The sequence below is a fragment of the Lepidochelys olivacea genome, assembly GCF_965140295.1.
Source record: "Lepidochelys olivacea isolate rLepOli2 genome assembly, chromosome: 19".
In the NCBI taxonomy this organism is placed as follows: Eukaryota; Metazoa; Chordata; order Testudines; family Cheloniidae; genus Lepidochelys; species Lepidochelys olivacea.
The window spans coordinates 14,497,617-14,569,705 of NC_140429.1; the positions used below are offsets into that span (position 1 = coordinate 14,497,617).

A 72,089-nucleotide genomic window follows, 5' to 3' on the forward strand; every position below is an offset into this window, starting at 1 on the left:
TTTTTTGGGTCAGAGTTGAAATTTTCCTTGAAAAAAAAAAATCAGATTTGACAAAACCTCTTTTTAGGGGGGGGGGGGGGATTTTCTGCATGCACCAAAAAAAAAAAAAAAGTCAGCTGAGGATCTGGCCATGCTCCCTGTAAAAAGTTCAACCAACTGGCCCTTCCTGACCCTGTGTGAGCCTCGAACTTTTGGTCAGCATGGGAACTCATTACAGAAAGACCACCTCACACATAAACCAAGCATGGCTAGGAAATATGTCCTACTGGTTAGGATACAGGCACTGGGAATCGGTAATTCTATTCTCCTTGGCCCTTTGTAAGTCACTTTATGGTTTTTTTCCCTTTCTGCCCTTTTTCTGTTTCAATTGTAAGCTCTCTGGGGCAGGGATTATTTCCCATGTGTCCATACGGCCCCAACCACAATGGAGCCCTGATCTCGGCTGGGCCCTCTAGATGCCATAATGATGATTATGTCCTCTCCCACCTGGGCTCGATTCAGATTTATGACCTAGAGGCGAAAAGCTTCACACCGGTTCTGCAAGCCCAAATGCTCTCTCCTTAGTATCAATATTTTCATTGGTATTGTGCTGCTCCGGACAAAAGCAATAATACAATAACACAAGATGCTTGGTTTTGAAATCTCCATAGATGGCAGAAGCAGAGACAACCATAGAATAAAGATATCCCCTTCAAAGGAAATAAATAAGATGTTGATTGGCAAGCTAAATCCTCCACAGTCTCCCTGCGTATATGATTGGAATTCCAAATGAACCTAACTGCATCATGCTGTCTGCTGTTCCCAGACTCAAAATGCATTTGTAAATCTATTTCCAGGACCAAATTCTTGGAAATAAATTCCACTTTCCATTTCTCTACCTGGATAGAAACACTCAATCTATTACCAGCCCTTCTCTGTGCTAGCCCCTTTCTTTCCGTATCTAAGCACATAGGCAGGGTTAGCTTGTGTTAACAGAGCCACTGTCATGAGATAGTGCACTGCTATTAGAGCATCTTTTTGCTGATGGCCACAGGACATTTTCCTGTGATAGCAAATAATAATGGCTTGCGGTACCTGGATACATTAGTGGGAATCAACATTCTCCTGTCTCGCAGTTGCACAGCACAGTCAATTCCTCTCCATCCCTCATGGGAGACAAGGTGAAAAAAAGTCACTAAGGGTTGACGTTATCGTGGTAAATTGAGGATGTTTAAGAGGGAACAACTGAACTGAGGCTGAAAAACTCTGGACATAAAGTCAGCATCTTTAAAGCAGTTTTGTCCAGAGGATAGGGCACCCAGCTAGGAATCAGGAGATGTTGGGACTGTTTCCACCTTTGCCACTAATTTGCTTTGTGGACAAGTTACTATCTCTGAGAATGGAGACGATGTTACTTGCTCTCCTTTGTAAAGCATTTTGAGATTTAGAGGCTCAAAAGTGGTATAATTACTTAAACAAATAGACTCTAAGGTCAAAGTCCAAAAAGGTTATTATCTCAGGGTCTGAGTAGAGAAGACCCAGGCCTCTGATAGTGGGCAGCTGACTTCAGCAGTGTTACTGAGCATGCTCAGTACAAGCCAAGCAGTAAATGAGGAGGGCATGTCCCCCTGATGTGTCACCTCTGGATGTGGGCTCAGATGACCGCCTCTAGGGGGAAAAACATCTTAGATGACTAGGAAATACTGAAAGGTTGAGATAACCCCAACTATACATATACAATGATGGGGTTGAAAGTAGCTGTTACCACTCAAGAAAGAAACCTTGGAGTCATTGTGGAGAGTTCTCTGAAAACATCCACTCAATGTGCAGCGGCAGTCGAAAAAGCGAACAGAATGTTGGGAATCATTAGGAAAGGGATAGATAATAAGGCAGAAAATATCATATTGCCTCTATGTAAATCCATGGTACGCCCACAGCTTGAATACTGCGTGCAGATGTGGTTGCCCCATCTCAAAAAAGATAAATTGGAATTGGAAAAGGTTCAGAAAAGGGCAACAAAAAAGACTGGGGTACAAAACGGCTGCCGTATGAGGAGAGATTAATAAGACTGGGACTTTTCAGCTTGGAAAAGAGACGACTAAGGGGGGATATGATCGAGGTCTATAAAATCATGACTGGCGTGGAGAAAGTGAATCAGGAAGTGCTATTTACTCCTTCTCATAACACAAGAACTAGGGGCCACCAAATGAAATGAATAGGCAACAGGTTTAAAACAAACAAAAGGAAATATTTCTTCACACAGCGCACAGTCAACCTGTGGAACTCTTAGCCAGAGGATGTTGTGAAGGCCAAGACTATAACAGGGTTCAAAAAAGAACTAGATAAGTTTCTGGAGGCTAGGTCCATCAATGGCTATGAGCCAGGATGGGCAGGGTTGGTGTCCCTAGCCTCTGTTTGCCAGAAGCTGAAAATGGGCCACAGGGGATGGATCATTGGATGATTCCCTGTTCTGTTCATTCCCTCTGGGGCACCTGGTATTGGTCACGGAGGACAGGAGACTGGGCTAGATGGACCAGTATGGCTGGTCTTATGTTCTTATGACAAAAAGAAAAGGAGTACTTGTGGCACCTTAGAGACTAACCAACTTATTTGAGCATAAGCTTTCGTGAGCTACAGCTCACTTCATCGGATGCATACTGTGGAAAGTGTAGAAGATCTTTTTATACACACAAAGCATGAAAAAATACCTCCCCCCACCCCATTCTCCTGCTGGTAATAGCTTATCTAAAGTGATCACTCTCCTTACAATGTGTATGATAATCAAGTTGGGCCATTTCCAGCACAAATCCAGGTGGAACACCGGTTGCACGTGTTGATTGTGTGCTCATCTAGTGGCTGGCCCACCAAGCAGATAAGAGTCTCCAACTACTGTTTGTTAATAGCATTGCTCCTTTAGTTCGAGTGGTGAAGGCCTGTTCTTTGGTACTGAAAACCCCGTGTCTACTTCCTGCTGATGGCCCGTGACAAGGATGTTTAAGCAAGTAATTGATGTCATCACCATGTCAAGGGGAGTACAGAGAACACTGTAATACCATTAATCCTCTTGCAAGACCCTTTAGGCAAAATTTCACAAGGATGACAGCCAGATAAAAGAGTAGCATAATGATCAGAACTGCAGTGGCCATGCTACTGACTGCTCACCTGTTCCTGGCTCTGACATCGCCTCCTTCTGTGGCCTTAGGGAAATCACTTAACTTCCTTGCCTCAGTTTCCCTATCTGACCATTTCCCTATCAGTTTCCCTACGTCAGGGGATTCCTCCAAAGGTAAATAAGAAATTCCTAATTAATCCAAGGATTAAATAATGCTCTGAGCATGAAAAGTTCAATTCCAGTATTATTGTTATTATTTTGTAGTCACACACAAGTGCAGAGATGTAAAGAGCAAGCTTCGTATGCTCCCAGAGAGCTGCCAACATAAATGCTTAGCTCTCAAAGAGTTAAAAGAGAAGGGGCTGGTTTTCAAAGGCCCAGAGATGTTCTGAGAGACTGAATAGGGCACATCAAATTGGAAACAAGAAGTAAACATTTATACTCATGGCCTTGGCCTGACCCTCCTGTAGCTTCATATTATCCATGGCCGCTGTGGATTTCTTGTTTGGTGGCTACAAGAAAAAGCATTGCACACACTGAGGAGGTTTTGCTGTTGTTTTTTTGATGCAAAGGTTAAACAAATCAAAGATTACTGATCCCATGCAAATGATAGAAGGCTAAACAGTGTTCTTGTTAATTACTGTCAGTGTCAAGGCAAATGCTGGAGCAAGCTGGGGGAATCCGGGGTTGCTGCCATCTCCAGCAGAGGTAGCCTCACCTCTCATTCGCATGCAAATGGGGACATCTAGCGTCCATGGCTGCACACTGCGCCAGACCCAGGTAATCGGATGCAGCTGCAAAGAAGAAGGTACTGTCAAAACAAGAATTAGAAGAGTCGTTTTTTAAAGGGCTGCTGACACTGCCTGGGAACCGTGCTTTGACGTGCGCTCTCTCTCTCTCTCTCTCTCTCTCTCTCTCACATTTGCTGTATCTCTCTCCTCCAGTGTATTATTCTTCAAAGGGCAGCACAGCAGAAGAGTTGCTTCCAGCTGAGATGAGCCAGCTCAGCCTTAGCCCCCTGCCGGTTCGCTCCATGGATCACAAAGGCCATGCCACAGAGACCAGCAGGGCCCAGGTTGCAGAGCTCCAGAGTGCGCTCAACATGGAAAGCCCCATGATGGCTGGCCCTTGTCCAGGACCACCAGGGATGGGAGTGGGGAGGAGTCCTCTGCCAGGCAAGGGCCGGACTGAGATTCAGCCCCTAGGAGCTGCTAGGTACCCAAATGATGAGGAGCTGGCCAGCCAGGGGGGATGTGCTAATAAGGCCGAGCTCTTTGATAGCTTTCCCTCAATAATGGTTCTTTACAAAGGAGGCCAATATCAGGGCTGGTCAAAATAAATGGGGATGGAACAGGTTTTTTGTTGGAATTTGCTGATTCATTGAAGTCAAAATGTTCCACAGAGATGGTCTGATTTTGATGAAGCTCCTCTGGAAACCGGGCAGGGATCTGAAGAACAGAGGGGCTGGAAGCTCCCTGTGAAGGGGGGGTTGGGGGATGGAGGCATAGGAGGGGGTGCAAGGGGAGGTACTGAGACTCAGCTAGGGAGGGGGGGCATCTGGCTCCAGGCTGGGAAGGAAGGTCCTTGGGGTTCCTATGTGCTCCCAACCTGTCCAGGTTCACGTCCCGCTCCCTGCTCCCAGGCCCAGTCCTGGGTCCTGCGGTGGCCCCACTAGCCCCCTTGGGGTCCTGCTCTCACCTCCACACCCCTTCTGCGCCCAGCATGTGTGCATTTATGTAGGGATGGAGCCCCACAATATTTCCATTGCTGGGGTGCTAGTGCCCCTGCCCCACACACAGATCCCCCCCATCCCGCCCCGCGCAAGGGAAACCTACCTTTCTGATTTCCTGCCACTCACCCACCTGGCTCCTCAGCAGCCCAGCTCCTAGGGCCCACAGATCTGGGGCAGGGATCCTGTTCGTTCAGCCCACGGCCTAGTATTTCCGAGGATGCCGTCTGCCAGGTCTCCCACTTTGAAGCAGCTCATTGTCAGATGGGCATCTAACAGGCAGGCTGCATAGATACAACCAAACCATGCCTTTGATCCCATCAACTGCTCAGGTGGGGGTGGCTGAGGAATGCGCATTGTCACTACCAGCTCTGCCTAGATGTCCCCAATGCCCTTCTCACAGGAAAAAGTGTTTGTTGGTTTGTTTGTTGGGAAATAAAAAAAACTTTGTTATTTTATTAGCAACATGCTGAAGGCAGCACCAAAGAGCACAGGAAACTGTACCTTTCACATCTGTCTGTCTGTCTATCTCATGCGTATCACCGTAGTATCATAGAACTTGTACCTATTATACACAGTCATCTCTTATGGAGACTTTATTTTTGTTCTTTCTTGCTGCTGGTTTTCCTGTCAGCTAAGATGAAACTCATTCCAGACTGAAATCATCAGGCTGCTCATTGTGCAACAGACCAGGAAACCATTTACCCGAAATCTCACCAAAAAACCCAAAGAAGCTTCTCCAGAGAGTTCCAGTCCCGTCCTGCAAAGCTGTGAGCTTCAGATTGTTTAGATAAAGTCCAAATACTGTTGATGCTTACGAGGCTTGCCCATCAGCTTTGCTTTTCCCCAGCCCACACTTTAAAAAGCTTGTGTGCTTTTATGTTCACCGTTACTCATATTGAGCAGGATCTCACTCCGAGAGTGATCCCATTGGTTTCACTGGGCCTGACTCATAAAGTCAATTCCTGCTGGAAGTAAGAGCTGCAGAGGCAGTCTCTAAACAATTGGCAAGTATAAATCTGCTGCAGGCTGAGTGCAGTGTTAGCACTTACCGCAGAAGTCCAGCAGAACAGCTTGAACATATTAGCAGGAACAGAATTGCTTCCGTAACTAACAGCTGGTCTACAATGCTGTAAATTGACCTAAGTTACGCTACTTCTGTTATGTACAGACATTGATGGAAGAGTGCTTTCCCATGGACTTGGTGTGTCTCCACCAGACCCGCTAAATGGACACCACTGCATCGATTGCAGTGTAATCATGGCCTAGTACTTTGGTTTTGATTTTGTAGATAAACAACTAAACTAATTATCAGTGTTTTCCCTCCCTTCCCTTTTCCTCTGGTCCAAAACAACAAAAGGGCTCTCGTGTCTCCAGAGTGAATTAGTCGCCAGTATGGGTTTTGTCGTTGTAATTAGACTTCGTTAATGGATCTCCAATGGTGGAAAAATTGGAACCTCGTAGGCAAGCCTTGTTTTGCATTTCCCCTCATTTAATGACATGTTTACCTTGGAAATAAAGGTGCTGTGCCCTATGGAAAACCTCCCCCAGATGCTCCAGCTGTGAAGCCAATTTATGGAGCGAGTGATGCGGATTATCAAATAGCACTGCTTTGGCAGTTTGGTCTCAGAAAACATCAGGCATTGCAAGGCTTCCAAAATGGCCTTGGAATTTCCAGACTGGCCTATGGAACTAATTTTCTCCACCGTCCCCATCCCACATGCTAAAGATCACCAGCTCCTCCACAATGATGCCAGCAAGTTCTCATCCCCCATATCCACTCATCACAGATTATCTCTGTCCAGGGTCATGCAGAGGTGTTAGTGGGCAGGTCTATGACATGATTTTTCAGGATACATCCCAAACATAATGGTTTTGTTATGGGCCAGGTCCTCAGCTGGCACAAATGAAAATCAATGTAGCAATGCTGATTTACAGCAGCTGAGGAGCTGACTCATGATATGTGGGAGGTGCTTGCATGTATGAATAGTAGTATGGGGGAGGGGTTACTCAGGTTCTTCCTACTGGAGAATTACAATCCAGCTGCTTGTGCTGATTGCCCAGTTTTTTTAAAGAGTTTTGCAATGGACAATTATCCAGATAAAATAAGACTCTGAAGGCCACTGGACTCCCCAGCCGTTGGTGGGGTTTGGGTGTACGTTGGTTCAATATATAACCCTGTGCAACATTATCTCATAGATTCCCATAGACTTTAAGGTCAGAAGGGACTGTTATGATCTTCTAGTCTGACCTCCTGCACAACACAAGCTACAGAATCTCACCCACCCACTCCTGTAGTAAACCCCTTGTTAGGGGGCTTATTCCTTCACCCACTTACTTCCCTGGACCCTATTCCTATTGTTTAAGAGAACAACAATACCCAAAGTCCAAAAATGCAAACAATCCCATGTTTATTGGGGTGAACTTCCAGCAAGCATGATTCCAGTTTCCTTCCTTAGTGTCCCCCTTACCAGCTCTGACACCACAGAGCCTTACCTGTGTCCCTGTTCCCATTCCTGCCCTTAGCTAAACATGATTCCAATTTCCCCACCCCCATTCCCTGTTCCCATTTCCCCCCCCCACCCAGCCACACACACCCACTTCCTGATTGACTGCAGACTATATAGTAAAACTTGAGTTCTGCTTAGCTATACCTTAACCAATCATTTTACTGAAAAAAGAAAAGGAGTACTTGTGGCACCTTAGAGACTAACCAATTTATTAGAGCATGAGCTTTCGTGAGCTACAGCTCACTTCCTCAGATGCATATCGTGGAAACTGCAGCAGGCTTTATATATACACAGAGAATATGAAACAATACCTCCTCCCACCCCACTGTCCTGCTGGTAATAGCTTATCTAAAGTGATCATCAGGTGGGCCATTTCCAGCACAAATCCAGGTTTTCTCACCCTCCACCCCCCCACACAAATTCACTCTCCTGCTGGTGATAGCCCATCCAAAGTGACAAGTCTTTACACAATGTGCATGACAATCAAGTTGGGCTATTTCCTGCAAAAATCCAGGTTTTCTCACATCCCCCCCACCCCCATACACACACAAACTCACTCTCCTGCTGGTAATAGCTCATCCAAACTGACCACTCTTCAAGTTTAAATCCAAGTTAAACCAGAACATCTGGGGGAGGGGTAGGAAAAAACAAGAGGAAACAGGCTACCTTGCATAATGACTTAGCCACTCCCAGTCTCTATTTAAGCCTAAATTAATAGTATCCAATTTGCAAATGAATTCCAATTCAGCAGTTTCTCGCTGGAGTCTGGATTTGAAGTTTTTTTGTTTTAAGATAGCGACCTTCATGTCTGTGATTGCGTGACCAGAGAGATTGAAGTGTTCTCCGACTGGTTTATGAATGTTATAATTCTTGACATCTGATTTGTGTCCATTTATTCTTTTACGTAGAGACTGTCCAGTTTGACCAATGTATATGGCAGAGGGGCATTGCTGGCACATGATGGCATATATCACATTGGTGGATGTGCAGGTGAACGAGCCTCTGATAGTGTGGCTGATGTTATTAGGCCCTGTGATGGTGTCCCCTGAATAGATATGTGGGCACAATTGGCAACGGGCTTTGTTGCAAGGATAAGTTCCTGGGTTAGTGGTTCTGTTGTGTGGTATGTGGTTGTTGGTGAGTATTTGCTTCAGGTTGCGGGGCTGTCTGTAGGCAAGGACTGGCCTGTCTCCCAAGATTTGTGAGAGTGTTGGGTCATCCTTTAGGATAGGTTGTAGATCCTTAATAATGCGTTGGAGGGGTTTTAGTTGGGGGCTGAAGGTGACGGCTAGTGGCGTTCTGTTATTTTCTTTGCTAGGCCTGTCCTGTAGTAGGTAACTTCTGGGAACTCTTCTGGCTCTATCAATCTGTTTCTTTACTTCTGCAGGTGGGTATTGTAGTTGTAAGAAAGCTTGACAGAGATTTTGTAGGTGTTTGTCTCTGTCTGAGGGGTTGGAGCAAATGCGGTTGTATCGCAGAGCTTGGCTGTAGACGATGGATCGTGTGGTGTGGTCAGGGTGAAAGCTGGAGGCATGCAGGTAGGAATAGCGGTCAGTAGGTTTCCGGTATAGGGTGGTGTTTTACTGAAATTTACTGCTAACCAATCCTAACATATTGTAACATGATTATTTAACCAATTATATCCCACCACCTTAATTAGTTTACACCCAGCAAAATTAATTATACAGCAGACAGAAACAATCACAGAACCAGACAGAGATTATACAGACAAACAATAGCAAAGTGGGAACTATAATGACAAAACAATACAGAAGTGAGGATTTCACATCCCAGCTATTGATAAGTGAGTTCTTGCCAGACAGGATGCTATCAAACTAAGTTTCCTTTTACATCTTCTAGGCACTTCCCTTTCTCCGGAGGCGATGGGCATTATCAGGACAGGATTGTATCCTAACAGCCCAATAGCACCTTATTTCAATGTGACTAGGTTGGAATGTGAGGATGTGACCGTTCGCTTCCCAGCTTATGGCTGCCTCTGCTGCTTAGCCAAAGGCCTTAGCCTAAGAACAGGGCCTCAGACTGTCACAGTAAGAGAAGGCTCTTACACCGGCAGACAGTGATTTTGATTCTTTCTTTTATACCTCTATAAGTAGCTAAGTGATAAGAATGCACCTAAATTCTTAGAGTATAGGCCTTTACAGACAGGCCTGAATATCTATATCCTAACATCCCTAACCTAATCTACTTAATGATCAGAAAACCCTACCCCAACAAACAACCCCACCTGACCCCACCGCCATTATAAAGAAGAAGGAACTAAGGTAGAATGCTAAGATGCCCAAGTCTATATACAGAATCAGTGTCAGAGATGGTATTAGAAGTTCCATACTATGAGAACCAGGCTTAGTCTACTAGACAGTGTCACTTGACACTCTGTTGAACTGCTCCGCCTTTTAGCCGGTGGTGCAATGCCATCAGCCCATGGCCACAGGTTTTGTAAGTGGTATAGAGCACATTTGCAGAGCCCTGCAAATCTGCGGATGTCTGCTTCATATCCACCGACCATTTTTGTGGATTGTGGACTGGAGGCGGATACAAATTTTGTATCTGGGCAGGGCTCTACACATCTGTAGAGACTCCCACTGCTGCGGCATTGATGCAAACCCTGCCAAGTTGTGCGTTGATCACATTTATTACTAGCTGCTATCAGTTGTGCCAGCTGCAAACAACCCAAAGGGTTTTTAGTGTTGTCAACTCCTTTGATTTTATAGCAAGTCTCACAGGTTTTTGAATCTTCCTTAAAGTCCCAGCTTCTTGAATGATGATCTGGCATAGAAGAATCTCAGTGTTCATTTAAAAAAGAAGTAAGTTTATAGTCCTCATGATTTCTCAGACCGTGCGTCTCAAATGCTGGTCCACAGGGCTCTGAAGTGCAAGAGAGGCCCAACCTGCCACCTAGTAGCCTGCTAACAGCTGGTAGAATAGCAGCTGGACTCTAACAGAGGACTCCAGTCCTGGGATTTGATTGGTGGAGCCCCAGGAGACCTCTTGGTCCCCAGCCTCTATTTAACCCACTTGCAGGAACAGGATGATGTCCATGCAACTGGATTCTCCCTGCTTTTGACTGCTTCTCCTGTGATACCTGCTCTTACTGCCTGCTGCTGATCTGGTAACCTGACTCTGCCTGCCTCCTGCCACCTGACCCTTGGCTTGTCCTCTGGCCTGTCTCAGACTCTGACCTGCTGTTATTGGACCTGGTCTGACTCCCGACTCCTGGTGAGACTCCTCGCATGATATAGTTACAGAGAAAAGCTTGAAACCATAAAGAGGGTGCGTTTTAAAGACTCAAAAGCCAGAGGGCAATGAAAAAGAACCCACACATTTATTGCTTTAGAAAAAACCATGATATCTAAACCAATTTGGGGGATGTGGGGACTGGATTCATGATTGTTTGCCATTTGAGGCTGGAGACACTGGGATGCTGCAGTGGGTGGGGAGCAGTGGAACACAGGGAAGGCCCAGCCATGTCCTCTACCCTGGCAGCAGGAAGAGGAATGGCATGGGATGCTCTCTACACTAGTGAATCCTTAAAGTGCTGGCTTTAGGGCCAGCACATACCAGAAGCACAGCACAGAACGGCCCACTGGTGGGTGGCTGTGTGAGGGGGAAGGTTGCCCACACTGTGGATAAATAGGGGAGTTTGATGGCCAGGGATGTTAATCTTTCACAAGCAGCAGATATTCCCCTGCCCTTTTTTAAGCCATCCATTAGCTTAACCAGCCTCTGATAATTGGGAAAGTTTAATTCGTCTTGCGTGAGTGGCTAGACTGGGAAATTTACCCTGCGTGATGTTCAGAAGAGTGACCCCATAAAGTTGTTCGTACTGTTCTAGCATGATTTTAACCTGCCACCTGTTCAGACGGATGCATCCCTTCATTAAAGGGATGTAAAGCAAAGGCCAAGGGTTTTAAAGGCAGCACTGGATTTGGGGGTGTCTCAGCTGTTGGGTGCCTGACTTCTGACATCCTGTCGGTGCAACATGAGGCCCATGCTGGGCAACCATCCCCGGTAGTGTCTCAAGTTGGGCCCTGAAAAACAGGCATCTAACATAACTTGTCACTTCTGAAAAGCTGCCCAAAGTTCCTACGCCAACCTGCCTGATCTGCTCTACAGTAAATCAAATGGCCAAGGTCCTTCATGCTTGCAGCTGGGCCTTGAAATAAAACATCAGATATCTAGAGACTGGTGATAAACTCATGGGAGTTGGCAACACTGGAACTACATGTCTAGAAAAAAAAATCATTTTGGTCTTAACTGATCCCTTCGCATTTCCACCTGCAACACGGGCTGATAGACAGGCAGAAACGTCCCCTGTCCCCAGAAGGTGAAGTGAAAGATCTCACTCGTGTTACCAACACCAAGAAGGTGCCTCACCTAAAGGTGCTTTTCCCAGGCAAGACTTTTATATTGACAACACAAGGCCGTCAGCAATCAAATCAAACCCACTTAAAATTAAAAGCAAAGGCTTCTGGCTCGGTAACACCTGTCACTAGCACTTTGCGACACGAGCACTTTCTAATTGCTGCTAACGAACGGCGAGCTATTGGCAGCAATATTATTATTTTTCTCAAATGCGTGGCATGATCCAAGCCTTGTTCCAGAACTGCCATTACTTTACTGTCCCTTTATAAGAAGCTGCGTCTTTCACCTGTCCCCATCCTCAGCAGTAATTCACCTTTTAAGGTGCTAATAAATTTATGTTGTGCAAATGACCATTTGTCATTTTATATCCGATTGGTTATCTGGAAAGATAATTCAACAGCCTGAAAATGATAATGAAAGTTATTCTGCATTTCCCTCTGTTGCCATATGCAATTATTTTAATGATGAATTTTCTAAGGGTCAGAGCTCTGGCAATACATTTAGAATGGCTTTATCATTTGGATTTTTTTTTAAATCAGTGCTAATGCTGGGAACTTGTGTATGTTTTTAGCAGTTCCGATGTTACAGTTTTCTGTGGCTCTATTACAGTTTATTCTGTATATTAGACCAGAGGCAGAGATAATACAGCTGGACAGAGAAAGGTAATCACATTTCCACAAAGGCTTTAGGCATTCTGAAATGGAATGAAACCAAAAATTCTGAAATTCTTTGTAAAAGGGAATGGAGGCCCAGCTGCGGGACAGTCTGCCTGCTGGGCTGCCCCTGAGCCAGGGACCCTAGAAACCCTAGGATGCAAAGAAGATGTGAAGCTGGATCTGGAAGCTCTTGAGATGGGATTCCCAGGGCTTCCAGGCTCCAGGCTCTCTATCGGCATGCCAGACAGGCTGCCAAGTAGCTGGGCGGGTAAGCTGGCAGGAAACCAGGCAGGTTTCCGAAGAAGACAGGTAGGCAGAGCTGCTGGAAGAAATTGTATAGTGGGGTGCTGAGAGCCAAACTGAACCCTGTGTATCATGGAAACCCCTTCAAGGCAGGGGTGTGGAAACACCCCTAGTTCCAGCACCTATGCAGGTAGCTCCAGCAGCCTTATGTTAGCTGGTGAGAGGGACCTGGTGCTTAGGTATTTGCACTAGAAAGCAAAAGAGGAGAGGGTCTATTCCTAGTTCTGCTACTGTTTTGCTGTGTGACTTTGGGAAAGTCACTTCCCCTCATACCCTTTATTTATTTTGGGCAGAAATTGTCTTTTACTTTGCATTTGTACAGCACCTAGCACAATGAGGCTGTGGTCCCCACTGGGGTCTTTGCATGCTACCATAATATAAATAGCTGGCTCTTACACTCCATACACACAGGCTGCTAGAGGGACGTGTGACACATTATTCAAGCGTGGTACACACCTGCACAATATGTGCCACAGAAGGATAGGTGGGGAATTTGCACATGTCAAGCACTGCAGTCGGGAAATACAAAAAAGTGAATGTGCGCTAGGGACTTACACATGTTGAAAGAGTGCCGGCGCCCTTTGGAAATTCACAGATTCAGTTGCTAGAGCGTTTAGGCAGGCATAAAATTAATAAACCAGCCGCACAAGGGAAATGACTTTCTGAACTTTCCAGAGGTCAAACTTCAATTTAATCACTTGACACTTCTGTTTTCATCAGCGTATCTATAAATTAGTTACATCAGCTAACAGGAAGAAAGTAATTACTCGAGTTACCACATAGTATGGAATGATAGCCAGGGCTATTTTGGGAAATAAAAGATTAACTTCAAATATATATTTAATAGGTCCTGATACCAGCAGGCATAAGGGAAAAGGTAATTTTATGATTAAACCAGAGATAGGTGTGGGGAGAGAGATACCATGTAAGGTGTGGAAGGAAATTTGGAACTCAGGACCAAACTTTGTTAAAATTTAGGACCATTAGGGGAAACGCTTTATCGGGGGTCATTTTATTCCATTAAAATTTGAGCAAAAATTATAAAACCAGCAATAATCCCTCTTGGGGAGAACGAGATGAACAAGGGAGGTGTTTGCACCCTGGATAGACTTGCCCACATATTCAGGAATTCGGTGGAAGTGGGATCTGGCCCTATGTTCACAAAACTATAAAACAGAGAATTGCACTGACTGTGCATACTAGCTGAGGAGTTGCATCTCACTGATCATGGATCATGGGGCAGATTCTGGCCCGGTCAATGTGGCTGGACATGCAGTTGGTACAGACACTGTATCCTGGTCCCTCTGGATTGCTAGGTGTCTGAAAGGGGGAGGGATGAGCCCCCCCGGTCTGTCACAGCTTCAGTCCTTTGGATACAGAGAAATGTAAATATATTCATCTAGGACCTCAGACCTCAGGCCAGACTTACAGGCTGGGGGACTCTGTCTTGGGAAGCAGCGACTGTGAAAAAGATGTGGGGGTCGTGGTGAACGAATCAGCTGGATGTGTGTTCCTAGTGTGATGCTGTGGCTAAAAGAATGAATGTGATCCTGGGATGCATAAACAGGGGAATCTCCAGTAGGAGTCGAGAGCTTATTTTTCCTCTGTATTTGGCACTGGTGCGACTGCTGCTGGAATCCTGTGTCCAGTTCTGCAGTATTGGCACTTTTTGGTCTGTAGTCGAGTGACCAAGGAGATGGAAGTGTTCTCCGACTGGTTTTTGAATGTTACAATTCTTGACGTCTGATTTGTGTCCATTGCAATGCCCCTCTGCCATGTACACTGGCCAAACTGGACAGTCTCTGCGTAAAAGAATAAATGGACACAAATCAGACGTCAAGAATTATAACGTTCAAAAACCAGTCGGAGAACACTTCCATCTCCCTGGTCACTCGACTACAGACCTAAAAGTGCCAATACTACAACGAAAAAACTTCAGAAACAGACTCCAATGAGAAACTGCAGAACTGGAATTAATTTGCAAACTGGACACCATTAAATTAGGCTTGAATAAAGACTGGGAGTGGATGGGTCATTACACAAACTAAAAATTATTTCCCCATGCTTATTTTTCCCCTTATTGTTACTCACACCTTCTTGTCAACTGTTGGAAATGGGCCATCCTGATTATCACTACAAAAGGTTTTTTTTTTTCTCCCGCTGATAATAGCTCACCTTAACTGATTACTCCCATTATAGTTGGTATGGCAACACCCATGGTTTCATGTTCTCTGTGTATATATATATATATATCTTCCTACTGTATTTTCCACTGCATGCATCCAGTGAAGTGGGTTTTAGCTCATGAAAGCTTATGCTCAACTAAATTTGTTAGTCTCTAAGGTGCCACAAGTCCTCCTCGTTCTTATAGCTGAGAACATATCCCCACTTCTTGTCACACCACCCTGTCAGACTCCCCTTGCATTCTCTGGGCTCAGAACATTCATAGTTGTGTGATTTCTAGATTTTCTTTCCATTTCTTTTTTTTCTTTGTCCCCTCCCAGTGTTTATGCAATCTGCTTGCTCTCAATCTCTAAAAGCCCCGTTCTCGCTTGGCATTTTTATCTAGCCAGGAAACTAACTAGCATCTCTCCAGATAGCTTTGTGACTGCCAGTAAAACTCTGATTCATCACTATGCATGTTGTGCCATGGGGAATAAGTGAACTCTTAGGGTCCAATCCAACACGCAGTGAAGACAATGGCCATCTTGATGAGCACTATCAAATATTTCCTGCATCTTTGACATCTTTTGGGGTAAATTTCAACTCAGGCCTCCAAACTAGAACCACATAAATATGCATTGCAAGTGTTTTTACCTGCAAAATTTCCCTTGCAATCCAGAGGCCAAGTGACCAAGGGGAGCTAGCAAACAGGGGAGTTTGAGAGGGCGAGAAGGAGATCCCACTGCTGAATGAACAAGGTGCGAGTACCAATCTTGGGGTGAATGAGTTTGTTTGGCTTTTTGTGTTTTTCTTTTTCTTTCAGGTTATTTCAGTTACAGGGTCAGTTGGGATTGTGTGTCTGGGGACTGTTTGAGCCTTTGTTCCCTGGATCATCCTTGATCATCTTTGATCAGCCTCAATCAGCCTTCTGATCACCCTCACCCTGTGTGATTAATGAGGGGGTAGGGTTGACCTAGGAGAGAAGGCCTTAAAAGCCAGAGGCTAAGCAACCAAGGGGAGATAGCGAACAGGGACCCCAAACAGGGGAGTTTGAGAGGAAGTTTGTGGGAAGGAGACGTAATATAATTGCTATGGTTAGGAAGGGCCTCATCGCTAGTGCCAATGCAGCTCCTGTCTCCTCCACCTGCTCCTGTATCCAGACAGAGAACCTGACCATGGATGTCTCTACCCAGATCCTGGTACAGATTTGCTGAGACTGTGGCCTGCATTTCCAATTCACAGAAAGCCAGGCTGCGGGACCATCCAATGTGAAAGGTGCCTGCTGGTGGAATCTCTCAGGAAGCAGGTGGGAGAGCTATAGGAGGAGGTGACTGGGCTGAGGAGCATCCGTGCCCACGAGGAATTCCTCGAGAGTATTCATATGGAGACATCCAAGGCTGAGGAATCTATCCAGCTGCAGAGGATTGCTGTCACACACTGGGGGAGGAGGATATGGCTCTGTCACAGGGAGGACACTGGCAGCTGCTTACTTCTGGCAGCAGGCAGTGCTCCACCCCTACTTCTAACCCACCCACCATGGTGATGGAAAACTGATATGCTGCCCTGGCAACGAGCGATGAGGAATCACCCCCAGAGGAGGAGGAGAAGCCATGTACCTCCAAGGCTGGGAGGATCGCAGCCACCACTTTCAGAAGGAAATGTAGGGTAGTGGTGGTTGGTGACTCTCTTCTGAGTGGGACGGAGGCACCCATCTGTTGCCCTGACATGGCATCCTTGGAGGTATGCTGCCTGCCAGGGGCCCGTATCTGAGACGTTATGGAGGGATTGTCGAGGATCATCTGGCCCTCTTACTACCCCGTGCTACTCATCCATGTGGGCACTAATGATACTGTGAGGTATGACCCTTAACAGACCAGAAGTGACTACAGGGCTCTGGGAGTGAGGGTGCAGGAGTTGGGAGCACAGGTGGTGTTCTGTTTGATCCTCTGGTCAAGGGTAGGGGTCCAGGCAGAGACAGGTACATCCTGGAGGTGAATGCCTGGCTGCAAAGATGGTGTCTCCAGGAGGGCTTCGGCTTCCTTGACAATGGAAAGAGATGGGGGTCCACCTATAGAGGAAGGGGAAGAGAATATTTGGATACAGACTGGCTAACCTAGTGAGGAGGGCTTTAAACTAAGTTGGAAGGGGAAAGGTGAACAAAGCCCACAGGTTAGTCAAAAACATGGAGACCTGGGAGAAGGGTCAGAATTTGGGGAGAGCAGGAGCTGTTATAGCAGGGACAAGAGAGACACAAGACAGAACTGGATGGGGGAGGGGGAATCAGTATCTTAGATGTCTGTATACTAATGCGAGAAGTATGGGAAATAAGCAGGAAGAACTCGAAATGCTAGTAAATAAATACAACTATGACATAGTTGGCATCACTTATTACTGGAATATTGGTATAGAAGGCTACAACTTGCTCAGGAAGGACAGGCAGGGGAAAAAAGGGAGGAGGTGTTGCCTTATATATTAAAAATGTATACACTTGGACTGAGGTTGAGATGGAAATAGTAGACAGACTGGTTGAAAGTCTCTGGGTAAGGATAAAAGGGGTAAAAACCAAGGGTGATGTCATGGTCGGGGTCTACTACAGACCAGCTAACCAGGAAGAAGAGGTGGATGAGGCTTTTTTTAAACAACTAACAAAATCATCCAAAGCCCAGGGCTTGGTGGTGATGGGGGACTTCAGCTATTCAGACATCTGTTGGGAAAATAACACAGCAGGGAACATATTATCCAAGAAGTTCTTGGAATATATTGGAGACAAGTTTTTATTTCAGAAGATGGAGAAAGCTACTAGTGGAGAGGCTGTTCTAGATTTGATTTTGACAAATAAGGAGGAACAGGTTGAGAAATTCAAAGTGGAAGGCAGTTTGGGTGAAAGCGATCATGAAATGGTAGAGTTCATGATTCTAAGCAACGGTAGGAGGGAGAACAGCAAAATAAAGACAATAGATTTCAAGAAGGCAGACTTTTGCCAACTCAGGAAGTTGATAGGTAAGATCCCTTGGGAAGAAAGACTAAGGGGGGAACAAATGAAGACAGTTGGCAGTTTTTCAAGAGACATTATTAAGGGCACAAGAGCAAACTATCCCACTGCGTAGGAAAAACAGGAAGTCTGGCAAGAGACCACCCTGGCTTAACCAGGGTATCTTCAATGATCTAAAAATCAAAAAAGAGTCCTACAAAAAGTGGAAACTAGGTCAAATTACAAAGGATAAATATAAACAAATAACACAAGTATGTAGGGACAAAATTAGAAAGGCCAAGGCACAAAAAGAGATCAAACTAGCTAGAGACATAAAGGGTAACAAGAAAACTTTCTATAAATACATTAAAAGCAAGAGGAATACCAAGGACAGGGTAGGCTCGTTACTCAATGAAGGGGGAAAAACAATAACAGAAAATGTGGAAATGGCAGAGGTGCTTAATGACTTCTTTGTTTTGGTTTTCACCAAGAAGGTTGGGGATGATTGGACATCTAACATAATGAATGCCCCTACTTCCCTAAGTAGTCTCTACCTCTGCTGATATATTTAGTTGCAGGATCATTTTTAACTACTAGATGCCACTCTTTGCTGTATGGAGACCCAAGCTGGGTAGGGTCCATGGTAAACAAAAGAGACAAAGCTGGGACTCAAATACTGTGAAAGCCTGTTTGATTGCCTGCAATTGTAGCTGTTTTCTACAATAAATGACTCTTCTTTAAGACAGTCTGTAGTACTATATAGAATACTACCCAAGCAAGTAGCCCCATTGAAAGCAATGGATAGGGATTACTCATGTGATTAGGGGGTTTACAGGATTATTATGGCAGGGTTACATGAGTATAATGCTAAAGTATGAAATCAGTGGAGTTACGTCAGATTTACACCCGTATATCTGAGAGCAGAATTAGCCCTTTAGGTTGCAAGCTCCTCAGGACAGGAACTTGACTTAATCTATAGACTTTCTCACACTGGAGCCTTTCCTGGGAGTCTTTCCACTGATGCCCATTGGTGCTGGATTGACACCAAAGTCCAAGAAGTCGAAGAAATCTGAGAGGTGAATCTGTCTATATGATTTAACTGCACATTTTGGACACTGAACAAATACATAATAGTATAAATAACCAAATAATTACAACCAGTAACACAAAACAACCAGCCTTTCAAATATTTGAGCCAACTTTTAATTTTTTCCTCCATCCAAAAACATTGTCTATGGTGACATTTCTGAACAGGCTTGTGTTATTCTGAAAAGTTTTTTACATACTCTCAAGTATAAATATTCTGATAGGAAAAAAAATAATTCCCAAACCCAACCACTCATGCTCACATTTGGAGGGATGTGTAACGTGGCATGCGTCGCTGAGACCGGATACTCCCTGCTTAACATCATCTGCCACGGCGACTACAACTCGGTGTGGCATGCAACGTCAGACACCTCTGGACCATGATGGTTGTTTGTATAGCCTGGCTCACCACCAGCCGGGAAGGGAAATGGGTCTAAATGTCTGGCACATTGAAATGAGATGATCAAAATATGAAAAGCAGAGCTGCCTCCAGACATGGGACTGGAGAGGGAGCTGGTGCCCTGCAGGCAGAGAGGGCACCATAACTTCATTTTTGAGAACGTTGATAGAAGGAACCACAGAGCCCAGCAGCCGGGTAGCGGCATATCCCATGGGATTGGTGCTGGTAGCACTACCTACGGTGACATAAAACCGTGTATGGGTGGGTTCATTGTGCAGTTCAGAACTTCACCATGGAAGGCCAAACATGGGACAGGTGCTGGCTAGCCAAAACATTGCAGGGGTATTAATTGACTAGGAGAACTGAGCTTACTTTTGTCTACTGTACAGTAGCTGTGGGTCGAACCTGGCTGCAGGAGTGTCCCATCCTAGCACATCTCCAATGCCACACTCAGCAATCACTGCTTAGTTTCACCTACTTACTGATAAATGCTTTGTGCTTATAATAATACATTGGTCGTCTGTGGGGTAGGGTTTCATGCTCAGGATTCAAGTTGCTTTTAATCCAATTTGATTCTTAAATAACATTTCAGTATGCACAGAAACAAAAGATGCCAAAGAACACAGCAAGGATTCACAGAACTCATAATCAAGTACTTAGTAACAATATATATATATATATAGAATCATAGAATATCAGAGTTGGAAGGGACCTCAGGAGATCATCTTGTCCAACCCCCTGCTCAAAGCAGGACCAATCCTCAATTTTTGCCCCAGATCCCTAAATGGCCCCCTCAAGGATTGAACTCACAACCCTGGGTTTAGCAGGCCAATGCTCAAACCACTGAGCTATCCCTCCCCCAGCTATCCCTCCTCCCTTATATATTAAGCTTTAGATTAAAAAATATATTTCTGGGTTTTTATATATGTATACTATAGGATGCAAGGGACATTCACACATTTTGGCACCCAGTGATTCACAGTGCTTTGCCCTTTAATATGATGTCTGCTCTAACATTATAATGTTTCCTTTTTAAAAGAATTCAGCTAGACTAGACTTTTTTTTCCTTCTTTTTTTTTTTTATTTAGAAAGCTGGATGTAGTGCTGTGGCTGAGTTGCTCCTGTGTATGCATGAAGGTCTTCTGGAACAATTCTGTTACATTAGGAAGGAGAAATATAATAGTGCTCTGGGTGTTTAGATGATCTTGTTTTCCAGGGCTGCAATCCTTTTTGTCACAGCTTCCAGTGAGCAAGAGTTAAGGAAAAAATGGCAGTGCATTTCAGTGATTCCCATGCCAGATCCTCAACTAGATTAACTCAAAGTCAATGGCGATACCCCAATGTATGTCTGCTGAGGATCTGGCCAATTATGATAATCTAGTCCATGGTTTCGCCACCTTTTCAGGTTGCTGACCCTGTATTTGAAGTCAAACATTTTTACAACTGCCTTACATTTACTATAAAAAGCAAGAATAAAAAACGTAACAATGATCTCTGTGTGTGTTTTGAGATGATGACCTTGAAGGATAAGTTTGTGCAGGAAGCTCAGACTGAGATTTTCTTTATTTTAGATTCTCATAACATTTTCAATGCCTTGCAACCCTGTGATTGCTTTTTGTGTCCCCTCTTGGGGTTATGAGCCAGTGATTGAGAAACATTGATATAGTCTGACCTCCTGCATAACATCAAGCCTAGAATTTTACCCAATGATACCTACAGAGGAGGGAATTTACTCCGTAAGTGACACTGTGGGGTCTGGTAACTTGGGGCTGACCTATAGCATCTGACTTAGAAAGACATCCAAGCTCAGTGGACAGACACCAAGTGGTGGCGAATCTACCTTATCCCTCAGTGAGTTCTCCCAGTAATTTATCAATTACACTTACTGTTAAAAAGTTGTAACTTATTTCCAGCTGGAATTTCTCCAACTTCTACATCCAGCCACTGGCTCTCGTTCTGCCCTTGTCTGCTAAATTGAAGGTCTCCCTATGATGCAGTACAACGCTCCTGTTCTCACTGAAGTGAACTGGAATTTTGCCATTGACTCTGTAGGAACAGGCATCAATTGCATACTTAAAGCAGTGTCTCCTTGTGATGAAGTGCTGGTAGATTTGTATTTAGCACGTACCTTGCAGCAGGGCCACTCTATTCTGCCCACTCCCTGCCTCTTGCTTTCTTCTGTCTCTTTCCATTATTCTTGTGTGCTTCTTTGCTTACCCGCTCTTAGAGAGCCTCCCTTCTCTGACATGGCAGGAGTCCTCAGTCCTGCTTCAAGTCCCTCCTCAAAACTCCCTTTGACTGTCTAGCCTTCCAGGCTAACTCCCACTCCACTGCCTCCTGCTCCTGTTCTCGGGCTGATGTGAGAAAACGTGTTACTCATGAATGGGAAAACTTCCCCATCAATCTCCCTAAATCTGCCCCCATCACCTCTTTCAAATCCCTCCTTGAAGCCTATCTCTGCTGTGGTGCTTGTACATCATTATTGGCTGGCATTGGTTTGGCAAGTGCCAATCTAGTTGTCTGTCTTGTCCTCCTGTTGTGTCCTGCCTGTCTTGGAGAAGGTGAGCTCTCTATGGCAGGGACTGCTTTCTTTGTTAATGTCTGCACAGAATCTAGATATAGAATGTGGTGTTTCTGAAAACAGTGTTGGAATTGTAGGCTGGCCCTTTAATTTGTAAAGAGTTTCTTGGCGCAGTTTGTGGTCTAGGGGGGTCTGCAGGAAAGCATGAGATCAGAGTCAGTCTGCAGAGACCTAGAGCAAGGTGGGTTGAATTTTGCAACACTGTTTATAGGGAGCAGCCTGCTTTGTCTCTCTCTGTTTTGCCGTTCTTGCGTGCTCTTGTGCTGAATTCTAAGTAATAAAGCAGTTTTATGTTGTAGCCTTTCGGCAAGAGTATTTAATGTTTTTATCTAACTTCTCTGTGTGCATGCCATGAATCTCAACACTGAAGCCAAGTCTCCTGACTCCTACTCCAGTTTCTTGACCATTGCACTAATCTGTCTCCCTGGCTGGAAGGTCTGGCTAATCTGCTCTCTCTAGAAAATGGAACATTGTGAAAATGAGCTGCTTCTAAAGGATATGTTTTCGTGTCAATGACTTTATGAGGTCTTCTACTTTTGTCTGGAACTTTACAATGGCTTTACATTCACATGGGTCCTCCTCTGTGGATAAGAGAACAAAGGTGATGATGAATCAGCCATCAGACAGAGCAAGAAAGGAATATATCAAATCCTAAACCATGGTGGCAAGTAAAATAAAGCGAAAGCTTTTTCTCCAGCCAGAAGTCTGGAGGAAATCAATACATCATTCAGCCAGATTCTCTGAATGGTTATTGCTGTGTTTAACTTTAAACTAACTAGAGGGTTGCACACTTCATTGCTTATGTAGGCCAAGCTCTGTGTGTTATCCAAATTTTTGTATTTCATCAATGATTTACCTAATACTTTTTAAAATTCTGATTACCCAGATATGGCTTTTCTGATTTTCAGCAGGGTTCTGCTTATTCATGACTACACCATTTCCTGAAATTTTGGAATTGATCAGATGCAGTGTTCAAAAGTGACTGTGTTACAGACAAACAGAAAGGTCGTCAAGTTGCATGTGGCACCTTACTTCTCTCAGCCAATTAACAGATCTGAGTCAGATACTTGGCTGTCGTCCAGGCTTTTTGTGCCCCTCTGGTTGCAAAAGGGGTGAGAGGGCCAGTTTAATTGGCCAGTGATGGAGTCCCCTAGAGGAATTGCTGAGTGATGCAGTTCAGGAAGGCTTGATGTTTTAATGAAGTACTGGTTTAGAAGCATGCTGAGACCTTTGGCTGAAAAACACTACGGCAGAAGTGCAAAATGTTATAATTTGGGCAGACACTTTTTCAATCAAAGAATTTCGACCAAAAAAAAAAAAAAAAAAAGAGAGAGAGAGAGAGAACCCAATAAAACCACACACCTACACAGAAACAAAAAAAACGACAACCCAACACCTGTGAGTGGAAATCTCTAGGTGTATTTTTGCCCCTTGCTTCAGGAGTCAGTGTTTTCCACATGTAAACATTCTCCTGCCCTCGCCCCCACTCACCGACACAGATTTTCGTCGGCAGTTCCTTCGCAATCTTGTTGATGGTACTGAAATCAGCAGTATAGAAGTAGTGTGCTGCCACTGGCTCTGAGGCAATTTCCCTTAATTCATCTTCAACAGCATTGCTCACTCCCACAGCAAACATCTCAAAGCCTGCAAGTAATGTGGAGTGTCAGTCCTACTGCTACCATCTCATTGGAGCAGCAAAAGAACCCAGCCAGCTTGCAAGTCTTTTTTTGCATTTATCACGTGATGTGTTGCGTACAAACTAGGATGCCCCCACTGTACAGGGCCATGGACCAAATGCTCAAAGATAGACACTCGAGAACACTCACATCATTTGCACATGGAGTCACTGTGCTTTCAAATCCCTTGGCTGTAGGGTCTTGTGGAATGGGTGTGGTTATGGCCATTTAATGCAGAGTGTGCATCCTGAGAATAGGCCACCTGACCTACAAGAGCACATATTGAGTAATCTCAGAACACCAAGGAAGAATTGATTTTATGTTTATGTATTACAGGAACAAACTCAAACCAAAATCCCTGTACATTTGGGAAAACGCAGCTCTGGATTTGTATCCAAGCTTCTCAATACAGTGGGGCCATGCCAAAACTGTGGATCAGGTCCCTCGCTGAACTCTGGGAAAGGCTGAAGCTAGATCTGAATTTTATTTTGGACCCACCTCTAGGCTGCTCATAGGGCAGAGCTAGTTGGGTAAATACACTTGCCTTTCATCTCCCAAGGCAGATGTATTTAATATCCAGTGGCAAAAGTTCTAAAGTGAGATTATATATAGGGGTTGGGTGAAAAGATAAGGAAAGAAATCAAGAACCCTTTAAAACTGTTATCACCCCAAAATGACTGAAATGTTTGTCCCAGGCAACTGTGAGAATCAGGGTCCAGACATCCAAGGGGGAGGACAGGAGGGTCTGAATCCCAAAGAATAAAAAATTGAATCAACTGACTGTATTCAATATTTATTGCACTATAAAAGAGCATTGAGTAAGGTCTTTTATGAAAGCTGGTGATCCTCTGGTCATTAATATTATTGCACAATGTGTGTACAGTTAGTGTGTAAAGAGGTATGTGTGCATTCTGGAAATAGGTTTCTAAAATATGTTTGGGGAGCAGACTTGATTGTTTGTTCGAGACAAAGGAAGGTTGTTTTGCCCGTGTGCCTGGGTCTCCAGTGTAAATTGAGCAAGGTGATGCCAGAGACAATGGAAGTTACATTTACATATGAATCAACAGGGGATTTGGGAAATCAAGAGGAAGAGACAAACAGCAGGGGAGAAGAACTTTATCTTCAGAAGAATGCATTTCAAAGGTTTACTGGATTATAAAAAGAAGGGAAGTGAACCCCCTAGTTATCTATCACTGAAGGGACAAAGGGGCCAGCCCCCTTTTATGAAAGTTGTCTCCCTTTTGCTGGAATGTTGGAGATGCTAGCAGCTTGATGTAAGTAAGAAACGGTTTTAGGCAAAGACATAACCTGTTAGAATTAAGTTTGAGGCACTAACAAGTGTGTTATTTTTGTTTTGTTTGTAACCCTGTTGTGAGGAGAGAGCAATTGTGCAGGTACTTGGGTGGTCTGCAGGGTCTCATGTAAACTGTCTGAAGCCACATCTTGGGCAAAATCCTGGCCCCATTGACATTAATGGGAGTTTTGCCATTGACTTCAATAGAGCCAAGATTTATCTCTGAACTACAGGATGCTTGTGTGATCTCTGACCCTATTTAGATTCAAGCATCGCTAACTTTTTCCCAATGGCGTTGCCTTAGTTCCTTTGGATCAAAACAAGCACAATACTTGAATTTTCAATGTGGCTTCTAAATTCCAGCTCCTGGAACATTTTCAGAGTGTAATAACAAGCTGCTGTTATTTTTTCCCCTGTAAGAAACATGATCACTGAACAATTGGTAATAGAAAAAACAAAACAAAAACAACAACCAAAGATAATAAAACAGAATTCAAGGCCCCATTACTATTATGTAAGATAAATTGTGTTGGTGAGTTACATCAAGATTTTTATATATCAGCCAAACACACTCTGTATACAGGTTTCAGAGTAACAGCCGTGTTAGTCTGTATTCGCAAAAAGAAAAGGAGGACTTGTGGCACCTTAGAGACTAACCAATTTATTTGAGCATGAGCTTTCGTGAGCTACAGCTCACTTCATCGGATGCATACTGTGGACTCTGTATACAATATATGCATACTCTGTATACAGTATCCCACATGTCCTGTCAACATGCTTCTCAAATGTCAATTATCCTTGCTCTCATGTTTGATCTTCATTATTAGGCACCAGCCCTCAGTCAGGTCCAATGGTCAAGACCAAAGATTAAAAGAGGTGAAGCATTTAGCAACTCATGAGCATATCCCCAAGGGCCATGTCCATTTAACTCAGTAAAAAACAGGATACAAGGAACTTGGGCAAAAGAGTTTGCTGAGTTTTTCAGCAAAAGAGGGCGGCTCACAAGATATTTATGTTTCAAGGTCTTTAAAGTATCTTTTTCTTTTCTAATTTTTTTAACCCACTGGAAGCTGGCAGCAGAAATGTGTCTCCTGCTCAGTCCCCATACCGCTTACGTGTGCCTAATGGGTTATTAGTGTATGGTCCCCAATGAATGCTGCATGGTGCATACTTTGACAGAATTCACCCTTGTGTGAAGAGCCAACATAAGGCCCATGCATCCCTTAAGTGCCATTTAAGGCCTATTTTGAGGGCTTAAGTGGAATTAAAGTGGTGCTTGTTCCTTGTGCAGGTGTGAATTTTACCCATTGGTTCGTAATTAGACAGTTGGACCTTGCTGCTACTTAATCTGTGAGGCTGATTTATTTATCCCCCTGATACTTTTTAAAAAATTGTCTAGTTCTCAGTGCTGCTGTCATCAAATACGTTCTCTGTGGGTTTCCTTTCAATGGCCATTGGCTATACTATACTTCCTTTCAATGGCCATTGGCTATACTATATTTGACAGAGGCCAGTGCCAGATGCTTTAGAGGGAATGGACAGAACAGAGCAACTTTGAGTGACCGATCCACTGTCACCCAGTCCCAGCTTTTGGCAGTTGGAGGGTTAGGGACACCTGGAGCATGGGGTTGTATTCCCTGATCATCTTGGCTAATAGCCACTGATGGTCCTATCCTCCATGAACTTATTTTTCCCCACCATGAAGGCAGCTGATGCTGACAGTGACTTTTATGATAAATATAAGGTCAGATGCTCAGTCGCCCCCAGAATTGTGTTGTGCATGGCGTGAAGGGGCCCTAACTCAGCATGAAATAGGCTGCTGAGAATTCTCCCCAGCCAGAGGGAATCTTCAGCAGATATAAAGGCGGTGGATGCATTTTAACACCACCTGCTTTCACCACTCTGGCATACAGGGAGTGTTGGGGTACAGTGAAGAACAATGCTGAGGGCAAGATAGTGCAGACCTGGATCGTGATGCTCTCCCCATCCTAGGTGGGTGGAATGACCCTATGGGAGCATGCTAGCTGTCATAAGTTAGAGCTGTCCTGTGGCTGCTCCAATTTCTGCCATGAGCCAGTTTGGCCTTTGTGCATCCCCAGGAATGAAAGGTGGTTTAGAGCACTAAGCAGAACTGCACAGTCAGCCTATTGTCCCCCCAGATTCATCACTGGGTGGGAACTGAACATGTGAGGAAGTGCGATTGTCATGTGAGACAACAAGAAACCCAACCAACCTAACAAACACAGAAGTCAAAGCCCAGCACTGCAGAGGATTGCTCTCATGTCTAGTTAAAGAAGTATGGGCTGGATGAATGGACTATAAAGTGGATAGAAAGCTGGCTAGATTGTCGGGCCAAACGAGTAGTGATCAATGGCTCCATGTCTAGTTCGCAGCCGGTATCAAGCGGAGTGCCCCAAGGGTCGGTCCTGGGGAGCTTTTGTTCAATATCTTCATTAATGATCTGGAGGATGGCGCGGATTGCACCCTCAGCAAGTTTGCAGATGACACTAAACTGGGAGGAGAGGTAGATATGCTGGAGGGTAGGGATAGGATACAGAGGGCCCTAGACAAATTGGAGGATTGGGCCAAAAGAAATCTGATGAGGTTCAACAAGGACAAGTGCAGAGTCCTGCACTTAGGATGGAAGAATCCCATGCACCGCTACAGGCTGGGGACCGAGTGGCTAGGCAGCAGTTCTGCAGAGAAGGACCTAGAGGTTACAGTGGACGAGAAGCTAGATATGAGTCAACAGTGTGCCCTTGTTGCCAAGAAGGCCAATCGCATTTTGGGATGTATAAGTAGGGGCATTGCCAGCAGATCGAGGGATGTGATCATTCCCCTCTGTTTGACATTGGTGAGGTCTCATCTGGAGTACTGTGTCCAGTTTTGGGCCCCGCACTACAAGAAGGATGTGAAAAAATTGGAAAGTGTCCAGCGGAGGGCAACAACAATTATTAGGGGACTAGAACACATGAGTTATGAGGAGAGGCTGAGGGAACTGGGATTGTTTAGTCTGCGGAAGAGAAGAATGAGCGGGGATTTGACAGCTGCTTTCAACTACCTGAAAGGGGGTTCCAAAGAGGATGGATCTAGACTGTTCTCAGTGGTAGCAGGTGACAGAACAAGGAGTAATAGTCTCAAGTTGCAGTGGGGGAGGTTTAGGTTGGATATTAGGAAAAACCTTTTCACTAGGAGGGTGGTGAAGCACTGGAATGCGTTACGTAGGAATGTGGTGGAATCTCTTTCCTTTGAAGTTTTTAAGATCAGGCTTGACAAAGCCCTGGCTGGGATGATTTAGTTGGGGATTGGTCCTGCTTTGAGCAGGGGGTTGGACTAGATGACCTCCTGAGGACTCTTCCAACCCTGATATTCTATGATTTTATGATGTGGTGTCCCTGGAGTAAAGGTTGAGCCACAGAACTTCCATTCTCCGAGTGAAATGGGGATCAGTAATTTCTGAAGCAAATTCCTTCCAGAACAAATGCACCGAGCCACACCCTGCTCTCAGTCACACCAACATAAGCCCCCAGTACGTCCCCTGAAGTTATCACAGTTACTCTGGTCTTACACTGAGGAAGGGTGTAGCCTGTAGATCTTAGTTTAAACTTTGCACTAGGACTGAGTACTGATAGCCAGAGAGGGAAGAATTCACCATTTAAAAAGGCTCAAAAGAACATAACTTCTGTCATACAGGTGCTAACTGGTTCCTTTGCTGGTAGACTCAGAAAGAGGCCGATGACTGACACAGAATAGAGACAGAGGATGGGCCTTCTAAAGGGACTATGGGAGTTAGCTACCCAGCTCCCATTGAAAGTCAAAGCCCCTCTGAAAATCCCCCTTTCCCAAATCAGGGGCCTTCTAAGTCAGCACTGAAGCACGTGGACAGGGGTTGAGACAATGTAGGCCGAAGTTTTGCCCTACTGATGCCCATGTTCTATGGTGAATGGAGAACATCGGTTTCTGGGACTGCCAATCAGCATCATACATAGACCAATACTTGACCCAAAGGAAAACCAATGCCACTGAATTCTGGAGGCCTACCTGAATCCTTGGCTTTCTTGGCAGCATCGCTGATATAATCTTGTGACCGTCCATCCGTGAAGACAATGCCCACCTTGGGTACGCCAGGTCTTGCTCCACTGGAGGGATCAAAGGACTTTTCAGTGAGGTGCCTCAGCGCTAGGCCTGTCATGGTTCCTTTCTCCATGTAGGACATCCTTTTCACTGCTGCCTTGATGTCCTTCTTGTTGTTGTACCGTCCCAGCGGGAACTCCTGCCTGACAGAGCTGGAGTACTGGACCAGGCCCACGCGAGCATTTTGATCGGAGACATCCAATGAATCCACAATCTGGTTGATGAACTTCTTCACAAGCTCAAAGTTCTCCGGGCGCACGCTCTTGGAGCCATCAATCAGGAACACAAGGTCAGTGGCAGATCCACCACTGCAGGCTAGGGAGAAACAACAGAACAGGGCAAAGGGAACAGGTGAGAAGTTCAGCTCCCAATTAACCAGAGAGAGAGAAAACAAAAACCAGTATGGCTTTATTAATAATAAAGCCATACTCATAATCATAGTAAATCTCAAAAGCACGTAGCTTCCTTGCAGATATAGCACCGCTCAGATAAATCTCGACCTAGGTCCTTAAGTTGGTCTGGCTAGATATTCAGTTTATGCCAGTGCCAGTGATTTTATGATGCCATCAAAGCTTTTGGTGACCATGTGGTGTCTGGCTGTGTAGAAGCATTCTTTGGTAATCATATAATAATAATTAATAATAGCTGTTTGAAAAAGGACAATTATTTTAGACACAACTGTTTAATATTATTTCAAAATTTCCCATGAAAATTTTTAATTTAAAAACCAAAAACTATTGTTTGTTCAGTTTTTGAAAACTGTTTTCAGTTAAAAGTTTGGGTTTTAGTTGAAAAAAATTTCAGTTTTCAAAACTCAAAATCCAAATTATTTTACTGGAATCCAAAAACTTGTACAGAAAAATTTTGGGTTTTTTGGTTTCCGTTTTTAACAACAGGTTTCAGAGTAGCAGCCGTGTTAGTCTGTATCTTCAAAAAGAACAGGAGAACTTGTGACACCTTAGAGACTAACAAATTCATTAGAGCATAACCTCTAATTATCATGACTACAAAAGTTTTTTTTCTCCTGCTGATAATAACTCATCTTAACTAATTAGCCTCTCACAGTTTGTATGGTAACTTCCAACTTATCGGTATGTGTATATATATATATCTTACTATATGTTCCATTCTATGCATCTGATGAAGTGGGCTTTAGCTCACAAAAGCTTATGCTCTAATAAATTTGTTAGTCTCTAAGGTGCCACAAGTCCTCCTATTTTTAACAACAAAAATTGATCAAAAAGAATTTTTGTTCATTTTGGACAAAATTAATTTTTCCTTAAAAAAAGTTTGACAAAAATATTCAAACCAACTCTAATAATTAATAATAATAACAATAACAATAATAATAAAGCTTTTCACTGGCAGGTACACAGTGCCTTTCGTCTTGGGATCTCCATGCACAGTGAACATAATAATTGTTTGAGCATCTGCGGTAGGCTAGAGAATGTGATTGGCTGAACCTCAAAACCCATTGCAGTCTATTTGTCCTCCCAGGCTTTTCATGAGGGGGGAAGTATTGGCCATGGGGGAATAGATGAGGTAGGAGCATTTAATCTGTGTGCACTGGGGAATTTTAACAACAGGCATTGGTCTATTCTGTGAATTGGTGTCATGGGACCCTCCCAAATCCCAACTCCCAAAATGCATCCGTGGTGAGGCAGTGATTAGAACACAGGAGTCCAGAGGAGTGATAATTCCTGGAGTCACATTATGTCTCCTCATGGGTGTGTCCAGAAAAGGTTAGCCAATGAGAATGGCGTGAATGTTTCCAAGGGTGGGTTTCGGCTCTGCCACTAACAAACTCCTTATTTCACATTACTCAGTGTGTCTCTTCTTCAAACTGGCAGTGACCGTATGAGGATTAAAAGGGAGCATTGAATGGAGCACACACCAGAAGGTTTTGCTCTGCCAGAAATCTCAGAGCCATGAAGTCACTGGACCCTGACACAGCGAGTGATGGTAAATCCCCTTTGTTGCCTTCGATCACGCCTCACACTCAGTGCACAGCGTGGCTGCTGACTAACTTCAGAGGCAAGAGGCAACCGAGCCCTTACCAAAGCATCCACCTCCTGCCCCTCCCAGCGCCCCACTCTTCGAGCAGGGAGAGGGTCCCACATGGGTCTATGGCTTCATTTGGGCCTCGGGGCTCTGCGTGCTGGGGTTCAGTCCCACAGATCTATGGGGCCCATGATTAATCTGCCCCTGCTTGGACGATGCGGGGTGCCTTCCAGGAACTATTTCTGCTAAGAGTGTAAATCAGTCCAAGAGCCTGATCCAAAGCAGGTTTGAGTCAATGGAAAGATCCCTATTGACGTCAGTGAGCTTTCGGTTAGGCCCTGAGTCTGTAAGGATCCTTCCTAGGGGAGAGCTACTTTGTTAAATTCTCAGTGGTGAACAACCTGTGGGATTGAGATGAAGGTACTATTCTTTTACCCTGCTTTTATCTTAACAACCCCCTGACATATCACCGCACTGCTGCATTCATATCGGAGTGCACAATGGTATTTACCACTGCAGGTTTTCCCATCGTTGTTCAATGTGAAGCCCTCTTTGCAAGCACAGGTGTATGACCCGGGTGTGCTGACACATATCTGCTGACAGTCATGGTCTCCAGAGGCACAGAGGTCTGACAGATCTGTAAGGAAAGATACAGAATAAAAACACATTGACCCAGAAGGGGAAAGTGTCAAGGCCGCTTTGACCATAGAATCATAGAATCATAGAATCATAGAATATCAGGGTTGGAAGGGACCCCTGAAGGTCATCTAGTCCAACCCCCTGCTCAAAGCAGGACCAATTCCCAGTTAAATCATCCCAGCCAGGGCTTTGTCAAGCCTGACCTTAAAAACCTCTAAGGAAGGAGATTCTACCACCTCCCTAGGTAACGCATTCCAGTGTTTCACCACCCTCTTAGTGAAAAAGTTTTTCCTAATATCCAATCTAAACCTCCCCCACTGCAACTTGAGACCATTACTCCTCGTTCTGTCATCTGCTACCATTGAGAACAGTCTAGAGCCATCCTCTTTGGAACCCCCTTTCAGGTAGTTGAAAGCAGCTATCAAATCCCCCCTCATTCTTCTCTTCTGCAGGCTAAACAATCCCAGCTCCCTCAGCCTCTCCTCATAACTCATGTGTTCCAGTCCCCTAATCATTTTTGTTGCCCTTCGCTGGACTCTCTCCAATTTATCCACATCCTTCTTGAAGTGTGGGGCCCAAAACTGGACACAGTACTCCAGATGAGGCCTCACCAATGTCGAATAGAGGGGAACGATCACGTCCCTCGATCTGCTCGCTATGCCCCTACTTATACATCCCAAAATGCCATTGGCCTTCTTGGCAACAAGGGCACACTGCTGACTCATATCCAGCTTCTCGTCCACTGTCACCCCTAGGTCCTTTTCCGCAAAACTGCTGCCTAGCCATTCGGTCCCTAGTCTGTAGCTGTGCATTGGGTTCTTCCGTCCTAAGTGCAGGACCCTGCACTTATCCTTATTGAACCTCATCAGATTCCTTTTGGCCCAATCTTCCAATTGGTCTAGGTCCTTCTGTATCCTATCCCTCCCCTCCAGCGTATCTACCACTCCTCCCAGTTTAGTATCATCCGCAAACATGGCACGAGACTTGTGTTCCTCTATCTGCCTGCACAGCATGTGCTTTAATGTTCTCCCCTTCTATAAACTCAAGTTGAGCCAATAATAAGTCCTCATTTAATAACACATTGCTCATAGCAGGATGATTGCCTGTTCTGTTCATTCCTTCTGAAGCATCTGGCACTGGCCACTGTTGGAAGACAGGATACTGAGCTAGATGCATCATTGTTCTTACCCAGTATGGCTGTTTTAATGTTCTTTTATGCTGCAGATCTTAAAGCACCAAGGGAAATAAGAGTTATTATCTTGATTTTTCAGATGGGGAAACTGAGGCACACAGAGACAGTGACTTGCTCAGGGTCTCTCTGGGGCGCCTGGCATTGGCCACTGTCAGAAGACAGGATACTGAGCTAGATGGACCTTTGATCTGATCCAGTATGGCCATTCTTATGTTCTTATGTCATGCAACTCGGTGGCAGAGCCAGGAATAGAGCCAATGTCTCCACAGTTCGAGTGCAATACCCTATCTACTGGACAACTCTTTCTCCAACACCCACAGCAGTAGACCACAATTTACTTCACTATTCAACATTGTTTAATGAAAATTTTGTAATTTTTGTTATTCTTTGAATTGACCATGAATAACTGTGAATAGCCAACATTCACTCTTCCAGCAGTATGGGTTAGTTGTGCTTAGTCCAATAAATCACATGAGATCATTGCTGTTCTCTGCTTAGATTAGTGCACAAGCAAACTTAAAGTTCATTTTACAGTAATACTTGCACATTCAGCTTTAAATTTTCTGTCTGCAAACACAAGTGCCGGTAGAACTTGATCTGGGCCTGAGCAAACAAAACTGGAATTGAAGTCAGTAGGCACATCCAGTACTCAGCTCTGAAAATCAGGCCCGAGTGCATCAGTGTTGGTCGAAAGCAAACACAAAGGTGTAACAAATCTGGGGGAACCAATTCATTTACAAATCAGGCAAGTATTTGTAGGAAATAGTGTATGTCAGTATTTACCTGGCTCTACCACAACCACAGGGCCTGATTCAAAGTCCATTAAAGTCAATGGGAGACTTTCCATCTGGTCCATATATATGGGGTGGGGGGAGAGACAGAAGGGGAGGAGGAGGAGTACAAATACAAGAATGCTCAAGCCTTCTGATTGTTCTAAACAAAGAAATATTAACCCCTAGCATTTATAAGCAACCCTAGCATAATGAGTGTGTTAGCACATCTGCAGTGTAGAAAAGAGCAAATTCAACCCTGGACAGAGGATACAGACAGGAACTATGCACCATTTAAGTCCCACTTGAGTGCTCAAAATAGGCCTTAAGTTGCCTAGGCCTTGAGCTGTCCTGGTGCACCAATGTGAATCCTCCTCCTTGTGGATCTCTAAGACCTTCACAAAGGGAGATAAGTATCATCATCATTTCATCACTGGGGAAAATAAAGCAGTGAGGTGAAGTCCTGGGAACAGAACTCAGGTCTTTTGCCATCCAGCCCCTGTTCTATGTACTAGCTTCTGCTGGCTCAGCGGCACATTAGCTCCATTTTATAGTCAGGGAAACTGAGGCAGCCATGGTCTCCATAACAAGTCAGATGGCATTTGACTTTGGGTAAGTTGGTTCCTATGTCTGTTCCTAGACTTTGTTTGTGTAGTTAGATTGTAAGCTCTTTGGGCCAGGGACTGTCTTCTTGTGTTTGGATGGTGCCTCTTCGAGCTACTGTAATACATATTATGAGAGTATGAATCTCCTGCAAACTCCTATTCACACCTACAAGTAACACTTGTGATAGCTGGGGACTGTGCCTTTAAGGGCTGTTCGGATTCAGTCTGGTAATTGCTATATTCCTTTGTTCCTGTCTGTTCAACAAGGAAGGTATGCCCCCCACCTCAGATCCTTTTGTTGCTCCTTTAGGACTTACCACAGAAGGCCTCTTGAAATTTCGTGGCCAGTTTCTCAATGACGCTGTAGCTCTCTACATAGTCCACGTGCTCATCCAGCGGCTCGCTGGCCATTTGCCGAAGAGTGTTCATGTCCACTCGGCCCACGCCGATGGCAAACAGCTCAATGCCAAGGGCTCTTGCCCTTGCTGATACATCCTTCACACCATCCTGGGGGCGTCCGTCTGTCACAATGATTGCCACCTAAGGAGAAGAGGAAGGGAAGCAAAGAGAAGAGATGATGGACTGTCCCCCTGCAATCCAGCACGGTAGTTTTTCTACAACATGGATGTGAGCATAGTGTTTGCTTAGGGAGGAATCTGGCTCAATAACTAACTTCTTCATATCCGTGGAGTTAAAGCCCCGTACAAAAAGTGGAACCATTATTTCCTTTCCCCACAACACACCAGAAAATCAGCATGGCCATTTTGTCTGCCACCATGGTTTGTTCATTTCTGGGCTGCAGGGGTTAAATTGACATTATCTTAAACATCTTAAATAGGGGTTGGCTGGATGATACCAGATTTAAGGAAAACAGAGTAAAGACAGCCTTCTTAACACACAGCATTAACACTGGATCAAACTCAACAGTTATTGCTCACCCGAAACTCCTGCTGAAGTCAATGGGAGTTCTGACTAAGTAAGGCTGGAGGAGGGAATTGGGCCGATAACAGTGCCTTTAACTCCATCTGAGGATATCAAAGCACTTGGCAAACATTAGATGATTAAGCTTTATCTCCATTTTACAGATGGGAAAACTGAGGCATAGAGAGAAGAAATGGCTTGCTTAAGGTTAGTGACAGAGTCAACATTTTTGACTCCTAGGTCCCCGCTATAAACAGCAGGGGTAAGATACAGGCACATTTAAGTCAATGGCAAAATTATCATTGGCTTCAATGAAGCTGAGTGAACTGCTAAACCAAACCAAATCTGTTTCACAGGCAAATGCCCTCGGTAATAGAGAAGATAAAGAAATGTGAGAAGAAAAATTCAAGAAATAGCTAATTGAACCGCAGCAGTAGAATTTTCAGTGACCCATCAACACACAGGTCATTAAGTTTAAGCTGAGAATCAGCATTTACTACCATACTCCATCGCTTGTGTATTATTCACCTTCACATTTACACAATAGAAATCACAAGAAGAGCAGGGGGAATGTTTTTGGCAAACAGTAAATTCACCAAGAAATGCATTTTTGGGGGTATCAAAACTATTCATGAATTTGGGTAAAATCTAGCAAATCGTTTCAGACAAAATGGTATGATGGGATAACATGATTTTGGTAATTAATTGATCTTTACATATTCATGGTAAATAGGCCTGATGGGATGTTAGATGGGGTGGGATCTGAGTTACTATAGAAAATTCTTTCCTGGGTATCTGGCTGGTGAATCTTGCCCATATGCTCAGGGTTTAGCTGATCGCCATATTTGGGGTCGGGAAGGAATTTTCCTCCAGGACAGATTGGAAGAGGCCCTGAAGGTTTTTCGCCTTCCTCTGTAGCATGGGGCACGGGTCACTTGCTGGAGGATTCTCTGCTCCTGGAAGTCTTTAAACCACAATTTGAGGACTTCAATAGCTCAGACATAGGTGAGAGGTTTGTCGCAGGAGTGGGTGGGTGAGATTCTGTGGCCTGCGTTGTGCAGGAGGTCAGACTAGATGATCATAATGGTCCCTTCTGACCTTAGTATCTATGAATCTATTAATCTAAAATAAACTGAAAACAAAAATGTCAGAAATGGTTCATTTTTAAAAAATGAAAAGAGCCATTTTGAAACTATCATTTTTAAATGACAGTTTTGTTGAATTCAAATGACATTTTCAGAATGAAAAATGTCAAAAATGTTTGAGGTGACATGTCATTTTGAAAAATGTTTCCTTTTGACCCATATTAAATGTTTTCAGTTTTTCTTTTTGGCAAGAAAAAACAAAAATCCCTCAGTTTCAGTTCAAAACAAACCAATGTTTATCCATATCTTCAGTTCGGCCATTGAACCAAACAATCTATTATTTAGTCAGGGCTAATCAGAGAGAACTTGGATAGAGAACTCACCAGTTGCTTAGTTAGGGTAGCTTTAAGGCTGCCCTCCATTGCTGTGGGGGGCAATCTCATCTGATGCCAGGATCTGGCCCTTGGTTTATATCAAAGATGAGCAAACCTCAAAAGATGTGAGCCTTCTATTCTGATAAGTGCCCATAAATTCATGCGCTTAGTGGAATTACCTTAACCTTTTGGGAGCTGTAAAAATTGGAGTTAAAACTACAGCTGATTGGAACATTTTGGTTGAAATGAAATTTCGCTAAAAGCACATTATTTCCTCACTCCTCTTTGCAATGACATAGATAGTGCTTTTTTCATCAGAGACAGAATGTCTCACGCTCAACAACCTGGTGGTTATAGCATTAAGCAAGGATGTAGAAGACCTTCAAGTCCCTGCTCTGCCTTATTCAGAGTAGAGTTTATCTACCTAGGGAGGTGGTGGAATCTCCTTCCTTAGAAGTTTTTAAGGTCAGGCTTGACAAAGCCCTGGCTGGGATGATTTAGTTGGGGATTGGTCCTGCTTTGAGCAGGGGGTTGGACTAGATGACCTCCTGAGGACTCTTCCAACCCTGATATTCTATGATTCTGTGATTCTTTAAGCCCATTGACAACCTGCACAGATCGGATATGGGCCTGAACCAAAACCACAAATCTGATCCCTGGGGATGTCTGATATCCAACCAGAAGCCTGGATCCAATGGAAATTAGGACTCAAGCTCTGAGCAGCTGAGGACCCAAAATTCACATCAGTTCCTGAGCTTTGCTGCTTGAGCCTGTGTTTAGCGTTGCATGCTGGGGATGCAGCAGGGCGTTGTGGCTCGAACTCAGGCTGGACATCAGGACACCTGTGTTCTTGTCCCAGTTTTGCCAGTGACCTGCTCTGTGACTTTGGGCCAATCAGTGTGTCTCTTTCTCCTTTCCCCCACCCCAGCATTTCTCTGGCATGGTGGAACTGTCTGTGGCTATATCTACATCTGGAGCTAGGGGGGTGAGCCCCAGCTCATGTAGACATACCCATGCTAGCTCTTATGGAGCCAGCATGCTAAAAAACAGTATCGGTGGGATAGTACAAGCAGCAGTGAGTGGTGGAGGTCCAGTGGATTTGTACTCAGTACAGCTAGCCCATGCCCCAGCTGCACTGCTATTTTTAGTGGACTAACTCCATAGGAGCCAGCATGCGTATGTCTACACAAGTTGAGAATCACACCTCCCGCTCCAAGTGCAGGTGTATCCTCTCACTCTGTGTATCTCCAGTGCCTGGTGTAATGGAGCCCTGGCCTCAGTTGGGGCCTCTAGTTTATAGAAATAGGATAATAACCCTTTGAATATATTTTCTGAGTTCTCTACCTGTGCTCACTGTATTCGATGTGGTAGAAAAATGGTCAGAAACCAACAAGAGCAGCAATTCATATGTAACTAGGCCCTCATGTTTGTGTATATTTGGGATCCACCTGAGTCTAGCAACCTGCATGAACTTGGAGGGAGGAGCACAGGTTGGAGGGAGGAAGCATTTGGAGGAAGCACCAGGAAGTCATTCTGTGTGCACATGGCTGGGACACTGGCTGGAGTTGCAGCATCTCTGTCATTAGTTCTCTTAATAAAGAGCCAGTTTTGTTTTACAAGCAGGGAGTCGCTCATGTTGTTGCCCAGCATGCGGTACATGAAACACAGAGCCTGTGTGGTTTCTTTGTAGTGTTTTTCTTGGGTAAAGAGCCAAAGACACACCAGGGCCACTAGGTGATGCTATGCTAATAGTGACATAGCAGCCTTGCTGAGTGGGCTGAGAAGAGGGTCTGTAGTAGGGGGAGCCTATGACAAGTGCAGAGGGTCATAATCAGAGAAGTATGAGGGATGGATAAACTGGTTTGATAAAATAGCTGAGCTGAATCGCCACCCTAGCCCCCAACTGACTCTGAACTGAACCTTACATTTTTTGAGGTTCAAAAATTTCCACCATTATGGTTCACTTTCTCTACAAGTCTCTGATTGTCCCAACTCCAGACTCCTCCCTGCACTGCTCCAGGGGTGGGCAGCAGGCCACTGGCCCTTACCAAGGCCTGTGCTCTAGTGACATGATCTAGCCCTTAGCGAACTAGGATAAATCCGTATTTGCAGCAATTCCAAGGTATTCCTCACATCAGTATAGGGACGTGGAGGCAATCCTGTGGATTCTGAGGCAGGCATATCTAAATACTGAAGGCATAACTGGATGTTTTCAAGGGTTCTCACTGTAGCAATGAATGCAGTCCCCACACCTTGTCAGGCGAATGAATATGTGAATACCCTCCTCACTTTTGTAATGTTCTTTGCAATATGATGATCCAATTCTTGCTGTTCCTAAAGGAAGACAGCAATAGGCCACAGTCCCTGCAGCCTTTGGTGGTGGAGTAGCCAGACCTTTGCTTTGGGCTACAGGAGAGATGTAAAGCAAATATATTTACCGTGGTCCTTTTATGCCTCTTCCCTCTGGGAGCACAGCTGGGCCAATGCTCTTGGGGTCCTCCTAGCACATGTCCTAGACATCTGGAAACACTGGTGTGGATTTTCAAAAGCATGAGGTTTTGACCTTGCTCTGCTCCTGCTGTAGTCAATAGCAGTTTTTTCTATTGACTTTAACAGAAGCAGAATTAGCCCAGCACCTGTGTAAGGGGACTGCTGCCCCCTTACTAACATTCAGTGGGGGTGTTTTGATTGGCTAGCTCCCAGTACTAAAAGGGGAAGGGTCTATGAGAAATCAGGACCCTGACTGACAACCTCCAGGACAAATGGGGAGAGGCCAATGCTCCAGGTGAGCCTGAATGATAGGGCGGGCAGGCTAACCAGGGAGTCAGGAGGCCAGGGAGGTCCCATTCTCCGTTTGAGCTGGATTTGCCTGGGTCGGACAGAGTGGGGCTGAGCTAAGCCAGGGAGCAGAGCTGGGCCAGATCCCGAGGGACCAGAAAAGCGCCCCAGGGAGAGCAGACCCTGTCCTGGGAGCAGAGCTGCAGCAACCAGAGCCAGAGGGGCCAGAGAAGCAGCCCAGGAAGCAGGTCAGTGCTGGGAGCAGAGTCACAGAAGCAGCCGGCAGAGCAGACCTGTCCTGGGAGCAGAGCTGCAGCAACCAGAGCCAGAGGGGCCAGAGAAGCAGCCCAGGGAGCTGGAGGCAGAGCAGCAGCAGCAGGGCTGAGACCGAGTGGTGTAGCTGGGGCTGGAGCCGTCTGGAGCTGGGTGCGGTGAGCAGCTGGGGAGACCGCGGGGGACCCTGGGCAGCGGGCCCAGCACAGGGAGACCCCTCAGCCAAGAGGCTCTGCAGGCCAGACTTGGATCATAACCCCGACAGGGCGGGGGCGACACTGGGCAGAAGGGTCCTACCTCTTAGAGCCTGAGAGCCTGTGGCCACCACCAGAGCAAGTGTCCAACCCACAGCATCCCTGCAGCACGGCCAGGGCCGGAGAAGGGGCCTGGGACTTACAAGGAACAGACTGTGAACTGCCCGGACACTCCAGAGACGCTGTTTGTGATGTTCCCTGCCACAGAGCGGGCTGATGTGTTTCCTTCAACCTTTCCCATTTTTCCTTATTCTTTTTAAAATTAATTGTTGATTAAATAACTTGCATTTGCTTTAACTTGTATGTAATGGTCAGTGGGTCAGAGAAGTGCCCAGTGCAGAGAGCGTACCCCGGAGTGGGGACACCCTAGCCCCTGTCCTAGGTGACAACAGTAGGGTTGGGGGTTGACCCCCCCCCCAGGAATCCTGGGCCCAGCCTTGTTGGGGTTGCGAGGACTCTGCCAGACAGGAGAGTGGAAGGGGAGCCCTCAAGGGCAGGGAGGCCATTGGGTAAAGGAAGTGGGAGCGAGGACTCAGATCCTTTCACTAGCCCACTTCACCGGGGTAGTGCAGAAGCCAGGACAGTTCCCCACAAGAGCGGGACTGTTCCCCCGCTTACACCTGCATTGTTTAGAATTCTAACCGGTCAGCCCCACTGAATACAGTGAGTGTAGCCAGGATGGAATTTGGCTCACAAGATGGGAAATCAAAAACTTCAGTCTTGAAAGATGATGATAACAAGAACAAAGCATTTAAGAAAGGAAGTAAAAACTGCAAAATGTCTGTCTATAAAGTCCCTCCCATGACACACTAGGAAACTCCGTAACCGTGGAGAATGAAAAAGAAATGGAAAGACCTGCAGTGAATAAAGATCTGGCTGAGAGATAGGAAGATAAAGCAAGGGGAAAATGGCCAGTTCTCTACCTAGCGGTCTGCTCAGGAATGAGGACTAAGAATTGACTTTATGGGGTGGGTCCTGAGTTGATGTAAATTGCTGTAGCTCAATGGGATGAACTGTGTGTTAGCCTGATTTGCTGATGGGGTGACATTTTTTAGGCTAGTAAAAATGAAGGGGAATTGTGAAGAGCTCGGAAGAACTGGGGTGATATGGATGGCAGCACAGACCAGAGCAGGGCAATAATGCACATTGGAAGGAATTATGTTAAACTACTTGGAATGGATTAGTGGGATAAAGATCCTGACAAGAAAGCTGTCTGTTCACTGTACACAATAGTCAAAGCAGCATATCAATGTCAGGCTATATTAAACAAAGGAACAGAGAAGGATATGGAAAATATTATAATGGCATTATATAAATCAATGGTACATCCTAACCTCAACCCAGCCTTGGTCTCCTCATCTTAAAATAGACAGCTAAATTAGAGAAGGGCTGAAGAAGATAGAGAAAAATGGAGAGAGGTCTGTGGGGCAAAGTCGGATTGAGTGATGGGTGTGTTTCATATGAGAAGGAAATAAAAAGCCTGTAGCTATTTATTTAATCTGAAAAGATGTAGAGGAAGAGAGGATAAGGTGGAAGTATATATAATAATAATGGTATAGAAAAGGCCAGTCAGATACTTCAGTTTATCCTCTCACAGGCACCCAGTGCAATTAAACATCAGTAAAACAAAGGCACAGGATTTTGGAGGGAAAGGGGATATTTTTTGACCAAGGAACCAGCCAAGGTCAAAGGAAGCTGGCTGGACCGGAGAGAGAGAGCAGACAACATGCTTCAGTGGAGAAGCCATGAGAAGAGAGGTCCAGGAGAGAGGATTTGGAATCCAGAAAGGACACTGACCCAAATCCTGAAGAATGCTCCAGAGTGGTGAGGAAAGGGCATACAGGTGTTTTATTGTTTTGTCTGGATCTGTATATTTTTTGTGCTGTCTGCAGTAGAGTGACTGGTTTGGGAACCCATTTGCAAAGTCTGTGTGTTATGTGCTTCAATTATCATGTGTCCCCGGAGAGGTCAAGTGTAATCAGAGTGCCCGTGAGGTTGGAGCTCGGGGAAAGGGTGAGCAGAGGCTACTGGGGAGTCTGGAGGAGCCAGCACTAGGTAGCTAGATGGTGGGGGTCTCAGCTCTCAGAATAGGGTGCTCCCCAGAGGATCTGCCCCCCAAAAATGTTCCTAAACTCTGCTCAGACTCAAGAAAGCTTAAAAACACTTGGGATCCTGTACATGGGATTCAAGCATAGCATCCTAGTGTGTATTGAGAAGGCAGAGCTAGACAAGGGCTTTGACACAGTTCGACAGCTGTTTTGTGGCCTGCATAAGGTGCATTTGATGAACGCAAGTCTCAAAAACCACCACCACAATTTGGTACTAACTGGCACTCTTGCTGGCACTGTCAACAAAGAAGCCGAAGACCAAATGGTCCATAGAGATTCAACTCCCTGTACCCCCATCCTGGATTAACCACGAGACCTTTAACGACCTGAAACTCAAATATATCTAAGTGGGGGAATGGTCCCGCTATTGTGGGGGACTCTTCCGTCTTTTATACACTAACCCAATGAAATGGGCTTGTGAAAGGATTTGAGTTTTCGCTTCCAATTCCTTTACCCAGAGGCCTGCCTTACCTCGAGGGCTCCCCTTCCACTCTCCTGTGTGGCAGACTCCTCATAACCTCAACAAGGCTGGGCCCAGGATTCCTGGGGGGCTCGACCCCCAACCTTGTCGTGGTCACTTAGGGCAGGAGCTAGGGTGTCCCCACTCCTGGGTGCTCTCTCTGCACTGGATGCTTCTCTGACCCACTGATCACTACATACAGCTCAAAGCAAATGCAATTTATTAAACAGCAATCAATTTTAAAAAAATAAGGAAAAACTGGGAAAGGTGAAAGGAAAACCCATCACCCTGCTCTGCACCAGAAATGTTATCACTTATCGAAAGACTAACATAGTAAACATCTGTATAAATGGGGTAGGATCTGAGGCTAAAATAGAGAAAGAAAAAATTAAGTATTACTTAGACAAGCTGGATGTCTCCAAGTCTCAGGGTCTGACAAAATGCATCCTAGAATACTTACGGAACTGGTTGAAAAGATCTCTTACCCATTAGCAATTATCTTTTGAGATCTCATGGTGGATGGGAGAGATCCCAGAGGACTGGAAAAGGGCAAATATAGTGTCAATCTATAAAAAGGGGAATAAGAACAACCCAGGGAATTACAGACCAATCAGCTTAACTTCAGTACCTGGAAAGATAATGGAGCAAATAATCAAAAAATCAATTTGTAAGCCCCTAGAATAGAATAGTGATAAATAACAATCAACAGGGGTTTGTCAAGAACAAATCATGTCAAACTCATATCCTTCTTTGACAGGATAACTATCCTTGTGGGTGGGGATATATCTTGACTTTAGGAAGGCTTTTGATACTGTCTCACATGACTTTCTCATAAGCAATCTAGCGAAACATAGGCTAGACAAACCTGCTATAAAAGGGGTGCACAGCTGGTTGAAAAACTGTGTACTCAGAGAGCAATTATCAATGGTTCACAGTCAAGCTGGAAGGGCATATCAGGTGGGGTCCCACAGGGATCTGTCCTGAGTCTGGTTTTATTCAGTAGCTTCATAAATGTTTTAGCTAATGGCATAGAGAGTACACTTATAAAGTTTCCGGACAATACTAAGCTGGGAGGGGTTGCAAGTGCTTTGGAGGACACAATTAGTGTGACATTGCACCCCATAATGCTTTATGGAAATAGGCTTATGAGTGTAAATATGACATAACTAGAATATGTTTAATGCTAGATATGCCATGTAACATCTTTGCAAAGGTTATGTTCTTCTACATGTATTCATCCTATTTGTATGTGTGTATCATTTTTATATCTGAAGTTTGAGCGTTGGCTCTATGCTTGTATTTAAAGTGTTTGCTGTAGAAAACACCTAAGGTAGATTTGGTCACCATTGTGTGAAGGTGTTATTCAAGTAATTGGGAGTACTTGGTTAACAATGAACCTTGATAGACGCCAGTCCACATCTGAGCTTTCCTGGGAACATCCTGTAGAAACCTGAGTCATGCATGGACATGTGACTTTCCTATGTGACTCCAAAACTCCATTTTGTAGCTGGATTCTACACGGGGGGCGGGGGGAGAGGGGTTTCCACCCACAAGAGAGAAACTATATAAGTCCTTGGGAAACCCCCTCCATTTTGTCTTCTGCTGGCTCAAGTCTCTCCACCCCAAGGAGATGCCTGAAAGAAACAGGAACAAAGTGGGGAGGGATATCTCAGTGGTTTGAGCATTGGCCTGCTAAACCCAGGGTTGTGAGTTCAAGCCTTGAGGGAGCCATTTAGGGATCTGGGACAAAAATTGGGGATTGGTCCTGCTTTGAGCAGGGGCTTGGACTAGATGACCTCCTGAGGTCCCTTCCAACCCTGTGATTCTATTCTGTGATTCTGTGACAGTAACTAGTGGGGTGGGAGTGACTGCTGGACGCAGACTAGAAGGAGGCTAGTCTGTAAAAGAAGCTTATTGGAATATCTCTGAGGGTGAGATTTCATCTGTAATCACTTTCTTACTGTATTAGACTTAGATTTGCGTGTTTTATTTTTTTTTCTGGTAATTTACTTTGTTCTGTCTGTTACTACTTGGAACCACTTAATCCTACCTTTTGTATTTAATAAAATCACTTTTTACTTATTAATTAATCCAGAGTATGTATTAATACTGGGGGGGGGGGAGAGACAAACAGTTGTGCATATCTCTCTATCAGTGTTATAGAGGGCGAACAATTTATGAGGTTTATTTGGCGTTTGGACCCCATTGAGAATTGGGTATCTGAGTGTTGGAGGCAGGAACACTTCTTAAGCTGTTTTCAGTTAAGCTTGCAGCTTTGGGGGGATGTAGTTCAGACCTGGGTCTGTGTTTGTAGCAGGCTAGCATGTCTGGCACAACCAGGCAGGGCACTGAAGTCCCAAGCTGGCAGGGAAAACAAGCTCAGAGGTAGTTTCCGCACATCAGGTGGCAGTCCCAAAGGGAGTTTCTGTGATCCAATCCATCACAATTAGAATTCAAAATTATCTTAACAAACTGGAGAAATGGTCTGAAATAAATAGGATGAAATTCAATAAAGACAAATGCAAAGTACTCCAGTTAGGAAGGAACAATCAGTGGCACAAATACAAAATGGGAAATGAGTGCCTAGGAAGGAGTACTGTTATAGTAGATCAGAAACTAAATATGAGTCCACAATATAACACTGTTGCAAAAAAAGCGAACATCATTCTGGGATGTATTACCAGGAGTGTTGTAAGCAAGACACAAGAAGTAATTCTTCCACTCTACCCAGCATTGATGGGGCCTCAAATGGAGTACTGTGTCTGGGCACCATACTTCAGGAAAGATGTGGACAAATTGGAGGAAATCCAGAAGAGAGCAAAAAATGATATAAGGTATAGAAAACATGACCTATGAGGGAAGATTGAAAATAAGGGGGGGGGGGTTGTTTAGTCTGGAGAAGAGCGAGGGTGGACATGATATGTCTTCAAGTACATAGAAGGTTGTTATAAAGAGGAAGGTGATAAATTGTCCTTGTTATCCACTGAGGACAGGACCAGAACTAATGTGCTTAAATTGCAGCAAGGGAGATGTAGGATAGAAATTAGGAAAAACTTCCTAACTGTCAGGGTGGTTAAGCACTGAAACAAATTACCCAGAGGGGTTGTGGAATCTTCATCATTAGAGGTTTTTAAGAACTGGTTAGACAGACACATGCCAGGGATGGTCTAGATCAGTGGTGGGCAACCTGCATCCCGCGGGCCACATGCGGCCCATCGGGGTAATCTGCTGGCGGGCCGCGAGACAGTTTGTTTACATTGACCGTCCACAGGCACGGCTGCCCGCAGCTCCCAGTGGCTGAGATTCTCAGTTAGCTCTGGAAACATGAGGAATGAAAATCCAGTCACTTTCCAAGGTCCCTAAATATGACTTTAGGTGCCTAATTTTAGGCAGCCTAGTTTGAACGAGTTGGCCTTACTTATTCTGTTTTTCAGCTCCCTTCATCTTTTAAATGAGGAAAATGGTCCATAATAATCACTGGGGTAACTCTGTGGAGGTTGGTGGAGTTGTGCTAGGGTTGACTTTGGTTGTGAGGCTGAATTTATAAATATTTGCAAAGGGCGCAGGGATCCCTAGATGGAAGGTGCCAGAGAAATACAAAGTCCAGATTAGATTTCAAAAGGATCTTCACAAATTAGATAATTGGTCTGAAATCCACAAGATGAAATTCAACCAAGACAAGTGCAAAGTACTTCACTTATTGGGTGACCCGTGGTTCTTGTGTTATGTGAAGGAGTAAATATTTCCTTATTCATTTTCTCCATGATATTCTTGGTAAGAACAGCCAGACTTAGGAAGGAAAAATCAAATGCAATTACAAAATGGGGAATGACTGGCGAGGTGGTAGCACCGCTGAAAAGGATCTGGGAGCGTTAGTGGAGCACAAATTCAATGTGAGTCAATGTGATGCAGTTGCAAAAAAGGCGAATGTCACTCTGGGGTGTATTAACAGGAATGTCATATGGAAGACACAGGAGTAATTGTTCCTCTCTTCTCAGCACTGGTGTGGCCTCAGCTGGAGTACTGTGTCTAATTCTGGGTGCCGTCCTTTAGTCAAGATGGTGATAAGTTGGAGAGAGTCCAGAAGAGAGCAACAAAAACCATCAATGTTTTAGACAACCTGACCTATGAGAAAAGATTTAAAAAACTGGACATGATTAGTCTTTAGAAATAAAACTGAGAAGGGACCTGATAAGTCTTCAAGTACGTTAAAGGCTGTTACAAGCAATTGAACTGTGAGCCACTGAAGGCAGGACAAGAAGTAATGGGCTTAATCTGCAGCCAGAGAGATTTAGGTTAGCTGTTAGGAAAAACTTTCTAACTAGAAGGGGAGTTAAGCTGTGGAATAGGCTACCAATTGTGGAATCCCCGTCACTGGAGGTTTTTAAGACCAGGTTGGACAAACACCTGTCGGGGCTGGCCTAGGTTTACTTGGTCCTGCCTCAGCGCAGGGTGCTGGACTTGATGACCTCCCAAGGTCCCTTCCAACCCAACATTTCTATGATTCTATGAAATCCCACTGTGTTCCTTTGTCATCCTATTCCTTGTGGCAGATTGCCAAGCTCCCTCTGTCACCCTCTAACTCAGAACCTGGCCTCAGAAAATAGCAGAGATTAAATTAATTCAGTAGCACTTGAAAACTGAAAGTGGGTTCAGCTTAGTCAGCGCCACTGAAATCTGTCTGTGGGAATAATTCCTTTTGGCTAGTACTGTCCTACATTGTCTGGAGAAAGACAGTACTGGGGAACAGATGGGTTGGAGTGACATTGCCTTGAATGGTTTACTTGCAGAGGACACACACACGTGAATTGCAGGGCAGCTGAGGTTTCTGCCCACCTGCAATGACGCAGCAGTAGCACAAATCTAAGTCCCGGTTTCTGTTTCAAAGACAAGACCTGCGGAAGAAAATATGAGTCACTGGCTCCTATATATCAGTCCACATTATGTGTGTGTGCGTGTGTACACGCTTATACGATACACACTCAGATCCTTCAACTGAACTTTGATTAGGGTTGGAAAAGCGACTGTAAAACAGGACCTTCTTGCATGTCATGGACCAAATTGATCCTGGCGTAGCACCTTTAACTTCAGCAGAGTGAAACCAGAGATGAATCTGCTCTCCATCCTGTCAGTCACAACTGCTGATCTCATTTGCAAAAGCAAGTGTTACTTCTGGTAGTCCATCAGGAGTTGATACAGCTCTGGGAAGCTCTGGGATCTGGGTTCTGTTCTACCTCACCCTGCACATTCGGTTCCAGCTGCAGCTTCCTGGTTATCAACAGAGATGTAAGAAGCAAGACAAGTCAAGCTGGATTGTTCAGTTCAGTGGGGTTTTGTAGAGCTTTTAGCGTTGAATCAGGGCACTTGTGATGTGGATTCACTGAGTGAGACTTGGTCCTCCATACAGCAGAGAAAGAAATGCTAATGTTTTGTGTGATGTTCTTTAGCTGTTGGTTTTTCTAAAGATATTTCCCAAACGTTTTTGTTCATTTCTTTTTCAATGAATAACCAAATCCAAAAACTGAAATTTTGTGTGGGAGCTTTGAAATCCAAATATTTGATTTTTCTTTTTCTCCCAGAAGACAAAAAAATATTTTAAAAATGTTTGGTTTACATTCTCTCTTTAAGATGACCAGACTGAAAACTTTCAACCAAATGAAAATTTATTATTTTGTAAAAAACACAAATTCATTTATTTTCCAAAAATGTAAAATTTTTCAGTTAAAATTTTGCTTACTCTTTTAGTGGGTACATTAAGGACTAAAGAGGCACATTTTAAAGAGGCACATTTTGACTAAAATGAAAATTTTCCATAAAAATGTTTCTTTGGACAGCAAAACCATTTCTCTTTTTAAAAACATATTTAGATAAAAATATTTGACCCCATTTTAGTCCTGCATCATCATTATTACAGAATGGCATCTCAGAAAAAAAGGGGGGAAATCATTTGTGATAGAGCCAATAAATAGATATCAGAGTAGCAGCCGTGTTAGTCTGTATCCGCAAAAAGAAAAGGAGGACTTGTAGCTCACGAAAGCTTACGCTCAAATACATTGTTAGTCTCTAAGGTGCCACAAGTCTGCCTTTTCTTTTTAACAAATAGGTAGTCGCTAACTTTTTTCCTTATCACAAAAATTGGACCAAATCCAGCCCTGGTATAAAGGGTCACAAAGCATCTCCCATTGAGTTACACCAGGAAGGAATCTAGTCCATTGTTTTCTGCTCTGCTTTGGGTTTTTGCAATGGCTCTTCCTAAGACTAGACAAAAATACTGTAGTATGTGATTGCTGGATTTTCATTTTTTTTTTTTTATTGTTACACTGTGAATTATCCATTGTAGACAGGCTTGCAGGAATGTGAGTATCTGCCTGGCATTCTCTTCCCAAAGGCCAGTATCAGACAATAGAGTGCACTGTTCTTTAGCACATAATAAAGTAAAATCATATTACACTGAGCAGAAAGTTACCTAAGATTTTGGAACATGCCCAGCCATCTCTCAGTGAAGTAACAACTGTGTTTGCTAGAGAGCTTGGGAGACCCAGCTGTAAGGAGGCCCTGTCTTTGTCACTATTTGATTGAGTTTTCAATCTAGTTTGCCACCTCCAAGCTGCGCTGGGCTACTAGCTAACTGACAGGAGGGCTTTTCTAGAAACATTAATATCCTTCCTTCATTGTCCCCTGGTCCCGCTGCTGCTTCTACTGTCTCTCCCTGGAAAGGTCTTGCTGGGGATCAAGTTTCTTATGCGAGCATGGAACTGCTCTTTAGGGGGTGAACTGGAGTCAGGTTCAAAGAGGAGGGAAAAAGTTTCCTGAAGCTATTCCCAGTTCCACAGGACCACTGCCAATGCATTCATGGTGTTTGGCTTCAGGGAATAAAGCTCTGGGGGAGGGGAGGAGAGTTCCCTAGCAGATTAAAGCAGGAATTTTGATGCCCTAGGATCTGCATTCAGAAGGAGCCTTCAAGTGTGGGATGAAGGAGCGGTGGTGCTGTAAGGAGCTGCTCTCTGCGATGCAGGAGTTTCTTTATAACCCCTGTTGGCCTGGAAGCTGGCAATGCTAGACATGTAGTGGCAAGTCAGACAATGTGTGTGCACAGCACTGCATTCAGTGATAAGGGCCCGCATGCCCCATCCGCAGGCATGGAGTGTGGATTGAGCATTTTACATGGATTTTCTTAGACAAAACAGGGCCATTTTCGATCACTGAAAATCAAATTTTACATTTTTAAACTGAAGAATTTTGGGGTTTCGATTGTTTGGATGAAAATGTGAAAAATGTTGGCCAATCGGGAAAAAAAAATCATTTTTGTCAAAAGTGTCCACAGGGATGAGGACTCGAGAAGTGACGGGCTTCTAAAAGCTCACAGGGTAGAAAATTCCGTACATGGAAGGAAAGCAGAGATGATGAGGTGGGAGATGAAAGCGATGGGTTTTGTGCATCTCCAGAATGCTGGTGGATCTGTGCCTTATTTCATTTTAATCTGGCCCTGGGGACAAGGAAGGAAGACTCTAAAATCTCCTCTTTTAACCCAGTGGTGAACAAACTCCAAAAGGCCTGAAGGACAGTTTGGATCTGAATGAGCCCAGGATGAGTTTGAAGCCATTTGGGACTTGGGCTGCAAATACCATTGGGTCAGCTAAGGTGCCACAAGTATTCCTTTTCTTTTCACCTAGATACCATGCTTCAGTGAGCGGAACGGTATAAACACAATATGTTAGATAGCTGTCCTGTTTCTAACAGGGATAAATACATCACCCCATGCTGCCTCTCTTGGGTAAATTTACCATTTCTGTTTCCATGAGTAACACCTGAAAGCAGTGAAAGACAAAATATACCTGTGGGACAGAATGAACAACTTTGAATCTCCAAAAAAAGATTAAAGTTGAGTCCATTCTTATTCTATTTGTACTAACTTGGCCAGAATCATAACCAGGATCATCCAAGAATCTCAAAGCACTTTACAAACATTAATTATTACTACTACTAATAATAGTAATAATAATACCAAGCTATTATGCACTGCCTTATATCCATTGGTGAGTTGAGTGTCATTACATTAGGCATGAAGCATCATTAAAATTAGGTTTCGCAACAGCCCTGTGTGGGAGAAAAGGTTATTACATTTTACACCATTTTACATCTGCCCACACTTCAACCCTAAGTGCCTTACCCAAAGTCACACACTCAGTCAATGGCAAAAGTGAAAACAGAAGCCAGGAATCCTGGCTTCCAGGTCCCTGCTCTCACTTCTACAGGAAGGATGTTTTTGTGATTATGGCACCGGGCTGAGCTTCAGAAGATATAGGTTCTCAGCCACAGATTTACTGTGTGACCTTGGGAAAGTTAGATTTTCAAAAGTGCTCAGTTTTGGCCCAAATGTGTTCCCACTAAGTCAGTAAGACTTAGACAAAAATACTGAGTGCTTTTGAAAATCCCGCCTTCAATATCTGAGCCTCAGTTTCCCCTCTGTGAACTTGGGGATAAAAGACTCACGTGAGGTAAATCCAATTGTATTTGTTAGGTGCGCTGATGCTAGAGTGACAGGGGGCATAGAAGTAGGTCCATGAAGAGATCTGATCCCCATCCATTGGCACCATTTTTCAGTAGTGTCTAGTTAATTTCTGGCTACCACAGCCTTTAAAATGCTAGTGTCGGGGTTTTTTTTGTTTTTTTTTCAGGTGTGGTCACATTTTTACCAGAGTGCATTTCTTGCATTTAGGCTTTGTTGGTTGTTGGCTTTTTTGGTTGGTTGTTTTTGCTGCCTTTGGCTTCTTTACCCTCTCTGTTTTGCACACAACTCCACATTACTGGCTTCCCCATTCCTCTGCTGGCAGCAGAGGGGAAAGGAAAGAAACTGACATTCCAGAAATTTTAGAGTTGGGGGAAAAAAGCCTTCTTCAAACAGCTGGTTTCCTGATTGGTTGGCACAGAAGCTCTGGTTGCCCATTTTAAGTCCTTGCTTATTTTTCTGCTCCTGTCTTGCTAGCAGAGAGCCTGGGGAGCCAGCTTTAGGCATGCAGGCCCAGGCTGCGTCATGACTAATGTTTAGTTAAAATGCAAGCTGTTAATGAAACAAGCTTTCTGCATGCACAGAAGGGAGAGTTTCCCCCCCGGCTGTCATTGAGCTGAGGCAGGTGTAGCCAATTTCAGAGATGACAAGTCAGGGGAAAGCAGATGCTGTTGTTGTTATATGGTAGAGCTTCAAAAAAGAACTAGGTAAGTTCATGGAGGCTAGGTCCATCAATGGCTATTAGCCAGGATGGGCAGGGATGGTGTCCCTAGCCTCTGGGCAACTGGGGATGGATGGATCACTTGATGATTCCCTGTTCTGTTCATTCCCTCTGGGGCATTGGCCACTGTCAGAAGACAGGATACTGGGCTAAAGGGACCTTTGGTCTGACCCAATGTGGCCATTCCTATGTTAAATACCAACCTAGACCATGATCTCGCTGCCCCACAGTCACTACGTGCATATAGAAAGAGGTGGTCTCGCCATCTCAATAGTCAAGACAGACAAGGAGTGGGCTGGAGGTATGGGGGAATTAAGGTTTCCAGGGCAACCTTAATTCTGACATTTTCTACCTTGTGAGTTCGAGGTGGGGGTTTGCAAAGGCACAAAGAAAAGTGAGGCACCAAGGCCCAGATCGTCAAAGTGAATTAGGCACCTAACTCCCATTGAAATAAATGGGAATTAGGCACCTGCATACCTTTGAGGATCCGAGGCGAAGATCCCGCTGACTTTCTATGAGAATTGAGTCCCCGATTGCTCTATCTGTCTTAGAAAAACAACCTCCTTGCCACTGCAAAATTAAAGGTCCTTTAGTGTATTTTCCTTGGATGGGATATTAGTAAAGATGGCCATTGCCACAGAGATACCAATCACTTTTTCCCCATCCCTAATATCTTGTGGGGGACTTTGGCCATTTTCTTCAATGTTTCCAGTCTCTGATTAGACAGAAGGAAGGGGAATGGGTGGGAGGGGTGATACCATCAGGGAGAGCAACACTGACTTCTCCCAATGCAGCAGCTCAGCAGATAATTCACTTACCTTATTAATCTCAGGAGACCTCACACGGGCCCCTTCTGAGTCGCTGAACGCCCTATTGATGGCAAACTGGATTGCCAAGCCCGTCATGGTGCCCGTGGAGAGAGGCTTGATCTTGCGGACTGCTTGCAGCAGGCTGGCTTTGGTCCAGTGGGTCTTGAGGGAGAACTCATTCTTGACTGTGCTGGCATAATTGATCACCCCCACCCGAGTGGCATTGGGGCCCACATCTAGGGACTCGATGACCTGGGACAAGAATACTTTGACCTGCTCAAATTCATGGGGGCGCACGCTTCGGGAGCTGTCTATGATGAACACCAGGTCAGAGGGTCTCGTCCTACACAGAGCACCTGCACGAGAAAAGTGGGAAGAGAAAGATGAAGAAATAAGGCTACAGAAAAACTAGTGAGGTTCAGGGATCAGAGCAGGATGCTGGGGACTCAAGACTTCCTGGTTCTTGTGGGGAGATAGGGTTCTACTGGGTTATGGCAGAGAACTGGGTGTCATTTGTAAAACCAATGGGAAGATGATAAATACTTACTTATCTCATAGGGGCAAAGTGGGAACTAATTAATCAAAGTTTATAAAGTTTATACTTTTTAGAAAAGTATTTGTATTGGTTAAAAACATAACATCGTGTACAAATATGTGTACTTATAATGCACAGAGGTGATGAGATAATATTTGGCATTTGTGGGGCTGGATTCACCACTCCAGGTTTATGCTGTTATGCTGATGAAACTCAGTGCAGTCACACTGGAGTAAAACAGCAGAGGGGCAAACCAACTGTCTGAAGCACCTTGATCAGATGCCCTTCAAACGCTTTGCAAAAATTAATACATAAATTCCCACAACAAGTCTGTGCAATAGGTATTGTTATTGCCACTTCACAGACAGATAAACAGAGGCACACCTAGCCATTAAATAACTACCTCAAAGCTCCAGGGGGTCAGTAGAGGTGGAAATAGAACCCAGGAGTCCTGACTCATATAACCCCCTGGTTTAACCCTTAAAGCAGTGGTTCTCAGCTAGGGGTACATGTATCCCTGGGGGTATACAGAGGTCTTCCAAGGGGTAGATCAACTCATCTAGAGATTTGCCTAGTTTTACAACAGGCTACAGAAAAAGCCCTATCAAAGTCAGTACAAACTAAAATTTCATACAGCCAATGATTTGGTTCTACTGCTCTATATACTGTATACTGAAATGTAAGTACAATGTTTATAGTCCAGTTGATTTATTTTGTAATTACATGGTAAAAATGAGAAAGTCAGCATTTTTTCAATAACAGTGTGCTGCGACACGTTTGTATGTTTATGTCTGATTGTGTAAGTAAGTAGTTTTTAGTCAGGTGTAACTTGGGGGTACGCAAGACAAATCAGACTCGTGAAAAGGGTACAGTAATCTGGAAAGGTTGAGAGCCGCTGCATTAAATCACAATGGAAAACTTGTCTTATGAAAGGAGACTCAAGGAGCTTGGCTTGTTTAGCCTAACTAAAAGAAGGCTGAGGGGAGATATGATTGCTCTCTATAAATATATCAGAGGGATAAATACCGGAGAGGGAGAGGAATTATTTAAGCTCAGTACCAATGTGGACACAAGAACAAATGGATATAAACTGGCCACCAGGAAGTTTAGACTTGAAATTAGACGAAGGTTTCTAACCATCAGAGGAGTGAAGTTTTGGAATAGCCTTCCAAGGGAAGCAGTGGGAGCAAAAGATCTATCTGGCTTTAAGATTAAACTCGATAAGTTTATGGAGGAGATGGTATGATGGGATAACATGATTTTGGTAATTAATTGATCTTTATATATTCATGGTAAATAGGCGCCCAATGGCCTGTAATGGGATGTTAGATGGGGTGGGATCTGAGTTACCCAGGAAGGAATTTTCTGTAGTATCTGGCTGGTGAATCTTGCCCATATGCTCTGGGTTTAGCTGATCGCCATATTTGGGGTCGGGAAGGAATTTTCCTCCAGGGCAGATTGGAAGAGGCCCTGGAGGTTTTTCGCCTTCCTCTGTAGCATGGGCCACGGGTCACTTGCTGGAGGATTTTCTGCTCCTTGAAGTCTTTAAACCATGATTTGAGGACTTCAACAGCTCAGACATAGGTGAGAGGTTTTTTGCAGGAGTGGGTAGATGAGATTCTGTGGTCTGCGTTGTGCAGGAGGTCAGACTAGATGATCATAATGGTCCCTTCTGACCTTAGTATCTATGAATTTATGAACTTTTCCTCTTGGCATCACATCACAAAGCACTGGTGATCATACTGTAAAGAATAAGGCTGCACTAGACAAGAGAATCAGTGTGAAAATGTAAAATAGATTGACCTAAGATGACATATTCCCCATGTAACTTCTATGTTCCCTTTGTAAGATCAATAATAAACATGATGGAGAAAACTATTGGTGGTCAAGATGCTCTGTCCTGCAGCTGGATGGAATTTCTCAAAATTGACCATTTTGATGACATTTTTCATCAAAATTTCAAACTGTGACCAAAAAAAAATAAATAAATAAAAAGGGTTGATATTTTTATGAACATTTTCCCAAATTGCCCCATTTAGCCTGCCTCTGTGAGGTTCTGTTCTCATATTCTCTGTTAATATTTCATTTTCACACAGGAGGAGGATACAGGTTCTGCGATACAGGGGAAAAGTTCTGTCAGACAAGCTTTTTGACCAGCAAAAATTAAGACATAGATATTGGAGTTGGTCATCAGTGTGAAATGTAACTGAGCTTTCACGCTATTAGACAGACGAAAACAAATATCCTGCTATACGTCCATGAGGAGAGATCATCAGGTGGGTTTCCTGAAAGACTCTAGTGCTGAATGTGTCACTGGCTTCAGAATAATGTATCTCTAAACAACGCAATGTGCAGGAGGGATGCAAGGAGGAATTAGTCAGTAGGACACACTGGTTTCCACTGAAAAGTAACCATTTACTGCCGGGGGGGTTGGTTTCACTTCACTGCCATATTTCATTGCAGGAAGTAGAAACGTCTGTTTATAATCAAGCTTACATAGTGCTTTAATTCTTAGACCAAAAAAGAACTTTATGAAGTATCATTATACCCATTTTATAGGTAGGGAAACTGAGGCCATGAGCTTTGCCCAAGGTCATGCAGTCTGTCCTTAGTGGATCAAGGAATGGACAATAAGTCTCCTGATTCCCACTCCAGTGCCCTAACCACCATTTGTTTGTTTTTTTAATTGTTAACTGCTGCTAAGAAAGAAGTGTTGTACCAAAGCATTGAAGTGTGGGATAAGGACTGACTGAGCCAATAAAATATTTTGGAATCAACTTTTTCACAAAGCGCTTTTGTATTTTTGTCCCAAATAACTTTTTTTTGTATCTCTTCTTATGAAATTAAAATGTATTTATGGGGAAATAAAAGGAGAGTATTGAAAAATCAAAAGCAAGTCTAGCTAATTGTGTCCAGCCCCAGAAGGCTCCCTAGTCTTAGGGCTTGTCAACACATGGAGCTATTCAGGAAGAGCTATTCCAAAACAATTAGTCTTGAATAACTCCACATATAGACACTTTCATTCTGGCATAAGTGCCTTTTTCCAAAATAGCTTAATTGATTTTGAAAGTGGATTAAATTAAACCAAAAACAACACTTTTATTTTGGAATAAGAATGGCCACATGTGGACTTATTCCAGAGTAGATACTCCACTTTAAATCCATTTCTACCTTATTCTGTAATAACTTTTATAATAGTCAAGCCCTTATGGCAATGAAACAGAGTTTGCGGAAGCACCATGGTGCTGGTTTAATTAGAAGAAACAGAAAACTGTTGGTAACGCAGAATTAAAACATATTTATATTGCAAGCAGCATTCAATCATACTAGAAATATAGTGGATTGGATGAATGATCCATCTGTCATTTCCTGACTCTGGTAATATCTAGTACTGGATGGTTCAGGTGTAGGGATACCATCTCTTCACAAAGCTGATCAGTTGGACAGTCTGCAAAGACATTTCCTTTCTCTGCGTGGCTACCTTATGCTCTGCAGCATGTAGTCACATTACCCTGATCATTTTGTGATCTGCACAGGTATAAATGTTTTTAAATGTCCTAAAATCACTCAACCCTTTTACAAATCCAGCCCCAATATTTGTCGTGGCCACCTCCTGCAGCCATGAGTTCCACAGGTTGGCTGAACATTAATTGTTGTCTGTAACTTCATCCAGTCCCTACTGGATCAGTTAATGGACTGATTTCTTTACCATTTGTACAAATCTTTTTCACTATTAGCTTTTCCTTTTGAATTCAACACCTGTTCATTTATTATATATTATTTGTAATACCACAGTGTCTAAGAGCCCCCAACATGACCAGAACCTCACTGTTCTAGGTGCTTTAAAAACACCGAAGACGCCGACAGCCCCTGCCCCAAAGGCCAGAGACAAAAGGTGTAGACAGACAGACTGGGAATACAAGGAAACAATGTGACAGTATTGTTCAGCATGATAGGCAGTGAACTCAGCACACTGGCTGCCTACCATTGTCAAGTATTTTGTAGCTGGGAAATGGGGATTTACAGACATTAAAATTAACCATCCTTCTTTAAGGATGCTCACAGGGTATCTCTTGAACCTCTAAGGCAAATCCTGTCATCCCAATTCAGGCAAAATCTACCATTGACTTCAACAAACTGAAGGAATTCACTGGAAGTTTGCTTGAAAAAGGACTACATTAAAACCTTAATAAGGACCAACCTCAAAACCAATCCATTCCACTTTACTCGGAAAGGTGAACCAGACCTAGGAATGTCTGATCAATCCAGGCCAATTTGCTCCTTGAATTTCCCAAACAAAACCAGCTCTTTGAGGAACGCTTTGAGAGAAGAAGCGAGTTCTATTCAGGAGATAAAAAGGGCACAAGACATCTCCTTTAATAGCAGTGCCTCCTCCAGCTAAAAGGAACTGGACCTCATACTATGCTGAAGACACACTGAAGCAACTTTCTGTTAACTGTGTCTGTGCCATGCATGCGGCTATTATTGCAAAGTAACGAAGCAAGCAGGAGAATGCAGCACAGACATCAGGATTTTGCTGCCTTGGTCAACTATTTGCAAAAGATTCTTTGCACAGTCCTGCAATCTGTTTGGTGTTGTTTTTCTCCCTTTAACCCCCCTGTGTTCACATCCGCCCGAGTGGAATGGCTTCAGGTGGTGAGAAGGTACCACAAACAAACTGACCTCTTCACTTACCTCTGGGCTGAGGGGGAGCCCCGTAAATGCCGTGATCCTGGAAGAGAAGAAACGCAGAGAGCAAGAAGCCAGAGAAAATCCTGTCCATGATTGCTCAGAAGCTGGAGGCAGAGTGGCAGGCAAGAGTCTTGGGCAGAGGTATTAACATGCCACTCCTCAGAGGGGCAGCAGGCCAGCCTCTGACACTTGTGAAATACCTGGGGGGAGGGCAAGGTTGGAGGTGGGGAGGGAGGAAAAGAAGAAGAAAACTTTGAATGACACGAAGGGTCTCCTGGCTTTGCCCAGCCCCTGGGGCTTTCCACAAGGGGTTCATTGCTCGGCTAGGGATGGGAAGTAATAAAGGGGACCCGCAACTGCCCGGAATGTGGAGAATCTGAGACCTTGACAGTGGGGCCAGTGAAAGCAGGTTGGGGAAAGGGGTTAACCCGTCATTCGCGGGCTTTAATCTGCCTAGCCTGGTGTTTGCTGCACTAAGCCAATGGTCTGCGGTGTATGGGGCTAGCACCCTTCCTAAGACTGGAGGGGGTGGGAGAGCGGGGCAAGAACCAGGTCACACAAACCCTTAGATATCCAGCTCGGCACATGAAATGCAGACCTCAGGGTTTAGGAAACATCTGCCTTGTGGTGGGCCCCTCCCCCCCACTTCTTTTTACTAATCTGCAGGCAAAAATATCAATCTGCTAAAGTAGGAGTGAGGGAGCAGAGGGGAATGAAAGGACTGGAATCATAGCTCAGTGAGACACAGTCAAAGTAATGTGAAACAGAATGAGTTAACTTCAGGGGTAAATTGTTACATCCATTATAAAAATTGTACTCTTTAGGATACTGAAAATAGAGAGCAAACCAGAGATATTAACAGCAAAGGATAGATAGATAGATAGATAGATAGATAGATTAGATTAGTAAAACTAAATAAATCGATAGATTAGAATACTGTATGATTTATTGTTTTTAGCAGGTTCTGCCCAAACCTAGAAGAAGATGCAGTGACTGCCACAAGCAGCTGACAATCTAAACAGATAAATAAAACCCATGATGCGCTGAGTGAATAGGAATCAGATGTCTTCAGTATCCATAAAGCACTATGCAGATTTAGCGGGCTATGTTAATACATTAATAGTAAGTAGATGCATTCATCACAAAGTAACATAACAATGCTTCCATGTTAGTTGATAAATGCCTTTAGGCTGCAAGTGATCTGCCAATCTCATCTATCCAGCCATCCATTCACCACCTTAAGCATTCATTCATTTCACTGACACTGTATGATCCCCGAGCCTCAGCAAACCACCTTCAGATCCAGAGGATGCCAATTCCGCCATTATTATGCTGAGTAGCACTTTACTCCACAAGTGCCCCCCCCACATGAAATCAATGGGCCATCACACAGAACAAGGCGCTACTCAAGTGAGTCGTGAGTAAGGAAAGCACAAGCTGGCCTTAGAAGAGCTGGCCAGAACATTTCAAAGCCATCAACATCTTGATGAGAAATGGATAAACTCACCAACAAAATTTTGCAGGAGGAAGCCTGGGCTCTGAGATCCTCCCATCTCGGCAGGTTTTAGCCCCAGCCTGAACATCTGCACTGCTATTTTTAGCCACATAGCACGATCCCCATGAGCCCAAGTCAGTTGGCCCATGCTCCGAGACTTGCTGCTGTGGGCTTTTTATTTTCAGTGTAGCCATACCCTGGGGCCCCAAATCTACTGCTCTTGCTCATGGTGAGTGGCATCTTATTTCACAGGTAGCTCCACTGAGATAAATGAGGCTGACTCACAGAGGAATTGCTATTTAAGGTGAGCAAGATTGGGAGCATTTGGCTGCAGATTACCATGGGAAAACACACACACATATACATATGCGTGCACACACAAAGCTATATATAAGAGCTAGGTATTATTATAATATCTACATTGGCACACATACACAAATATACATCCACACAAATGCATTTATACATTCACACACATACACACAAACACATATACACACACTTGCAGACGCACACATATACCCCCACCCCCACATAACTACAGATCGTATCAGGGAACAAAATGGAATTAAAATACATGTGTTTTTTGCTTCCACCCCCATATATATATATATGTAAAATATGGGTTTTTTTTTTCCTTTCGCTCTGCTTGGCACACAAAGAACTATTGGTGCAGACGGTATTGCTGGCCATGAATGGGGATCATTCAGATCCCTCCATAAATGAAGTCTCTATGGCCGTTCTTGCCGAAGAAAATATAAGGTTTCTCTGTGTCATTTTTCTGCTAATTAGCAAAGAAAGATAAATACATTTCAGGTGATATTTTTCACTACGGAGGTTGGGGCACACACACAACATTAAAGCTTTGAAAACAGGGTAAGGGCAGAGGCATTTTGGATACCATATGTCTGCATTTATAGATCTTTAAAAGAAATGTTTATTTTTAAAATATGAACCATAATTTTTTCCCCGGGCCTCAGAAAACTAAAACACTGGATCCAATTTTTCCAGAGGAAAATATACATTTAGGGCTCTTCCAAGGCCACTCACAACACAAATAGATAAACCATTAAAGGATTAAGCTGGCCCCATTCTGTAGGGCAGCTATTGTAGGTTTCATGTTTCCAGAAGCATAGAAGATTGTTCTCTCTCTCCCTCACATACACATACACATACACACTCCTCTTTACTGAAGAAGCACTTGTTTCAAATACTAGATCCGGCTCATTCCTTCTATGTCCAAGGAGCTTTGAATCAAGGTACTACATCAGGACCAACCCTGCCCTCTTTGAAGTCAACTGTTTAGAGGTAATGGCAAAGTTCATATGTGTTAACCCCTCTTTACCAAAGAAAGCAGAGTGTGAAGGTTGTGGGAAATGGCAAAGAGAAATACATTGCCCAGTGTCTCAGTCTTAAGGGTCCCTGTAGATCTTACTCAAGAGTTCAGTTCAGGAGCAAAGTTCAGTGTCAAGTTCCTCAACCAACCAGGCAAGAGGGGATCAGCAACTTTGATACATGTTTCTAACCTCTACCCTGGGCTCCTTGGAGAAGGGACAAAAGCAGAAGCAATGAGCTGGGCACATGGTGACATGGCCCCTTTACATCTCCTGCATAAAGTTTTCTACAGAGAGGCCAATATCTCTGTTCCAAAGAGATCTCAAGCTGTATTTGCCTAAAGACACTAACGTTGCAGCTGACCCATGGGAAATCCTGGTCACACCACACAATTTACCTGTGACGTCAGCCTCCATTGTCCACTTGTTAAATTTTGCAACAAGCATATTCGTGCTTTCTCCCCTGCTGCCCCTCACGCTTGGGCGGGGAGCTCCCCATAAACATCTGCAAAGCCACCTCATTCTCCACCTTCCAGTCCCTCCCTAAAACTCTCCGATGCTGCGATGCCTGCAAAAATCTTGTCAACAGTTAGGCCTGTGGCGTGCTGAGACAACAGCTTATCATGCGGACTCTCATTGTTGCCTTCTACTTCACTGCTTGTTTCCATCTGTTGTTTCTTCCCCTATACTTAGATGGTCAGCTCTCTTGGGCAGGGACTGTCTTTTTGTTCTGTGCTTAAACAGCGCCTAGTGCAGTGTGGTCCTGGTCCATGGCTAAGACTCCTAGGTGCTGTGGTAATAAAAATAATAATAATCATGAAAAGTTCCTAGTAAGGCTGTGGAACCCAGGCATGTCCATAGCTAGCAATCCCACCCTCTGCATAATCATTGTCATGATTTCTTCTCACAAGTGAATGGGAGACTGAATTAGAATGAACTTCACAGGGGCAGCGTGGCTCAAAGCATAGGGCATTAGCTGCGGGCGGAGGAGGGGGGGCGGTCGAGAAACCTGGATTTTATTCAGTCATTCATTGCCTCAGTTTCCCCATCTGTGCCATGGGAATAACAATACTTCCCCTTCCTTTGTAAAGCACATGGAGATCTGTGGATGGAAAAAGCTGCACAAGAGCTTTGTAAGTATGATCATTATTAGTTCATTTACACAGTTCTGTTTCTGATTTGCTCCTGTTTCCTTCAGTCATCAAGTTCCCTTGAGACGTGCCAATGAATCCAGTTTCTCCAGTCATCTAAATCTGCCAGGCTGTAGTTTGAACCAACTGCCTCTTGTCCTGCCCTCTGTGGCAAGAGAGGACAACTTTTCTCCATCTTTTTTATGAAAGCCTTTCAAGTATTTGAAGACTGCTATCTTGTCCCCTTTTAATCTCCTCTATTCCAAATTAAACATACCCAGTTCCTTCAGCCTTTGCTCATATCTGACTTGCATTCCACCTCTTTGATCATCTTTGTCCCTCACCTCTGGATCCTTTCCAGTTTCTCTATATCCTTTCTATACATTGGTGACCAAAACTGGACACAGTCCTCCAGCTGAGGCCTAACCAGCGCCGAGTGGTACTATCACTTCCTCTGACTTTCATGCAATGCCTTTGCTTTTTTGCAGCAGCAGCATCGCATTGCTGACTCATGTTGAGGTTGTAATCCAAAGCTCCCAGATCCTTCTCAGCAGTGCTGCTGCCAAGCCAGTTTCCCCCCCCCCCCCCATTCTGTATTTGTGCATTTGGATTTTCTTCCCTAAGTATAGCACCTTACATTTGTCTTTGCTGAATTTCATTTTGTTGTCTATAGCCCAGTTTTCCAATTTATCAAGATCCATCTGAATTTTAGCTCTATTCTTCAAAGTGTTGGCAATCCCCACTTCCGCACAGCTTTGTGTCATTTGCAAACTTGATCAGTATGCTCTCTAGACCTACATCCAGGTCACTAATAAAGATGTTAAATGACACCAGAACCAGAACAGATCCCTGTGGAACCCCCCTTGAGACCTCCCTCCAATCTGACATCATTCTATTAATAGTTACTCTCCATTTGCAGTTGTTTAACCAATTGTGTATCCACAGATGGAAGTTCTGCTGAGCAATCACAGACATGAAGGTCGCTATCTTAAAACAAAAAAACTTCAAATCCAGACTCCAGCGAGAAACTGCTGAATTGGAATTCATTTGCAAATTGGATATTATTAATTTAGGCTTAAATAGAGACTGGGAGTGGCTAAGTCATTATGCAAGGTAGCCTGTTTCCTCTTGTTTTTTCCTACCCCCCCCCCCCCCAGATGTTCTGGTTTAACTTGGATTTAAACTTGAAGAGTGGTCAGTTTGGATGAGCTATTACCAGCAGGAGAGTGAGTTTGTGTGTGTATGGGGGTGGGGGGGATGTGAGAGGACCTGGATTTGTGCGGGAGGTGGCCCAACTTGATTGTCATGCACATTGTGTAAAGAGTTGTCACTTTGGATGGGCTATCGCCAGCAGGAGAGTGAATTTGTGTGTGGGGGGGTGGAGGGTGGGAGGACCTGGATTTGTGCTGGAAATGGCCCACCTGATGATCACTTTGGATGGGCTATTGCCGGCGGGACAGTGGGGTGGGAGGAGGTGTTGTTTCATGTTCTCTGTGTGTGTATGGGGTCTGCTGCGGTTTCCACGGTGTGCGTCTGATGGGGTGGGCTGTAGCTCACGAGAGCTTATGCTCTGGTGGATTGGTTGGTCTCTGGGGTGCCACGGGTACTCCTTTTCTTTTTGCGAATACGGACTAGCACGGCTGTTACTCTGAAACTTATCCCAAGGTGGGTGCTGTATTGTCCCCAAAGTGCCCTGCTCACTCTGTTTGGCCCGTCTCCAGCTTGAATGATATTAGGTGGCATTTTGATTGATGGGACGCCAGAGCTTTCCTTCCTCTATTGTATTAGCTAGGTACACTTCTGATTTTTATCAAATTTCACTTTCAAAAAAACAAAACAAGACAAAAAACCCATCTCCGACGAGTGAATGAGCAGACTGATTTTGACAGGGGCTGATTGACAGAACTGGTGCAGTGTTGGAGGGCTGTTGGTTTTAGTTTAAAGCTGTTTTTGACTTAAGAAGCATGACGCCCTCTTGGAAACTAGCAGAGGCTCTGATAGCTGCAGAACTGCGTGAGGTTAACGGGGTAGCATCGGTTTCCCAAAACAGCAATCTGCTAAAGTAGCCCAGATATCTCCTCTCTCTGTCTTTCCCTTCAATCCCAACCCGCTGCCAGCCCTCCAGTGGGGTCTGACTCTCCAAATTCAACATTAGTTTTGCTGTTCAGTGTTTCAGAGTAACAGCCGTGTTGGTCTGTCTTTGCAGGGGGAAGGGGAGTGCTTGTGGCCCCTTGGAGACTAGCCAATTTGTTTGAGCGTGAGCTTTCGTGGGCTGCGGCTCGCTTCGTCGGATGCGTGCCGTGGAAACTGCAGTAGACATTGTGTACACACAGAGACCATGGGGCGGTGCCCCCTCCCGCCCCACTGTCCTGCTGGTGGTGGCTTGTCTAAAGTGATCATCAAGTTGGGCCATTTCCAGCACAAATCCAGGTTTTCTCACCCTCCGCCCTCCCCCCCCCCCCACAAATCATAGAATCATAGAATCATAGAATATCAGGGTTGGAAGGGACCCCAGAAGGTCATCTAGTCCAACCCCCTGCTCGAAGCAGGACCAATTCCCAGTTACTCTCAAACTTACTCTCCTGCTGGTAATAGCCCATCCAAAGTGACCACTCTCTTCACAATGTGTATGATAATCAAGGTGGGCCATTTCCTGCACAAATCCAGGTTCTCTCACCCCCTCCCCCACATCCAAAAACCACACACATACACACAAACTCAGTCTCCTGCTGGTAATAGCTTATCCAAAGTGACCACTCTCCCTACAATGTGCATGATAATCAAGGTGGGCCATTTCCAGCATAGATCCAGGTTTTCTCACCCCCCCACCCCCCTAACACACACACAAACTACTACAGTTTCCACTGTATGCATCCGATGAAGTGAGCTGTAGCTCACGAAAGCTCATGCTCTAATAAATTGGTTAGTCTCTAAGGTGCCACAAGTACTCCTTTTCTTTTTGCGAATACAGACTAACACGGCTGTTACTCTGAAACCGCATTTCTCCAGTTTACTTATCAGAATGTTATGTGAGACTGTGTCAAAAGCATTGCTGAAGTCCAGATATATTAAGTCCACAGCATTCCCCCATCCACCAAACCAAAGAAGGAAATCAAGCTGGTTTGGCATGATTTGTTCTTGGTAAATCCATGCTGGTTGCTAGTGATCACCCATTCATCCTTCACGTATTTGCAAATGGAATATTTTATACATTGATCTAGTAGCTTCCCAGATATCAAAGTCCGCCTGACCGGTTTATGGTTCCCTGGCTCCTCCTTTTTATCCATTTTAAGGATGGGCACTACGTTAGCCCTTCTCCAGTCTTCCAGGACCTGTCCTGTCATCAATGAGTTTGCCAATATTATTGCCAGTGGCTCTGAAATTTCTTCAGCGAATTCCTTCTGTACCCTCAGGTGAATAGACTCATAGACTCATAGAATCATAGAATATCAGGGTTGGAAGGGACCTCAGGAGGTCATCTAGTCCAACCCCCTGCTCAAAGCAGGACCAATCCCCAATTAAATCATCCCAGCCAGGGCTTTGTAAAGCCTGACCTTAAAAACTTCTAAGGAAGGAGATTCCACCACCTCCCTAGGTAACGTATTCCAGTGTTTCACCACCCTCCTAGTGAAAAAGTTTTTCCTAATATCCAACTTAAACCTCCCCCACTGCAACTTGAGACCATTACTCCTTGTCCTGTCCTCTTCTACCACTGAGAATAGTCTAGAACCATCCTCTCTAGAACCACCTCTCAGGTAGTTGAAAGCAGCTATCAAATCCCCCCTCATTCTTCTCTTCTGCAGACTAAACAATCCCAGTTCCCTCAGCCTCTCCTCATAACTCATGTGTTCTAGACCCCTAATCATTTTTGTTGCCCTTCGCTGGACTCTCTCCAATTTCTCCACATCCTTCTTGTAGTGTGGGGCCCAAAACTGGACACAGTACTCCAGATGAGGCCTCACCAATGTCGAATAGAGGGGAACGATCACGTCCCTCGATCTGCTGGCTATGCCCCTACTTATACAACCCAAAATGCCATTGGCCTTCTTGGCAACAAGGGCACACTGTTGACTCATATCCAGCTTCTCGTCCACTGTCACCCCTTTGTCCTTTTCCGCAGAACTGCTGCCTAGCCATTCGGTCCCTAGTCTGTAGCGATGCATTGGGTTCTTCCGTCCTAAGTGCAGGACCTTGCACTTATCCTTATTGAACCTCATCAGATTTCTTTTGGCCCAATCCTCCAATTTGTCTAGGTCCCTCTGTATCCTATCCCTGCTCTCCAGCGTATTTACCACTCCTAGTTTAGTATCATCCGCAAATTTGCTGAGAGTGCAATCCACACCATCCTCCAGATCATTTATGAAGATATTGAACAAAATCGGCCCCAGGACCGACCCCTGGGGCACTCCACTTGACACCGGCTGCCAACTAGACATGGAGCCATTGATCACTACCCGTTGATCCTGACAATCTAGCCAACTTTCTACCCACCTTCTAGTGCATTCATCCAGCCCATACTTCTTTAACTTGCTGACAAGAATACTATGGGAGACCGTGTCAATAGCACCAGGCCCTGCTGATTTGAAGATGATAAAGTCAAAACAAAACATTTTTACCTTATTGAAATGAAACATTTAGACCTTACTGCGATGAGATGATTTGACATCATTGACGTGAATCATTTTGACATCGCTGAAAGACCCAATGTTTTGATGGTCTTGAATCAATTTATTTTTTAATTTCTATTTAGCAGGAAATTAATAAAATTTAGCTTTTCATTCTGGTTCAGACCAAATATCTGTTTTCAAAAAACTGGAATTTTCCATAAAATGGACATTTCTGATTTCTATCCAGTTTTAAGCAAAGAAAATCTTGCTTTCCCATTCTCCACAGACCCTGACTCTTCAAGATTAAGACTTCTCGGTCACCTTTTTGAAATGCACACACAAATACATGATGTAGGCTTAGCACTGTTATCATTTATGTTATTTTTCTTTTGCAGTAAATGTAAAAGCACCATGAATTTTTTTTTTACTTCAAATTTCACCATCAAGCTGAAAAAGTTGAGAAGCGCTGGCTTAAGCTATAGGTTTTTGGATCCAAACTTCCCCAATGTTTAGGGAACTGTCCCCTCAGAGCTAGATTTTACACATGGCTGCCTGTGTTCTGAGTCCTCTAACATAAATATTTTCTAGAAGGAATCCGGAGATGTGGCTAAAGTCATGTTAATTGGCCACCTAAGTCGTGGAGTAAAGGAGAAGGCTCCGGTTGGGAAAGCCAGCAAAACACTGAGTAGTTTACTGTTGATTTTTATGTTAGTCAAAATAAATATGGTTCCTCTGGTAAACATAACTTACTTCCCCTCAAGCCACCAGAAAAACGTGACCGTTTTAGCAAAACACCTTCGCACTCTTTTAACTGTTAAATTTAAAAAAAGGCTTCCTTTGATGTTCCATTTCAGTGTTACTGAGCTTGACTCAGCCTCAAAAATACACGGGGAAATTTTGTGTCTGATGCTTCCATTTACCCAAAATCAAATTCCAATGTTTTCTCCCCACAATGATTCTGTTTCACTGCTGGTTTAAAGGGAGTGGAGCAGCCACTTTTAGTCTGTTTTTTTATCAGGGAGAATGTTTATTGTCAAACCACTTTCCTCAGGAAATTAATACTGTTTTTGGCAGGGTGGGATCTGTAAGGCTTAAACAAACAATGGGAAAGGCGGGAAGCTGGGGAGAAATGTATGGCCTTAAATATAGACCTTTTGAATAACTTTTACGACCAAAACAGCGAGTGAATGTTTATCCTTTATGCTTTAAATAGCTGGTAAATATTACTTAGCTCTGATGCTAGAAATGGGAAATGCTTTTTACAGCTAACAACTATTTATGTATTTTATAGGTCACGTTCATTTCAAAGGGATCAATTCTAATTACCAAAATTGCCGTATATTCTCAGTTTAGCCACATCCCCTCTAGGGGATTAGGAATCAACAGGACACCTGGGTTCTATTCCTGGCACTGCCACTGACCTACTATATGACCTTGGGAGGTCACTGCCTCTCTTTGGGCCTCAATCTCCCCATCTGTGAATTGGCAATGGCAACACTTGCCTGTCTATCTTAAGAGGTAGGTGCACAGACGACGTTGGATTTTGTGAACTCGGTACAGGTCCATTGCACAGAGAAGGCAGGATTTAGTCCAGCTGTGCTGGATAGTCATATTCTCTCTGCACTATGGAGCACGACTGCCCAGACCGGGTCTGGGGAGGAATGAGGCTGGCTTCTGGGGGTGGATCCATGACTATACAGATCCATAGGTCACCTCCCCCCACCAATGGAGGGGATGGTCTGCATGTGGTACTGCCACAGAGAGGCTCTGCTGTTGCTGGGTAGGTTGTCTTAAGGATGCTGCCTCCTTAGCTCCCAAGAAGCTTGGAAGACAGAAGCTATATGAGGACAAAGGAGTTGACATGATTCATAAGAGTTAATAGGATGCCACAGACATGGTAGCTCGCCTCCAAACTAAGTGCAGGAGAATGCCCCATTGTATTTATGCCCTTTAACCTGCATTGGGGTATTATTATTATTTTAATTAATTAATTAAGTATATGCTCTCATTCCTTATGACACATGTGGCAGTCCAGGTCCACCTCCATCTGTCTAATATGCCACATTTCTTGCTCCATTAGAGTCTGTTTCCAGGACAGCAGCATGCGTCTCAGTGGTTTTCTTATATGTCATCTGTTGTCTTCCTCTCTTCTGTTTTCCACCAGCTGGTATCCCATCCAGGGCTTGTCTAGAAAGACAATTTTTTTGACATCTGTACAACATGTCCAAACACACCAGCCTTCTTTATCAAATCTTTGTCTCTGCAGTCTGCTGACCAGTCCTTTGTAACACATCAGCACTTGGTACTTTATCCCACCAGCGGACACAAAGTTTTCTTTGCAAGCATCTCCTATGAAATCTACTGTTTCCTTCAGTGGGCTACTAGTATTTGCTGAGACTCAGAAGCATATAACAATGTGAGTATCACAATGGTATTGTTTAACTTTATCTTGGTTCTTGTATGCATGTCCTAGTTTTCCAGATATTTGCCAGTCTCAAGAAGATTCCACTTGCCTCCCAATTCTTGCTTCCACCTTCTTTTTGAGTTGGTCATTGGCACTAATTGTGCTTCCATAATACACAAACTCTTTAGCCATGCCATATTCCTCACTGGCACCTTCATTGCTGACTCCTCTTTCAACAGTCATGACCTTCATTTTCTTCTGGCTGATTCTTAACTCTAGTTTGCGCCCTCATGTTTGACATTGCTAATGGTCTTTCTCATAGCTTGATCATCTGTGTCCAACAGAACAATGTCATCTGCACAGTCGATAACTTGATATTTTCTTCTAAGTCCTTTATCTTCCTTTGGTGTTGCTTTTTGCATCATATAATCTATCACAATTCAGAAAAGAAGAGGTGATAAAATTCACCCTTGTTGCACTTCAGTGACAATATCAGATCTGCCAGTCTCTCCACTTTCTGTCATTACACAGCATTTTGAACGTTCATACAGCATCTTAGCTAGTGACACTGTGGTTTTAAGAAGGCCTTGTTGTCACAAGATCTTCCATAGATCCTCTCTGTAAATGCAGTCGAAAGTTTTGTTAAAATCTATAAAGTTCAAGACAAATCTTCTCTGGTAAGCAAGCTCTTTCTCAGTCATTCATCTCAGGGTAAAGAGGTGATCTATACACAGTCTTTTCAAACTACAGGCTGCTTGCTCGGTATGTAGTTTTTCATCTAGAACCAGTTTCAGTAGTAAACTGCAGAACACTTGTCTGGGTATGGAGCAGTGACATTACGCCTTGATGTTATCACACACGAGCTGGTTTCCTTACTTTGGTAATTTACAGATCACATCTTTCTTCCACTCCTCTGGGCAGCATTCTTTCTCCCAGACTATATTACAAAGTTTGCATATTTCATATACTATACCACCTCTTCCCTGGCATTAAGCCTTTCAGCAGTGATCTTATCTTGACCAGGCACTTTGCCATTTTTAACTGCTTAATTGCTTCCTCTATTTCTGCTTCTGAAATGCCGATCAGTGAGATATGTCCTTCTTCACCTTCTTCTTCACATCCATCGACTGGAACTGTTGGCTCTGGTTGGTTGTGTATGTCATTAAAATGTTCAGGCCCTCTCTCCTTTTGTTCTGATTCCATTGTTAACAGTCTTCCATCTTTAGCTTTTATGATGTCACCTTGACTCTGGAAGTGTGATGACAAATGCTTACACACCCTGGAACAGCTTCTTCGAGTCACTCCTCACTTCTTTGGCTTCTCTCACATTTTTTGTCAAGCCAGGAGCTGTTATTTTTCCAACACAACTTCTTTATCTTTTTTTCTTCCTCTGCATACTCCTGTAGCAGAATGCATCGCTCTTCTTGTCTCACCTGTGTTTGCCTCCTTTTTAAGGCTTTTCTTTCTTCAATCAATTTCCATGTGTGTGGCTATATCCGCTCTTGTTTCCTTGATCCTGTTGGTTCTAGTGAAGATGCAGCAGTTTCTCAGCAGACATTGCTAAAGTGAGCCCATTGTTCCTCTGTGTCATCATTCATTACCCACTGCTCTTGGAATCCATTTGAGAGCTGGATTTTAAAGTCCCTTCCGATTCCTGGGTTAGACAGTTTTGTCACATCAAATTCCAGCTCTCTTTTCTTATTAGTTTGCCTTTTGAGCTTTATTCTAACTGTTCCAATGACAATCACTTCCTACATCAGCCCTTGTAAGCGATCATGTATCCAGCAGTGATCTTCACCATCATCTGCTGATGGCAATGTGACCCAGTTGTTTCTCAGTATCATCTGACTTCCATGTTAGTTTGTGTTTCCCGTGTTGAGGGAAAAGTGTCTCCTCCAGTGCACAGGTTATACATACTATACAGCTTAGTAAATCTTTAATTGGGGATTGGTCCTGCTTTGAGCAGGGGGTTGGACTAGATGACCTCCTGAGGTCCCTTCCAACCCTGATATTCTATGATTCTATTCTATGATTCTATGATTCTTTCACTGTTGTCTGTGTACCCCTCAATTCCACGTTTACCCAAGCAATGCTCATATCCGAGGTTATTGTTACCAACTTGGCAATTCAACTCACCCATAACCAGAATGATATCACAAGCATAGGGCTGGTTTAATACATCTTGCAACTTGCTGTAGAACATCTTCTACTTGTTCAGCATGTTCATTGGAAGGTGTGTAGGTGGAATGGAAAATCCCGCCATTCACTGAGTTGTGTCCATTGTCACAGGCATCCATGTGCTAGTGTAACTGTAGACATTGATCCGGGGAGTTAGGATCTTGCTTCGTTGACAATAAACCTGGCTGGCTGCCTTCATACCTTTAACGGATCTTGTAGTCATTGGGCGGTTCACTCGAGGTCTGCTGTTTCGGCTGTCTGTGCAGAGGTGGGACAGCACACGGGGAGAACACACACTTGCAGCTGAACATCTGACGACACTTACTTTAGCATGGGTTCCCATTCTTGTAGCTCTTGAGTTGCCTTTTTGTCGAGGAGTACTCCAGTTCCCTCTGTGAGATCATCTTGCCTTCCTGAACAGAGTACTGTGATCCCATCTGAATGGAGTCCACAACCAGTCCAGCTCATTTCACTCGCCCGAGAATATTAATATTGAACCAAGTAATTTCTCTAACTACTTCACTCAGTGTCCCACATGGTTCTCACATTCCAGAAGCAAATTTTAGTTTTAGTTTTAGCTGTTAGGATCTCTTGTTTCAGGCGATGATCTCCCACACCCCTTCATACCGCCGTTCAAATTCATTTGTTGTTGACTCAGTGATTCTGAGAGGCTAAGTGAGACAGAGAGGCTGGTTAATTGAGACAGACTCTTTTATCAGGGTTGTTTCCATAACTGTGACTTTTTAACATGGACAGATATTTGGCCTGACTCACAACCATAGGTCCACACCATGGCTCTTTATTCAATAAATTCGGAGCAGCCCATATTATGTATGGGGTTCCCTCATCCACTCCACCATCTGATCAGTTGGGCTGGAGGACAGGTCTGAGCAGAAACAGGTCAAAACAGGTGCATAAATATTCACACAAGCTCATGGGAACAGAAACCACCAGTATCTCATGCTTTCAGTAAACGTGTCTTCCAGTGACAGATCCAACATGCAATGTAGTGATTAAAATATCCCTCCTCCACTTAATCACGTTTCTTTTTTCAGATCAGGTTTTTTAGAGGGAAGTTAACCCTTTACACATTAAAGAAACCTGCCTGAATTTGTAGCTGGTAAAATTGTTGCTTTTATTGGTCATTTGGGCCATGAATGTTATTTAATGTCCGAGCTGAGATCAGGGCTTCTGGTAGTAGGAGCTGAATGCACACAGGTTATGTCTACACTGCTAGC

At 44.2% G+C, this 72,089-nt stretch overlaps 1 protein-coding gene across 1 annotated transcript; it reads right to left on the bottom strand.

The window, feature by feature from the left end:
- Window positions 1-20,487: 20,487 nt before the first annotated feature.
- MATN1 (matrilin 1) lies at window positions 20,488-57,794 on the bottom strand (the record flags this gene model as incomplete). Its single annotated transcript, XM_084652255.1, has 8 exons — window positions 20,488-20,537; window positions 22,374-22,454; window positions 23,365-23,517; window positions 28,885-29,292; window positions 31,490-31,615; window positions 34,502-34,724; window positions 52,486-52,832; window positions 57,707-57,794. The coding sequence occupies 8 exons, from the start codon at window positions 57,792-57,794 to the stop codon at window positions 20,488-20,490; spliced, it is 1,476 nt and encodes a 491-aa protein (XP_084508381.1).
- Window positions 57,795-72,089: the final 14,295 nt, after the last annotated feature.